Below are 57,153 nucleotides of genomic sequence, written 5' to 3' on the forward strand. Positions count from 1 at the left end.
TGTATTGTACAACATATACATGTAAAAAAATAAACAAAAATGCACAAAAAGAGAATAAAAAAAATTAAAAAAAAACTGAACATGTGATGTCCTGTCGGCCTGCAAAATGTCTGTCATAGTTCGTATCACACTTTTGTGTTGGACTTCTTAATTATAATTATGATAACGATGTTATTAAATTGGAATGCAAAGCTTTACTTACCTAGAGTGCATCTGGGACGACAAATATGCCTTTTTTTTTAGAAGCTAGCTGCTCTGTTCCAACCAAAAACTATCTTCAAATCAAGTTCCACCACAGGCGGAAGGTATCGTCCACTGGACTACTACTATCACAGAAAGACTACAAGGTACGTCACTCACCTTCGAGTCTTCTGTGTTCTTGGAGTCGCTTCCTGGGGAAAAATATTGTTCAAGACGGTTTGCCTCTTCCCACAGTCTGTGTAAGGTCAAATAAATACAGTTGAATGATTGTTTGAACAATATGCACCTTTAGTTTTCAGCTTCCGTTCGCTGCAGGTTGTTTTTAACCATCATTTGGACGAATCTTCGTTTGCGAGCCGCTAATATCCACCTTGCGTCAAATCATGCATCCGGCACCGAATATGCAACTAGCTTTGATTAATGCTTGCAGAGTGTTTTCCTTCAGTTGAAAGAAAACCCAAACCAAACCACCACTACTGAATACGGTGGACAGTACCATTGTGTTGACTCTAATCAATGGATACTTAGCTATTTAAAATAGAAAATGGGGGATGTTGAAATGAAGGAATATGGAAATGTCAATAGTTTTGACCACTTATCGTGCGAGGTGTTGATTTCGGCTGCGTTGTGTGACAGTCCTCATGACTGGGTGAAACAGGCAGCAAATTATATTTTATTTTAGTCATTTCAGTTTTATCCCAGCCCCGCTTTTCAAAAACTCCAACAACAAGATATACGTACGTATAATGAAAGAGTATGATTTATATGCACAAATATCTGATCCAGCTTGCTGTAGATGCCCCAGAAGTGTATACACACGTTTTAGAAGGTTCTATGGAGTTTCGTGTTACAAACCGGCAAGAACAAATACTCTGTCTGTCTGTCTGTCTGTCTGCCTGTCTGTCTGTCTGTCTGTTTCTCTCTCTCTCTCTTTCTCTCTCTCTCTCTCTCTCTCTCTCTCTCTCTCTCTCTCTCTCTCTCTCTCTCTCGTATTAGCAGACAGGCGTATGAAATGTTATTGACACAGTCTGAAACAGGTCGAGAAAATTGGACAACAAAGGTGAAGAAAATTTTGATCGAGCATGGCTTTGATTTTGCTTGGTTAAATCAAGGAGTTGGAATGGAGAGGCAGTTTATTAATCAGTTTAAGGACAGACTTATTTGTTGTTATAAACAGAACTGTCCGACGCACACACACACGCACGCACACACGTTTTGTACTAGTACGCTTTATTTTATGTCATAGCTTTAGCAGGGAGATTGTCAAGCAGACATCTGCCTAAAAATGTCAAATTGTGTGATAAAGGTCAATCATTCAATCAATCTATAATTGATTGCGATTACTTTTTTTCAGTTACTGGTACATAAATCATCAAATCTTAATTGTGGCACTGACAATTCCGTGGATTAAGAGGAGTGTTTATGTATGGCACTTGTTCGGGTATGTGCTTTTAGTTGGGCCTTCAGGATTTTGTGGCCACTACTAGATTGAAGCACTGTTTTGAAGTCCACGATGCCACATGAACAATTTTTTTAACAATAGCCTGCATGCAGATCATTGTTTTGTTCACGATTTTCCATTATATTTTGTATGCATAGTCTTTTGTCTCAGAACTCCATCAAGTTTACAGCGGTTGTTTGCCGGAATGAATAAACTGTCTACATTCTGACTGTTTGTTGCATGGTTCAGGTAGTTGTACATACAGAAAGGACCGCTGAAGGGGCATCTATAGCAGTTCTGTCCTTGTGCTACAGACAATAGTGCAACGCCCACTCTCTTTTTGCTCGGTCAACTTGTATCTCTGGAGACTCCTCCGAAAGTCATTGAAAACAGTTATTTTGCAATGTTCTGGGGTGTATTGAAAGGCGGTACGTTTCGGACAGGATGTTATTACTGAAATGGCCGATCGTCGGAGTTCTTTTAGCCTACGTGTTTTTTGGGGCTGTATTTTTTGTGGTTAAGTCTACAGCAAGTTCTATCGATTTAGTGTGTGCAGCTTCTGAGCGTTACCGCAGTGTGACACGATGATAAAACTTCAACAAAAAGTTTGGCGTTTCCTTGCAGCAACGAAGCTTACGCATCAAACGACGCAGAAAAGGGACAGGCACAGAGAAAGAGAGAGAGAGAGAGAGAGAGAGAGAGAGAGAGAGAGAGAGAGAGAGAGAGAGAGAGAGACAGAGAGACAGAGAGACAGAGAGACAGACAGTGACAGAGAGAGACATAGAGAGAGAGAGAGAGACAGAGACAGAGAGAGACAGAGAGATAGAGAGAGATAGAGACAGAGCCTCGGAGAGAGACAGACAGACAGACAGACAGACAGACGGACACACATGCGGACACACAGACAGACAGAGAGTGCATGTGTGTGTGTGTGTGTGTATGTGTTTGTGTGTGTGTGTGTGTGTGTGTGTGTGAATGAGAGGGAACGAGACAGACACAACGACATACAAGGGGGGGGGGGGGATATGTATCATTTTCAATTTTGCGCACACATTTAGACATACAAATAAAACCCACAATAAAAGTAGTTACTCTTAAACTTACCAGTAACACCGAAATCTGAAAACTGCTATCGTTCAAAATGAAGAATCGAAAACCTTTTTTTTTTAAAAACATTTTTGGAACGTCTGAATTCAGGACAAAACAGCACATTCACAAGAACTTCGACCTGACGGCCTTTAAAGTGGAAACACAAGAGATACGACAGGAAAATAATAAGAAAAGGTTGCTGTGACTTATCTTACAATGTGCCCAAGATGGTCGTAGCAATTACAAAACAAATTGGGTTTTGATTTCCAATAACACATCGTTTGGTAGGGTTACTACTGTCCTTCTACTGCCGTCTCTCAAAAGTGTTAGTGTAAATTGATAGTTTTTGTTTGTTTTGTGTCTTCGTCGTCCCAAGGACAGATTTCAAGAAAAGGCTCAGCCTTAAATCCTTATCCTTGTAAAATAAAGTTCAGTCTCAGTCTCTCCAAGCAAGCAAAAGTAAAGAAATATGTATAGACACGTTGCAAAGACAGAACAATGCATTGGTCGTCATATTTAGGTAAAGCATCACATATGAAATGATGCGCTGTTTTGAAGAAAAGCCAATTTCGAAACCCGTAGAATGAAACATTATGTTAAAGGTCGTTTGGAGTGCAAAGGCCAACCCTGTGACTTGTCCGACTGCCCTGTGCTTATTTCAATGGCTAATTCTGCAGAGTTGAGCAAACAAAGTTGCTGGGGAAAAAAAATCAATGCTATTTCCTACTTCGGGACTACCTTAGAGATCTTGCACTTGGGCCGAGTGATTGATCGACTCCTTATTGATCTTGCCCCACATATAGTCGCAATAGACCAATCGGGGTCGCCACACAACCTTTGTACTTCCTCTCTCTCTCTTTTAAAAAGGCATAGTTTGCAAAGTAGGATCACTGTCGTCTGTAAACAATTTGTTGTATCCCTCCCCGCACCCACCCCCCCCCCCCCCCCACCCCCTCCCCCCTTCCCTGGTGCTGTGCAACATTTACCATTTTAGATTCCACCAGCTTTTAGTGTTGAATAATCCCATTCACGATTACATTCAATGTGAAATGCCTTCCATTTGGGATTCATGTTGATTTTTCAAGTGTATTGATAGGTTGATGGAATAGTTTCATTTTAATGAGGCCCAGACTTCCATTCACCTTGAATCAAACTTATGAATGAAAGGACGACACGCAGCTCCAGAGTAGTTCTGGCTGAGTGCCAAGAGACTAGAGTGGTTTCCAAAGCTTAGAACTACGTCATCCGTTGTGGACAGTGCACGGGAAACAGCAAACTGGAACAAATCGATACACCAATCGTAAAATGCGTTACAAGACAAAGTCGGGAACCCCTCGCGATGACGTCGAATGACGTCAAGCCACCGGAGCTTTGACGTCACGGCCGTTGACCTTGTAGACCACGATCGATCAACGTGCATGCAGGCTTTCACAGCACTGGGTTCTCGATCGATTCGTCGGAGAAGGAAGCCGCTAGTGACGCACGAACTTGTGCTTCCTGTCGAGTTGTGCAGCAAAAAAATTCCTTATATGGGCATGCTCATGAAAAACGAGGTCAGGGAAAACCTTTTTTGGAGCGGAAAACTCGTCTCGAGTTAGAAACCCAGGAGGTACATTCCTTGTGACTGACCCACTTTATTAAAGTCGGGGAACTCTCAGCACGTGCCTGGCACCGGAGCTTGCTGTCTCCCACTACAGACAAGAACAAGAAGATAATAGCGGGGCTGGATCGATCCAATGCTAAATTCATTTGCTGAAGTTGCGAAATCTCCCACAGCGTGTGGGCGGAGAAAGCTGAACGGCAGAATAGACGACCCAATTTTTGCCTGTCTTACATACCCGCCCACGTTCATTCACAAGTTTAAGTATCCACGATTCAGTCTCCCATAGGCAGCTCTCCGTATTCCCCCCACTACTGACAGACTTTTCTTTGTCATTGAGGAAAACATCCCCGGTCGTCCAGGTGGATTTCACTTTTCTTTGTACTTTGTAAGCAGAACACCAGGGGAGGATGGGGGAAGGGAAGGATACTGAGATGAGACACTACTGTCACATGTGTGTGTGTGTGTGTGTGTGTGTGTGTGTGTGTGTGTTAGTACCTGGAACATTCTGTGCTTCGTCGGCAAATATACAACAAATGATTTCTCTGCAAAGTTTTCACAGCTTTGGCCTACTTTTCTTGTTTATGTGACACAGCCTTGAGACATCTAAAAGAAAACACGCTCACGATCAAACTATCATAGAAATGGATTTCACAATTCACGCTTTGGCACAGATTGCGGTATTCAAAGTTAAAACAGGTAACTAACATACATTAGATTGTAATATTGAACCGTGCCGGTGTAAAAATGTTATGCATTCGGAAAACTGTGGCCGATATACTCAAAGGAATTCGCTCATCTTGAAAGTACGTATCAAAAGAGAGGTGGACGGCTTACCAAAAGCGCGCAAGAAACTTATTTCGTTTCTCTTGAAATTTTGAATCAATCTGCAGAATACAGCAAAGCCCACCACTGAGCAGTCCAGTAAAATTGTTATTGATGTCTTTTTGCACATCTACAATACGTGTACCCCACAGTGGGACACGAAAACTAGAAACTAAAAATGTCAGTAAACAAAAAGCAATTTACTGAACTGTTCAAACATGAACACTGCACACAGTTCCGTACGTAGCTGCGCAATTTGTTTCTTATACTTTGCGGAAAAAGAACCTCAAACAGAGTAATGGTGTGGAAAATTAGTTTTGTTTTGTGACATACAGTTTCCAGCTTGTCCTTTATGTCCTATTGGTGCTCAATGTACAGATAAGACTGCTGCGCTCAAAATTACAACGCTAAAACGTATTGGATTGTAGATCGTGATCGTGAGCCCTCAATGTAAAATCGTGACCGATTCATTCAAATCACTTCGGTCATCTTGAAGGGCGATGGAGAGTAGGCTTCCTTGTATTTGTACGCGGTGATAGGCAGTAAGTTAGATCAATCGGGTTTCCTTTATTATCGAGTTCATCCGCCGAACACGGGGAAGCCCTCTAATCTGTCCAATGAAACGGCGAGTCAGTAATGCCATTTTCGTCAGTGAACGATTGAAAGGGTACGTCAGCCCGGCGTTAGTGGAACTACCGATGATTGATGACGTCATGCCAACCGACTCGACAAAACTTGCTATGTGAGACTGCACTTTTTTTGTGGTCGTGGTTCTCGTAGCAGACGACGGTTTATGTCTATCGCCAGTTCCTCTGAACAGTCAAAAGCCATCGCTAGAGTTCTTGTGAACCACAGCCGTTTGTTTCGTGCATAGTCAGAGGTACATAATAACGTGGTATTGCAGATAAGCTCACAGCGAATGACAAACTGACGACAACATTATGACAAGGAACTTAGTCGATAAATATCGACAGGGGGCGGACAAATGGTTTACATGTGAAATGTGTGTATATGGGTGTGGTTCTGAAACAAACAAACCATGTGAACCCCCCCCATCCCACCGCTCGCGGGCTGAACGACTGACGTCACATGTCGCTTCGGTCTTTTCCTGAGAAGAACACCGCGTGTACATAATACACAATTCGATCGCGTAGCACTGCCAATGCACATTTTCGCAACGAAAACCGTGCTACTGTTTCTTGTGTGTTAAATCTGAAAGCAATATAAGTGAACGAACAATTGAAAACTGATATCACGTTACTAAACTCCCAAAAGTAATAAATTACTTCTGACTGCGGTACACAATACGGCAGTCACCTCTGCGAATGCTGTCGAAGAATCTAACCGAAAGTAAACATTCTGGGAATCTACGCGCATCGGCCTTGACGCAAGTTCAATACTTAGCCAATGAGCGCGCCGCGGCGAAGTTGGCCGCTGTAAGTCTCGCAGCGCTGGCTGGCTGAGCGAGTTGCGTGTCCATCCTTTTTTGGTCCAAGCCGCACCAGATTAGTAGGTGCTTGATTTTGGTATTTTGATTTGACATAACATTAAACCTTTCTTGGGGTTCATGGTCATGGCAACAGCCATAATAATATTATATCATGTATAATATTACATTTCAGCATATTTGAATTACATGTCATCATACCAAACTGTCATACATTTTTATTCCTACATCATTCTGATTGATCACAACCAAACCTACTATCAGTGGACACATCCAAATGTAAGCGCCTGTTCTTGACAACTTTTAATCGATCTAAAAATAGCAACTTGCTGGGCCCTCTGCCGCCAACAGACACTGTTTGGCCTGTAGGTAAAATGTACAATGTATTTTCTGATTTGTGCACAACAGCTTTATTTCTTTTTTCTTGTTTTTAACATAACAATGTTTAATGTCACTGTATGTTTAAAAGACCATGGTCATATTTGTAAAAAAAATGTTAAATTAGAAAATAAATAACATTTTGGTTCATGATTTTTCCTACACCTGTGCTGAAAATAAGAAATAAAAATGTCGGGTATATAAGTCTCTCAAATACAGCTAGGTATGAATGGCTCGGTTTGAGTTTGTTGCAGTTGACCCTGCACAATGCGACATATCATGTTTTTGTTGAACAATTTTGACGTCACCCCTCCCATAGGGTGACGTATTTCACAACTTCCTGTGTTACACAAACTCTGTGATGACCAATTTTGACGTCACCCCTCCCATAGGGTGACGGATTTCACAACTTTCTACAGATGAACAATGTTGCCTTCACCCCTCCCATAGGGTGACGGATGTCACAACTTCCTGTGTACACAAACTGATGACGTATTTCACAACAAAATGGCGCTGCCCATGGTCAACCTCTAAACTATCCGTATAGAATGGGGGCGTCCTCGCCCCCATAAAAAGGGGAAACTGGATCACACGGGTTCACGATGGCTCAGGGGTAAGATAAACCACGCAACAATAAATTCTTTGATAAAATGATAAAAGGGGTCCTTAACGTCCTCACAGGAAATTTTCCTTTCCTTAATACGCTAAAAGAAATTCTTTGAAAATTGCTCGCTCTTTACGGAGGGCACCTGATGTTCTCAAGCGGTGAGTGTTTAAATGAAAGGGTGTTTGTACTGTGTGTAAAAGCCTAACAGTATCTGTGATGGTTTACGGGAGGCTTACTGTGCCTTTAATATACCACTGCTGTATGTTTGTGTGCATTTTCCCGTTCGACTGTTTATATATGTATATTAGTATATATATATTACTAAGTCTTGAATGGGGGATGGTGCATAAGGCTTTGGGCGATGTTCGAACGACATGTATCTATATTTAGATGCCCGTGTCAGTATACGTGTGACTTGGAATAATAGGCCGTGAAAAGTAGGATATGCGCCGAAATGGCTGCGATCTGCTGGCCGATGTGAATGCGTGATGTATTGTGTAAAAAAAATTCCATCTCACACGGCATAAATAAATCCCTGCGCCTTGAATATGTGCGCGATATAAATTGCATAAAATAAAAATAAAAAAATAAAAAAATAAATCCCTGCGCTTAGAACTGTACCCACGGAATACGCGCGATATAAGCCTCATATTGATTGATTGATGATTGATTGATTGATGATTGATTGATTGATGATTGATTGGTATACAAGTATGTTACTGGACCCGCCTCACTGGAACTGGTTTAGGGTGAAAAAAAAAGGCTAGGAGCGTGAAATAAAGATGAAAATAGCTTATTTCATGTATGCATCATCTTACATTTCATAACTTTATAGCAGAATGCTGCCGCATATTACTCTCACACATACTTACCTTGTATTCTGTATGATGGCTTTTCTCCTCTATGTTATCATTGCCTTTAAACCATTCCCTGACCAATCTAAACCGTGTCCCTAAGCCCTTACCCTGACACTAAATTCACAATTGCAACGACTGACAAGCTGCTCCAATTAGCGATTCTCAACTAGCTTCCCCAAACCACGCTGAAAACGCGGTGCTTGAACGTTTTCATCATTCACACTAACCACTATACCTATATGCCTAAAAAAACAAAAACTATTGCGATTTTCATTCTGCCTGGGGCCGAAACGAAAAAAGTTGGTCGATAGCCGTTCCCGCCCGTGCGTGCGATGTGATAAAGACGGCGCGGGTATGACCAAGGGGTGGTCCGACTGCGACTGAGGCGCTGGGAAACACGAGCTGTCTTTGGTCTCGCGGCGTGGTTGGGTATTGTTGTTGTTGATGTTTTGTTTTGCTATCTTTGTTTTGTCTCTCTCTCTCCCTTCATGTCTCTCGCTCGGTCTCCCTCTCTGTCTCTCTCTGTCTCTCTGCCTCTGCCGCTCTGTCTCTGTCTCTGTCATTCTCGGTCTCTGTCTCTCACTCTGTCTCTCCCCCCCTCTCTCTCTCTCTCTCTCTCTCTCTCTCTCTCTCTCTCTCTCTCTCTCTCTCTCTCTCTCTCTCTCTCTCTCTCTCTCTCTCTCTCTCTCTCTTTTGTTTTTGTTTTGTTTCGGGTTTTTTGTCAAGCGAATTTTACAGGTAATGGTTAAGTTTATTGAAAAAAAGTCGGGAATTGTCCGTTTGCAAGAAATTTGTTGGGCACGGCTGAAAATATTATGGTGGTCGGGCATGATCAGGTGCAATTTAGGGCTGCAACATGTGCACAGCGTTTTATATAGCTTTCTGAGTGGCCAGGCACGTTTGGGTGAAAGTCGTTGCATGAGCATTGTCGGGCGCATTTTAGTGGCCGGGCGTGGCCCGGTTTGTCACATTTAATGGTCCGGATTAGTCGGGCATAATTTTGATTTTAGTTGGCGGGCATAGTCGAGCATATTATAGTGGGTTGGCATGGTCGGACGCACTTGAGTGGTCGAGCTTCTTAGACGTACTCCAATAAGACTGGCGCATTTTTTAGATTGGGCATAATTGGTCGGACTTCAGGGGTCAAAAAGGATGGTAACATGTTTGCAGTGGACAGGCGCATTTTCATGGTCGGGCTTAGTGGGGCTTTATTCTGTTGTCCAGCATGCCCGTGCGAATTTAAGTGATCGGGCAATGCGGCATGGCGGTCGCCGGGGTACATGGTCGGCAAAGGGCGTCTGTATTTGAGTATCCGGTCATGGTTAAAACTATTGATATGGATCTAGCATTTTCGGGCGCATTCTTTGGTCGGCTATGGTTGGCATACGTTAGTATAGTCCGGAGTGGTCGGATGCATTTGAGTGACTCGCTGGGTCATGTGGTCGGGTGTGATCCGGCGTATTTTTAACAAACGCAGGGGTTTGGCATGTTTTAGTGACAGGGAATAATTGTGTTTCTGTTCGGGCATAGACAAGCTCTGCAGGGTCGGTCGTATTTTAGAGACGGCATAATTATGTTCAGATGTGGAAGAGTATAATGACTAGTGTCTTATAGTGGTCAGGCATGTTCGGGTGCATTTTAGCGGCCGGGCGTTTACCGAGCACAGTTTTACGGTCGTTCATAATCGAGGATAGTGTGATAGTTGAGCATGGTCCGCTGTAACACGAGAAAATTACTCCCACGAGATTTTTACTCGAGTGAAAATTTCGTACAAAAATGTTACTCCCTTTACGAAAAAATTACTCCCCCATAACACGAGAAAATAACACCCCACAACAGGTGTGTTCCGAGTAAACATTTCGTACAAAAATGTGACTCCCCTGACGAATAAAAAACCGAATAAATTACTCCACCCTAACACGAGCAATTTAACTGCCCACGCCAGGTGTACGAAACTTTTACTCCCCTGTCCCCTGTTAGTTTTGGTGGTGGAAGGGGTCGGGGGAGGGGTATCGCGACATTTGTTTGCGCGAGATCACATATTGGCATTATCGCTTCGCCCGCATCCCAATTTTGCGTACGAGATTTTTACTGGAATTAAACAAACGGGGAGTACAAATTTCGTGAAGAGAGCAATTTTTTCGTGCCTTGGGGAGTTCTTTTCTCGTACAAAAGGTGTACTCGGAGTAAGAATTTCGTACGAAATTTTTACTCCGGAGTACATTTTTCGTGGAGTAAAAATGTCGTGTTACACCGGCACATTTCACAGGTTGGACATGTTCGTGCGTATCTAAATAGTTGGGCTTGGTACGGTGCATTTTCATGGTTATGTACGTATGATCATGCGTATGTTATAGCAGAAGGGCGTAAGCGGCTGTATTGCAGCGGTCGGACGTTTCTTGTTTTGTTTTGCTTGTTTGTTTGTTGTTGTTGTTGCTGTTGTTGTTTTGAGTGAGTGTGTATGTGTGTGTGTGTGTGTGTGTGTGTGTGTGTGTGTGTGTGTGCGTGTGTGTGTGCGTGTGTGCGTGCGTGCGTGCCGCGTCAGTGCGTGCGTGCGTGCAGTGCGTGCGCGCGCGCGCGTGTACGTGTGTGTGCGTGCGTGCGTGTGTGTGTGTGTGTGTCCCAGTTTTCAGAATCTTCTTCTTTTTACCGTGACGATCTCAACAGTGTAAACATTTTCAAACACGAATAACTGTTCCCGGCCGCCAGCACGAGAAGAGTTTGTGAAGCTGAACCGACCAACAGAGATGTTCTCATGCGCGAACAAACAAGTATTATGTACAAGACATAATACACAAAAGACAAATACTGAATAATGACCGCTGGCCGTGATCACGTCAAGTGATCAACTGTGGTATGATCGATGTTGCTTCTTCTGGGATGATGACAGCCGGGAAGCCACTAACTTGAAAGAGTGACTGCTGCACTTATTACTGAGCAAACGAGAAGAAGAAGAGAAGACTGCTGCCATTTTTTTTTAAACAATCGACTGGTATGAAACATTGTTGGTGTATATGAACAAATGCTTTTACAAATTAAAACAGCAAGTATAAATGGAGATAATATAATTATACTGAATATCATATTGTAAACCGCTGTTATTGTGTCCATTTTTGTTGTGACTCATTCAGCAGTTTTATAAGTTTTGATTTGTGTCTGTAATGTCATATTTCTGTGTACTTTTTGGGGTGATTTGAGATAGTTGGTAAAAAGCCTTTATACGTAAAGTGACTCAACAGATCGAAACCGCTGCGCTAGAGCCATCGCGGAGACATTTTTGACATACAACAAAGCTGAGTGTGGAAGGGAGGTAACTGGGCTATGTATTTCTGACGTCATATTGTCACTTGCTCAATAGTTACTCCCCTTGATTTCCTGTCGGGCATGCGCACTGATCGTAGCAACCGTTGCTTCCTAACCAATACTCGCATCCACCATCGACGACTTGCAAGAGGGTACGCGCTTTGATTTTCTGGGTTTTCTCCGTATTAACAGGGTTTCTTCATCCATGTTTTGGTGCATTCTTTGACTTAGTCTTTCTGGTATTCTAAGAAAACATGCAAACGATCCGCTCGTATTTGAAGAGTGATACGAGCCCCGGACCAAACGGAGGCCGCCGTGATATTTTTTCGATGGATCAAGATCTGTGACACTGACAGGAACATTTTGACAACAAGAATTATATTGAAGCCGTCATATTTGTGTAAAGTGAATTGATTCTCAGAAACGTATGCTATTCAATACTGGTTAATTAGAGCAATATGACTGTCCTTTCTTTCTGTGCTTCGAAACAAGGAGCATCGAGATCGAATACCTTGGCAGACTGTAGTAACCATGCATGACTGTGGCAATGTAATCGAGATGGGAACAAATGCGAAATAATATATCAGTTCAGACTCAATAGAGTGTCGTCAGAATAGGTATGGACGTGGCAATCAGAAGAAAATGACGAAATGGATTAGAATAACTATGAATAACTGAACAAATTATACAGTCTTTGCTTTTTAAAAAAGAAAGAAGTTTATAAATGACAAGAAGCCAGTTAAGTTGTAAAATTATTTTTTTCCCAGCTCCTTAAATTGTCCCATATTAATGAGCTCAGTTTGTAAATAATGGGTAATCTTAGATACACAGTAGGGGCGGGGATATAGCTCAGTTGGTTGGTAGCGTGCTGGATTTGTATTCAGTTGGCCGCTGTCAGCGTGAGTTCAAACCCACGTTCGGCGGAAATTTATTTCTCAGAGTCAACTTTGTGTGCAGACTCTCTTCGGTGTCCGAACACCCCCCGTGTACACTACATTGGGGTGTGCACGTTAAAGATCCCACAATTGACAAAAGAGTCTTTCCTGGCAAATTTGCTTAGGCACAGTTAATAATTTTCTACCTATACCCGTGTGACTGGGAATAATAGGCCGTGAAAGGTAAATATGTGCCGAAATGGCTGCAATCTACTGGCCGTATAAAATTTCATCTTACACGGCATCATTGCAGAGCGCCTAGAACTGTACCCACGGAATATGCGCAATATAAGCCTCCTATTGATTGATTGATTGAGTAGGTGCATGAATGTAGAATTCTACAAATAGTCTGTTAAATACTTGCACATTTTTCTATTATTACTTATATTTTCCTAATGTTTGCATGTATCCTTTGCACAAACACTGTGCAACTGTTGTTTTTTTTATCTTAATGATTGAACCATTCTTTTCAGATCAATAATAAGGCACATTCAAAATGGGTCAAGCACTCGTCAGTGCTGCCCAGTGGACTTCGGCCCAGGGCGGGTCAGGAGGAAAGCTGGAACTGACCCCACTGAATGAGGAGCTCCTGAATGCCATTCTCAGATTTGTTGAAGGCTTCTCACAAAAGTACCCTGATGAGGGCAAACTAGTGTTTAAAAGGCCGCTTACTTGGGAAACGACACTAAGCGCCAACAGCTTCTCAGGATTCAAAGAAGAGTGAGTAAATTCAGTAATATGGGATTGGATCATGCTTCTGATTTATCAAACAAATTAACACAATTAAACTGTTACTATAGGGCTAGATTGGTAGAGTTGTCAAGTAGCTGCTTGCATGGTACCAACATTTGTAAATTAGCAAGGTCACTCCATGCTAGCTATTACTGAATTATAACAGCTACAATTCAACTACCGGACACTTTTTGAAGAAACATTTGTTAAAGCTACTATTTTGTTGTTTTTTGTGTAAAACTAAAAGGAATACTTTATGTCTTGACTTTGTTACAGAAATGGAGTGCTGGTGTCAGAGGAGAAAAAGGATGACATTCCATTGTTCAAGCTTCAAACACAGACCATCAGCATCATGACAATGGAGCTGGCAGAAATGGTTCTGAGAACTGCTGGGGACAAGAAGATTACAGAACTTCGCCTGTGTCTGGAAGGTAACTATTTGTACTATGTTTTAGCTGCAACTTCAGTGTATGATTTTAAACCATGAAACTTCTCACTTTCTTGTGCACTGAAACAGCTATACTGTTAGATCAATAATCTTGCTTCTATTATGTTATGTGAAAGTAAAGTGTTAACAAAGACACCATTCACTGATGTCTATATTTGATTTTTTTTCCTCAGAAATCAAGCCGTTTTATCCATGACAATATCACTTCATTCTCTTTTTTTCTGAAAAGGGAACTTGACCAGGCTGAACCTGGCTTTTGCTTTAAATACTTGTTGTGTGCAAGTAAGAACATGACAGCATGGTAATTTTTGTCTCCCTGTTTCATTTGTTGATAGACAGACGCGATAGTTCTTTTATAGCCACATTATACTGTAAACATTCTTGACTTTCAGCCAATCGCGATCCAGTGGTCAACATGCTTGGTGAGCGGTTCGGGACTGTGCAGGGAGACGACAATTCCATTTTGCGCTACGTTGAAGAGATCCGCAAGGAGATGGAGCAGCTGGGCAAAGCAGAGCAAGGGGAGAATGAGAAACAGCAGCAGGAGCTGAAAGAGAAGAACATGGTGCTGTCCGTGAGGCTGAAGTTGATTGGACTTGATCAGCAGCTCCTCAACCAGAGCATCATGAAAATATCAACGTGAGTAGTAACTGTAATGATAATGAAGAATTATTAATCGCCTGTTCTCACAAGAGCTCATGGCGATGTACACTGAATGCACACACACAAATGCACTCAAAAAATACACACGCACTCTCACATGCACGCACATACACACACACCCACACGCACACACTCACACGCAAGGCTCAGTACTTTTGACACTTGCATCTTTTTTTTCTGATTTTTTTTCGACAAAATTGAGCTAATGTATCCCATCCCCGTTTAATTATCTGACTATAGTTATTACATGTGATTGAATCAAAGGGAGTTGGAGGGGAGAGGAAATACATATGTAGTCAAAATGTTTTGTAATTGGATGTGTGTATTGTCACATGCATCTGTTGAAATGATGCTGTTGGTATCTGATGAGCTTATTGTGTCTGCTTCATTCTTTCAGACAAGTGAGGCTAACTCCCAAAATGGTTGAATCTGAGATGACTACTCTCAAAGGTCTCTCAGGAGAAGATGGAGAAAAGTGTGTGTTGGAACACATACGCTACCATGGTGAGTGTTTCTGTGTTTTGTAAGTTTGTCTGTTTACATTTGTCATAAATTAATGCAGCTCAGATTTTCTTTTGAATTTAGAAAGAAGGTTGACTGGTAGCTTCTGCTTTCACTGGCAGATAAAAAAACTCTTGTTGCTATTATAGAAAACCAATAGTAAGACCATCCAAAAATCCGAGACAATTATTACCCCCAAAAAGTGGAGGAGTCTTCGAGTAAAGGAGAATTTACAGATGTTATGTTTAGAAAATTAGAAAAATCATGGTGGCTACAGACTGTTTTTTTCATTGCTTGCTTTCTTGGCTGGTTGTAATCTTTTACACGTGTTTGTTGTTGTTGTTGTTGCTGGTGTTGTTGATGTTATTGTTTTTGTTGTTGTTGTTGGCTGTTTAGAAAGCAAGTATAAGGAGCTAGAAAGGTAAGGGAGATCAGTGTGCTGTCAGACGGGCGCAGTGGCGTGGTGGTAAAACATCAGCCTCCTAATCGGGAGGTCGTGAGTTCGAATCCCGGTCGCTGCCGCCTGGTGGGTTAAGAGTGGAGATTTTTCTGATCTCCCAGGTCAACTTATGTGCAGACCTGCTAGTGACTTAACCCCCTTCGTGTGTACACGCAAGCACAAGACCAGGTGCGCACGGAAAAGATCCTGTAATCAGTGTCAGAGTTCGGTGGGTTATAGAAAAACGAAAATACCCAGCATGCCTCCCCCGAAATTGACGTATGCTGCCTGAATGGCGGGGGTAAAAACGGTCATACACGTAAAAATCCACTCTTGTTAAAAACATGAGTGAACGTGGGTGTCTAAGCCCATGAACAAAGAAGAAGAAGAAGAAGTGTGCTGTCTATAGTCTGAGAGCTTATTACAATTTTTAAAAATCCCGGGTATCTTCCTTTCTCTTTCTGCTCTCACTCCACAGGATGCAAATCACTTGTGTGCTAAGTCTGTTTATGATTACTTTGTACAGGTGAAAGCTTTGTGTACAAAAACGGTTGCCGGGCGCAGCCATGGCGACAGCTGCATGGTGACATTTGTTATATTGAAGCCAAGCCCCATGACGGCTCATCCCTCTACATCACTGCCAACACAAGCGGCTGCTTCATCAACAAGGTAATATAACTAGAAGGCTAAATGAAAGATATTAAAGGCTGAACACGAAAACAATGTGTATTTACCAGAACCTTGGTAACCTCTAACCCTCTTTTCATGCCAAGCCCATTCTTTTTTTCCCCCTATCTTTGTGTGTTTGCTTGCTGTTAACTTCTTTTAGGTTTGAGGAGAAAAAAGTTATCCAACATCTCCCAACCCCCACCCACTTGAGAGAGTGGGGGAGGGGAGGAGGCAGCAAACTGCACTTGAAATTCAGAAAGCATCTTGTTAGCTTATCATCACATGTGTGTATTTGTGAAATAGACTTTTGCTAGCATGGACAATTACGAAATTGATAAGCACAAAGAGTAATTGGAATGTAGCATTTGACACTTTGTGTTTATCGTCCTACAGGGGCCTGACCCAGAGAGGCCCGGGCAGCTGCTTTACGACCGCACTGACCAGGACACCTACCGCGACCTTGTCACCCTCCTCAAGGCCAAGTCACCCAAGTTTGCTCAGATCATCAGCAAGCAGGTAATATATGCTGAACATTCTATGTGAATTATAGTGGAGATTTCAGGCTTTCTAGTCATTCACGAGAGAATGTTTAAATGGAAGTTGGACGAGACTTACCTTAAGTCGAAGTTTAACTGGTATGAGGTAATAGCTAATAGAAGGAGATCGATATATGCGGTGGAAAATGAAGTTTGCATTTCTGTTTGAGTGACTTTCATGGTGAGCCTGAATTTGGTCAGTATCATTATTGTGGAACAAAGAATCTGTCAATATGAGTGATTCAGACTGGTACAGACTAAATGCTTTTGTGGTGTAAATGACGTGGAAAAATCGACTTGGGCATAGTAAAACTGTTGAAAGTCAATGAGTGTGATAGGGCATTGCTCCACTGCAGCCAAAATTAGCCTATGCAAAACCCACACACCACACCAGTGTTTCTGTCATCTTTGTTTGTATCTATAGAACTTGTACAGTGTGGATGAAGAATATTACTATCTTGGTGACAAAAAGCTGTGTCTAATAAACATTTTATCATCAGCAGTAGCATTGTAGAAACTAGAACTTACTTAGAAACCTGAAGGTGAAACTGTAGGTGATAGAAAAGGGAGTTTTGGGGTAATTCATTACACAGACAGGCTTTTCTGTAGTCAGAATTGGTAATGCTCCTTGATGCGTATCTTACAGGAGTTCGCCCTGCATGAAAAGCCCAAGGATGATCGCCACGTGGAGGTTGCTGCAGCTGATGAAGAAGATGGGCAAGGCACAGCAAGGTCTGAGCAGCAGGGGCATAGTCAAAAAGACAAGGGCGCCGATGACAAGGACAAGCAAAATAAGCAAGGAGAGAAGAAGAAGAAGCTGGAACCTTCACTGAAGTGGCAGGTGCTTGGCGTGGATGATGAATCCAAAGAGTAAGTAGAGCGCTTGTTTCATTTACGCATGAGTTGTTTTTGTAGTTTGTTTGCTTAACGCCCAGCCGACCACGAAGGGCCATATCAGGGCGGTGCTGCTTTGACATTTATAACGTGTGACGCATGAGTATGCAGTGAATTAAATCTGGCATTCCAGAGTAGATCTGAGTATGCATTCCAGAGTAGATCTGAGTATGGTTAATACAGCGTAATTTCTAATTTAAGGCTGGTACGTGTGATGCATGTGCGCCCATTCTGAAAGAGTCTCTGAGAAAAAAATATAAATGTATTAACACAAATGAGACAGTGTTTGAGAAAAAGGGGCATAAGTCACAGACTATCACAGGTGATTGTGTGTGGTAGCCACTGTTGTAAACCGTACAGGTCTTTGACCTATGTTTTCAATTATTTTCAAGGGAGGAGGAAGAGAAGCAGCAGAAGCAGAAGCCAAGGCCAAAGAGAAGAAGTTCATCGCTGTATGTATTTTTTTGGTTTAAATTCTCCCGATGCTCGCAGTGTCTTTGTTAATCCATGCACATATATCTCAATCTGTGTGTGTGTGTGTGTGTGCACCTGCATGCGTGTATGTGTGAATGTAGTCTTTCGGATGAGACGAAAAACCGAGGTCCCTTCGTTGTACACTACATTGGGGTGTGCACGTTAAAGATCCCACGATTGACAAAAGGGTCTTTCCTGGCAAAATTGTATAGGCATAGATAAAAAAAATGTCCACCAAAATACCCGTGTGACTTGGAATAATAGGCCGTGAAAAGTAGGATATGCGCCGAAATGGCTGCGATCTGCTGGTCGATGTGAATGCGTGATGTATTAATATGTAAAAAAATTCCATCTCACACGGCATAAATAGATCCCTGCGCCTTGAGTCCGAGTCTGGAGATACGCGCGCGATATAAGACTTCATATAATAATAATAATAATGTTTCCTATAGCATCTATATTTCTCATGCATATGTCTTTATGTTTACTTTTTTTTTAAATACAAAGAGAAGATTTTATTGATGCATGTAATTCATATTTTTTCATTCTGTGTATCTCTGCTATTTTTTTTATTGTGCTTGGAGATATATAAATCTTCTAATGTGTGTTTCATTTGTACAGACGTAAACAGAAGACTCCAGTTGAACCAGCCGATTCCTTCAGCGAAAGTTCAACAGAGAGTGAAGAGGAGGAGGAAGCTGTTGAAAGACGTGCTGAAGCAAACGCTGACCTGCCTTCTGAGTACTGGCAGATTCAGAAGCTTGTCAAATACCTGAAGGTACCCGATGTTTTTAATATTCTTACCTCGTCTCCTTGACAATTGTGCTTAATTATAAAATAGGACGGGAAAGACAGGGAAACAAAAGAAAGTTGTAAAGCTTCACAGTCTGAAATGTCCGACCCCTATTCCCGCCTCAATCACCCCCCCCCCCCCCCCTTACCCCAACCGCCTGTCTGTGTAATAAGTGTTGCAAGTGGTTGAGTATAACAGAAAACACATACAGCAGTCCCTGCAATGTACGGCCCCCGGCGTGAGCGGACACCTGACATGTACGGACACATTTGCTTGGCACCGAGTGTTTTCCTTCTATATTTGCCCCCCCCCCCTTAAACGGACACCTGCAAAACATGGACGCGGACACTCATTTTCGGTCCCAACAGCAGGTCATACCTCCAATGTACGGACAGACCATCTTCAATTTTCACCACAACAAAATCGATAACAGAGCAGTCCGGCTCTTGGTACAAAGATCACAGCCGCAATAATGGCGTGATGACAGTCACTGATAACTTGAGTGCACGTGTACCCATCAGGAGGGGGGGTAGTTTTGGTCAGGAGTGGAGTAGGCTACATGCGAAGATGCCAACATGAAACTGCACTGTGCTCTTTATTCTTGTCTGTTGGACGTAAACAACAGAAACCACAGTCGATGAAGGTCCTGAGCGAAAGAGCGTGAAAAACCGGCCACACAGTTCTCAGCATCGTGTGTCTGCGTGTAACCTCTTTCATTGACAAGATACTCTTGTTTCCCCTCAGCCTTGACCAGTGAGTCGGTTGCCTAATCTGTGAACCCTTCAGTTGTCTTGCTTTGTCAAAAGTTACGACACAGTCAACTGGTTTTGCTCTGAATGAACAGTGCAGCTGGCCTCTCTGGCCACAGCCCCAAACAGTACATGGCTGGAGGTAGTGAGAGAGAGGAAAAGGGGGGGGGGGAGTGGAGGGGTAGCTGGCTAAACTCTGTGGGGTGTGCGGTGTCACTGCATGTCAGCAGGAAGAGCATTGGAGAGAAATAGAGAGGTGTACTCTTCCACACAATTTCCAAGCATCAGTTGTCACGGGGTAGGCAGTAGTGAGGGAGAGTGGGAGCTGTGTTATGTACAGTGTATTTCCGACTGAAGAGTGAAAAGTCACTGCCATGCCACACATGATCGGCATGCAGTCAATAAAGCCAGACAAGAAGAAAATAAATTACATGATTATGACATGCAGCTCTATCTGCTGCTATTTATTCAAACTGGTTTTCAAGCTTATTCTTGCAAAGCATCTGCACATATGCTCCTCTGTGCTGTGTTTGTGTGGCTGCTTTCGTATGTCAGTGCATGGTGAGTGTGTTCACTGCCTTGAGGATTTATACCGAGAGGCATAAATTCCGCAAACTGAACTTTAACAAATCACAAAAAATCAACTCAGTGGTGAATGTTTTCAATGTTTGAATATTTTATTTATTGGCCATTTTAGTGTTTATAAACCTTCGCTTTATTGATTTTGAATAGAACATCATGAAATGACAATTTTTCAAAAAAAGTGACTGAGGATCCAAGTGCAATGATTTCGGAAAACGTTCAGTGTTCATCACGTTCAATGCTTTGGCCAGCTCTAAGCATCCCAATCGCTTGCTGTCTCTCTCCTTCATCAAGTCGTGGCATGATTGCGATGTCTGATACAGCCAAACAGCCAGTTGCATTTTATAGGGCCATACACTATCTTTTTTACGTTATTGTCTCCCGTTCAGCCCATTGTCTTTATTAGCACAGTAAGCTGTGGCTGGATCAGCAATACTGCAAAGCGCACGCTGACAGCGTGAAACATTTGCTCCGACACTCAAGATGTCAACTGCAAATTACAGGTTCAATCTGATTTTCTCTTCTTTTCAACACTTTTCATACAAATCATTTTTACAGAACGTTTAAAGAAGTATTAGGAGTTTATTGTTATTGTTTAGTAGCCACAAGAAGTGATTAGCATAGACTCAATCCTGTTGTTTGTGTGTCTCTGTGTGAGTGTATGGGGGAGGGGGTGGTGTGGTCACCCCTCCCGTGACCGGACACCTGCAATGTACGGACAGTTTTGCTATGGCCCAAGGGTGTCCGTTCATGAGAGGGACTGCTGTACTGTAATGTTAACATTTTTGACTGGAGAGTATTTTTCTCATCTAATTATGAAATGTTTTGCATTTGTCTGTGTAAGGGAGGTAACCAGACTGCCACCATCATTGCCCTGTGCTCCCTTCGTGACTTTAACCTGGCACAAGAGACCTGCCAGCTCGCCATAAGAGATGTCGGTGGTCTTGAGGTCCTCATCAACCTTTTGGACACTAATGAAGTCAAGTGCAAAGTAAGTGTCACAAGGATTTTGCTGTGAAGCTTATATATCACAGACCTGTTTACTCATACGATTTCGCCGTATTTTGTACGCCAAGTTTCCAAGAATACGATTAATACGCTGGTTGATAAGTAAGTAAGACGATTTCCAGTGTCATATTCTTACAGTTTTATCATCAGTGCGACGGACGTATTGTAATTTCACTGCTAACAGTTTTACGTCTGTCCCCGAGTAACCGAGTGCCGAAACACCACAATCACCTTTGGAGGCGAAGTCCAATCAAACAAGATTGAGAATTTTAGAGCTTATTTCTAAGCCCTATAAAAACTGTTATGCATTCGCAAAGGAATCCATGAACATACAGAGAGACAAAAGCCGCCAGACCCCATCACAAACAGAACTCTACAATCCACAGGTGTTGTAGCTCGCAACTTCTAAGGCGAACAACTCTGCAGAGTCTGCTGTGAAGGGCGACGGTAGTCTCCCTGTCACACTCGCCCCCGTTTAAATTAACTTTGTCCCCAAAGTTCCGAACCATGGACCCGCCAAGCTTAGGTCCCTCCCAGGTTCGTGGAATGGAAACAGCACGAAAAATGATTCAGTGGCCATAACGCCATTCCTGAACATAATTATCATGTCGAGTCCCATCCCTGTCGACGACGCCAAATGTAACCGAGTGCCGAAACACCACAATCACCTTTGGAGGCGAAATCCAATCAAACAGGATTGAGAATTTTAGAGCTTATTTCTAAGCCCTATAAAAACTGTTATGCATTTGCAAAGGAATCCATGAACATACAGAGAGACAAAAGCCGCCAGACCCCATCACAAACAGAACTCTACAATCCACAGGTGTTTATAGCTCGCAACTTCTAAGGCGAACAACTCTGCAGAGTCTGCTGTGAAGGGCGACGGTAGTCTCCCTGTCACACTGGATCCCATGTAGGCCCCGAGTGGGATCCCACATGGTGACGTTGTGGGAAGTTCTACATGGGCGCCATGTGGGATTTGATTACGACTTCCAGTGGGAGCCCAGTGGGAAGTAAATGGGACACGAGTGGGAAACGGGTGGGACACGAGTGGGATCAGGATGGGACACGAGTGGGATCAGGGTGGGAAACGAGTGGGATTCACGGGTGGAAAACGAGTGGGATTCAGGTGGGAAACGAGTGGGATTCAGGTGGGAAACAAGTTGGGTTCAAATCGGAAACGTGTGGGACTTCTTCTTCTTCTTCCATAGAGGACTGGGTTCTTGCGAACGTCTCAGAGTCCTGCGGTTGAGTCACTGTTACCGTGCGGGACTACAGTGAGAAATGAGTGTTAAAATGATTGCATAACATAATGCTGGAACAAACTTTGGGACTCAGCGCCAAATCATGAAGCAAAGGGATGAGCGAATTTAAAAATCATCAATGTATATAGAAAAAACAACAAGAACAACTCATGCACACAGATATACATATTCAAGCACACCCACACTAGTTTTTAATCACTCAAATCAAGTTGACGCTGGATTACGAGTGCGCGCGCGGCCACGTGGGAAAGCCGTGTTCATGCGTTCATCAACCTTTGAGTTTGACAGTAATCCCACTAATTGTCTTCGTTTTGTTGAATATGACGCCGCCATTATATCACTCGGTGTTCTTCAGATGTAATCTTTGATCCATGCACATGCAATACTCGCGCGCACGGAACGTATTCACAGTATATTCGCCGGCAATTGTAGCAAACTTCAAACACTCTCGATCGGCAGGCCCAACGCGGAACTGAACAGGGCAGAATAATAGTCCCGCAGTGAAAACAAAAATCCTTGAAAATATTTAATCATCACGTGAGTAAATAAACCATTCTAGTAACAACAGTTGTTATTAACAGAACTGCAATAATTACACACATATAAAATACTTCAGTGTATTTTGTATGATAGTATTCTTCAACGTTTGCTATGATTTAAGCGAGTCTAGTGTAAACAGCGTGTGCTGTGACGTCACAGATCTCGATGGGGCAACTTGCTGACTCGCGCTCGCAGCGTCGGAACATTTTCCTCGCACGCTGTGTGGTAACGAAGAGGGAATTCCGACTTTTATCCCATTTCTGTCGAAGTGCAAGCTTAGCTTGTTTCCCTGAGACTCAGGTCTATACCACTTTCTTCCCATAGCTTTGACTGTGGGAGGTCTGTGGGATGGGAGTGGTCCCACTCTCCTATATCCTCTTCCCACTTATTCACCACTGGGAAACCAGTGGGAATTAGCACCTGGTAAGAAAATACACTCAATATTTTGAAAATATACTACGTCTCTGTGGAAAACACACCAACTGTTCCAATTAGATAAACAGGTCTGATATCGTATTCTTAATAGATGCACACAGCATCTGTTTCTTTTAAAAAAAAAGAAAACAAAACAATAAACATGTTTTTAGTAAGTCTCCTCAGAATTTGTTTTGTTCTTTATCTGTTCAGTTTGTTTTATTCTTTCTTCTCAGTGGCAGTTTGTACATACAATGTATATGTTATTTGCTTCTGTTTTAGATTGGAGCCTTGAAGATCCTGAAAGAGATTTCGCGCAACACACAGATCCGTCGTTCCATCGCTGACCTGGGTGGGCTGCAAACCATGGTCAAGATCCTGCGTGACCCCGACAAGGATCTGAAATGCCTGGCCGCTGAGACCATTGCCAATGTGGCCAAGTTCCGTCGCGCTCGTCGCACCGTGAGGCAACACGGTGGCATCAAGAGGCTGGTGAGCATTTCCGCGTTTTGCTTTGTTTTCTTCGTTTTGAGTTTTTCTTGAATCATTCCCATTTCTGAAACCGGGAGTATGAATGTGTTTTTTCCCTACACTGTCTGAATATGCTGGGGAAACAGTTTTGTCTTTTGGTGTTTTTTTCCCCAAACTATCTCAATTCACAACAGAAACTACAAGAACTCTTGAAACTTAAATTCATCTTGGACAACTGTATACTCTCTGTTTGCATGTTTTCACAATAACATTGATTCTCCTCCAAAAGCCATGTAGCTATTTGTTAACACAGCTGTAATCGACTACACTAAGGACATTGCAAAGTTAGGAATAGAGAGGAACATCTTGCAAGCAACATTTTCAGCTGGTAAATCAAACGATAATTGTAAAATTACTACATGTATATTGCAAATGTGAGCTTGTTATTTAAGTAAAAGTACAAGCTTGTCTTAAAAAAACAACACTTTTACCCAGGTGAGCCTACTGGACTGCGTGCCACTGAACAGCACCAACATGACGGCAGAGATGGAGCTGGATGTGGAAGTGGCGCGATGCGGCGCTCTGGCCTTGTGGAGCTGCTCCAAGAGCAAGAAGAACAAGGAGGCCATGCAGCGAGCCGGCGCCATTCCACTGCTGGCCAAGCTGCTCAAGTCACCGCATGAAGACATGCTGATTCCAGTGGTGGGAACCCTGCAGGAGTGTGCGTCTGAGGTGAGTTTAGTTTCTGCAATATGTGTGTTGAGACATGAGATTTTTTGCAAATTTATGATTTTCTGTACATTTTGAAGCTGTACCTGAAGGTCTTTTATGGGGGGGGGGGGGGGGGGGGGAGGTATATTTTCTTTTAGTTTTATTAAAAACCTCAACTTTGCTCTAGTTGGTAGTTTTAGAAAAAAATTGTTATTTCAGAATCCAATTATTGTGTCATGATAATTACGGTAAAGATACAATATGGGATTAGTGGCAGTAGTGGTATAGCCATAGAATTATAAAAAATCAAAACAAGTTTGATTATACATGACGTACTATGTAGCTCGGTGTGTTGCAAGTGTTGCAGGTGCAATTAAACTGTCTTTATTTTTTAATGCTTGTGGTGTGTTAGTATGACATATATATGCATGTTTTAAATGAGATCGAGACCGTTAAAGCAATTTTAAAATTTAGACTCGCTTTTTATTCTTTTTTCCTGTAAATTTTCTTGATCAGACATGGATGTGTTAATTTTCCTCACTTTGTTCTTTTTTGTGGACAACTCAGATTTAAAATACAATCTTATGAAATTTCTGTTTCTGTTTGTGCACAGCCAAGTTACCGTCTCGCCATTAGAACTGAGGGTATGATTGAAGACTTGGTGGGAAATCTCAAGTGCACCAGCCCTGACAAACCAGCGAACCCAGAACTGCAGATGCATTGTGCTTCAGCTATTTTTAAGGTTTGTACACATTTTTTTCTCTCAGTTGTTTATCAGCCAATGGGGTCTTTGAAAGAATATTTATGCGATTAGGTCTAATTTTCAGCATCAAGATTATACATTTGCTAACCAAACCCAGGCATGTGTACGTGGAAGAAAACGTACCTTTAACAAATTGCTTCTTTTAGTTTTCACAAAAAGGACATACACTGTGACAGAATTGCCTCCCTTCAACAGTAATATTTCTGTTTTGGTTTTCGATCTTTATTTATACTTGGTTTGATGGACTTGACCTGAAATGTACAATTCAAAAGCTCTGGTGTGTCCTCAGTGTGCTGAGGAGAAGGAGACCCGCGACCTTGTGCGTCAGTACGGTGGCCTTGACCCTTTGGTGGGACTGCTGAACAACATGGAGAACAAGGAACTGCTTGCCGCCGCCACTGGCGCCATCTGGAAGTGCGCCATCAGTCCAGAAAACGTTGCTCGCTTCCAGGAACTCAAGTGCATTGAACTGCTGGTGGCCCTGCTTACTAACCAACCAGAAGAGGTGAAGATATATGTTTGTAGGCAAAGTTGATGATGATTGTGTGGAATGAAAATAAAGCAGTTAATTGCTCCTGATCTTTTTTAATGTGTTAAGTGTACAATGTATGATACAATCTTATGAACAGTACATGCTTCAAGATAAAGCTTTTGACTTTCAGATCCTGTCATGAAAATATTTGTGATAACCTATTTTATGTCAGACTTTTCATGCATCCAGTGTAAGGGGTTCGCATCAGATTAAATTCGATTTGAGGTAAAATACTAACAATGCGGACATCATTATGACAATTTAATAATTGTGGTCAAATTAAACTACAATATTTTATCTGATTATCTTGCAGGTGCTGGTGAATGTGGTGGGAGCCTTAGGAGAGCTGGCCAAAGCACAACAAAATCGTACTCAGATCCGAAAGTCTGGTGGCATTCCACATCTCGTCAACCTGCTGACCGGCACCAACCAGGCCCTGCTGGTCAATGTCACAAAGGCTGTTGGTCAGTGTGCAGAGGAGCCAGACAACATGGTGTAAGCATGACTTTTATATTATGACATTGCAGGTTTTGCATGGAAACTATTGTTTAATTTGAGAAGGAAATCTTGCACAGAGTAACAGGAATATCGCTTGGTGTAGGACATTTATAAAATGTCCAAACTCCTTTTAAATCGAAGTAAAATTTGCTGCCAATTGGGTTTTTTCCACAGTCGGGTAAAGGTTGGACAAAGGACTGTCGTTAGCTTCTCAAAATTGTTGAAACTCTTAACGTCATTTCAGCAAATTTGCCTAAGAAAACAAGGCCTTGTAGTGAACTTCGGGAAAAATAGTTCTAAGTGTAAGTGGAAATATGCAGTCAACAATATGTGCAGGTTGTCATGCAGTGCAATCGTATTGATCACTAGTAAAGTATGTCGACAAGTTGATTCAGAAAACCACAATTTTTAAGGATTGTAACTGTCTTCCTGCATGGACAAAGGCCATGGCATTTAACGTTTGTTGAAGAAAAACAAGTCATAGCATGAAGGCACATTACTGGAGCAATTAATCTTATAGTTGTACCCTTACAAAAAAAGGCTCTATATTGTTCTAGCATCATGCTGTAACAGAGAAACATTGTCTATTATTGCAGGATTATTGACAAATTGGATGGTGTCCGGCTGCTATGGTCACTGCTGAAGAACCAAAACCCTGATGTACAAGCAAGCGCTGCATGGGCAATTTGTCCCTGCATTGAAAATGCCAAGGTAGGTGTTGTTGACACATTTCAGGCTATCAACATGATACTTTTTGTTCAAACGTTACACTGTCTGAGTGTAGATTTTACCTATGCAGCTGGAAAGAAGTTTTGAAATTAAAGATTTAGTCTGACTCCATACTAGTAAAGTCAAGGACATTTATAGGGCTGCCACAAGAGACCACAAGTGTGCACTGTTATGTCATGAAGTAGTTTCTGTGCTACATAGAAGCATAATGCTCTTGTGGCCAAAGCAGTTAGTGTGTGTTGCATGAATAATAAAAGGTAATACAATAAAAGCATGATTTGGCAAGTTCTCAGATGGAGTACAAGGTCTTTTATTTTCTTCATTACTTTTGTAAAGCTGGACAAATGTGCTTCACCATTTCATTTTATAAAACCTCATATTGGGCACAGATTTTTTATTTTTTTTTTTTTTTTTTTTTTTGGGGGGGGGGGGGGGGGGCTTGATAAGTCTAAGAATGTGTATTGATCCTGTAATTATGACAGATTTGCTTTTCTGAGAAGGACAGACAATTCTTAACTGTTGTTCACTTGTTTTCAGGATGCTGGGGAGATGGTTCGATCCTTTGTGGGCGGTTTAGAGCTGATCGTTTCACTCCTGAAATCAGAAGACAAGGAGGTTTTAGCGGCAGTTAGTGCAGCCATTGCTAACATTGCCAAAGACGAAGAGAACCTTGCAGTCATCACAGATCACGGGGTGGTGCCAATGCTGGCCAGGTTAACACTGACAGTAAGTAGAACTGATGGTCAATTATGGTCTTGTCACATTCTAGAGTAGCCAAGATCAGGCGTTTTTTGACCAAGAAGGCTGCCACACAGCTCGTCTGTGCACGTGTTACTCCTCGCATTGACTACTGCAATTCTCTCTTGGCTGGCATTTCATCTGATCAGCTATCTCGCATTCAACGAGTTCAGAACAGTGCAGCTAAGGTAATCCTCAGAAAGAAGCGCAGGGATCATGCTACGCCACTGCTGAATCATCTATACTGGCTTCCAGTGCAACAGAGAGTACAGTACAAGCTGGGCACTCTCGCTTTCAACTACTTTCATGGCACCCTCCCTCCTTACTTGTCATCAAAACTGACAAAGTACTCTCCAACTAGGTCCCTGAGGTCCTCATCCCAGCTGCTCCTCACAGTCCCTAGAGCTGAACTAAAATCAGCTGGACAAAGATCATTCAGATATCAAGTCCCTACACTCTGGAACTCACTTCCCCTAGTGGTCCGCCAGTCTCCTTCACTACCATCATTTAAAACTAAACTGAAGACTCACCTGTACAAATCTGCCTTTTACTAAAATGAACAAAGTAATTAGGACATTGAAGCTGTGGTGTAATGTGTGCATGTGACTTGTGAGTGAATGTGCTGAATGATAAGTTTGCTTGTTGACTATAGTTGTTAGTTGTTTAAATTGTTGCCCCACAGTCTATGTTACATCTTCGTTCTGTTTTAGATCTGTACGCTTTTATGTGAGTTCTGTTTTATTGTCGGACTTTTTATGTGTAACTATGTGTCTATTACTTATCTTACGTGTTTTTTGTGTGTTTTTTTTCATCTTTTTAAAAACAAATTTTCTAGATTATTTTATATAACTATAAGTGGTCGTTGTCTATGAATTACACATTAACATGCTTCCATTTGAAACTTCTCGGTCGTCATCGTGGATTGACGCCCGACCAAAGCTAATTGAAGCGCGACGGAGGGCTTCAATTAGACTTTGGGAGGGCGTCAATCCCCGATGAAGACCGAGAAGTTTCAAATGGAAGCATGTTAATGTTATTGTAATTCAATCTGACGACGATCTCTTTCCTGCTTTCATGCGATGGTAAACAGACAGAATTGGTTCTGTTCTGTTCACACACAACTTTCAGTCCACCTACCTGCATAGGGTCAAGTCCCAAGAAATATGTCTCGGCATGTATTCCTATCTTACCACTCTGCTCCTGTTTTGTTTTCTTTCACATACATTTTCCCTTTTTTGACGGGTTTCTGTACAGCAAACTCTAAAACAAAACAAAAGCGATCTTTGGAATTGACTGACGTAGTCCGGAAAAATTCATGCATCAACTTACGTCACGTATTCGACGTCATCACTTCGCATACCTTATGGTCTCGATATTTGTCATATTTGCTACTTGTAAAATGACCCTCAAAGCTAACCGAGACTAGTTGAGGTTGTATCAATGCACCTCGCCAGCAGGTGGTTAATGGCTTTTTTAGCGAGTGGTTATCGACAATTGTAATTCAATCAAGTTTGCGTTTTAATGAAACAGATCCTGTGATTGGTCAGAATGCCCCAACTCATTAAAAATTACCGGTGACTAATTGTCGATAGCCACTCGCTAAAAAATCCATTAACAACCTGCTGGCGAGGCGCATTGATACCGCCTGACTAGTCTCGGTTAGCTTTGAGGGTCATTTTACAAGTAGGAAATATGAAGGCCAACGAAATACCGAGACCATAAGGTATGCGAAGTGATGACGTCGAATACGTGACGTAAGTTGATGCATGAATTCTTCCGGACTACGTCAGTCAATTCCAAAGATCGCTTTTGTGATGAAAGAATTTGTTTTAGAGTTTGGTGTCCAGAAACCCGTCAAAAAAGAAGGGAAAATGTGTGTGAAAGAAAACAAAACAGGAGCAGAGTGATACGATAGGAATACAGAGACATATTTCTTGGGACTTGACCCTTGCAGGTAGGTGGACTGAAAGTAGTGTGTGAACAGAACAGAACCAATTCTGTCTGTTTACAACCGCATGAAAGCAGGAAAGAGATCGTCGTCAGATTGAATTACAATAACATTAACATGCTTCCATTTGAAACTTCTCGGTCTTCATCGTGGATTGACGCCCTCCCAAAGTCTAATTGAAGCCCTCCGTCGCTTCGCTCCGTCGGGCTTCAATTAGCTTTTGTCGGGCGTCAATCCCCGATGAAGACCTCGAAGTTTCAAATGGAAGCATGTTAATGTGTAATTAATGACCGGTAATTTTTAATGAGTTGGGGCATTCTGACCAATCACAGGATCTGTTTAATTAAAACGCCAACTTGATTGAATTACAATTGTTTTTAATGCTTGTTTGTTATTTCTTACGAGAACACTTTTTATGTAAAATGTTCAATTTTAATGTCTAATGTAAAGCGCCATGAGACTGCCATTCGGTGGTGAACAGCGCTATAAAAGAATGTTTTATTATTATTATTATTATTATTCTGATAATCATCGGTCCACGCTATCGCTCATGTCTCTCTGACAGGATGGATAATTGCTACGCGGAGTACAGGGAAAGAAGCGGAGCTAAAAGCCGAAATCTATCAAAACAAGAATACAGAGTTATCTCCCATATGTTTTTCGCTAATGTTTCTGATAAAAGATGAAAGACGAACGTGATTGTAGAATGGCCGACTTCGACAGTGATCTCCGTTCTGTTCTTCACAGTTATGATAAAGATATCGTTCTAAGGTCAAAACAAGTCGATATTTTGAGACTGCTATGGGAAGGAGACCGTGGTATTGTTGCATCACTCCCAACTGGTTACGGAAAAAGTATTGTCCGCTCCGTAGCCATTTTGTTATGATCACATGACAAAGTTGATTACCACGTGACACTTTTGCCATATTTAAAGTTGTTTGCACAGTTAATACATCCCCGGAAGACAGCTCGCTTGAAACTGTTATACATATATAACAATTCCTTTGTAATTTAAAAATTACACAACACCATGAAAAATCATTATTGACGATCGTGAATCTGCTTATATCATTAAGAAAAGCTCTAAATATGCACAAAAATCGATTTCCTCTCCAGAGAAGGAAAACAAAGGCATCCTGTCAGGGATAAATGAGACCCGAAGGGAAGTAACAATTTTACCTGAGTTCAGGATGGGTCTTGTCAGTGTTTTACTGTCACCAGCAAGTCTGTAGGTTTGAAAACATCAAGAAATTAATTCAAGTGTGCATTGTTCAAGGCTTAAATATATTTGTGTGTGCATGCAATTGTGGTCGGGCTTTCGGGCCTGTGTGTGTACAGTTTTCTGTATGTTTAAACAGTAGGATATTTTCATAAGCTGAACTGCATGGAATTGTCTCCCTTATTCCACAGCCCAAAAGTCTCATTGTTGTTGTCAAAAAGTACTTTGGCGCCACATAGGGGGAAAAAAAGTCCTTATAATGATCTCTGGCTTTTTTTCTCCAGCATGATGACAAACTTCGGCAACACCTAGCGGAGGCCATAGCGCGCTGTTGTAACTGGGGCAATAACCGGACAGCGTTTGGAAAGGAGGGTGCTGTGGCCCCCCTGGTTCGCTACCTCAAGTCCAAGGATGAGAACGTCCATCGGTCAACAGCTCGCGCACTCTTCCAGCTCTCCAAAAATCCTGAAAACTGCATCACGATGCACGAAGCGGGCGTAGTACAGGTAATTTAATTTTGCAATTTTTTCTCTGTGGACAACATTTCTTCCAAGCTGTCCCCTCCCTCTGACTTTTTACACGGCTGCAAGTTTGGTATCATTTAAAACAACTGTTCTCAAAAATCCGAGAATCAAAGTATATGTATTAGGCAATGAGAAATTTATAGTTTTGTCTGTTCAGGAGATATCAAACAACATAATGGAACATATTCTTCAGTATTCACTAACAGATGGTCAACTTTTGCAAATGCAGAAGTGCTAAACCTGTGTCAACTGTCAGCTAGTTGGACAAAAAAGTTTTGTTTTGTTTTGTTTTGACTGATGTGACCTGTATCTTAACTCTAGATTCATACTTTGTTTCAGCCTTTGCTGAAGATGGTTGGAGCACCAGATGCTGACTTGCAGGAATCTTCAGCAGGCTGCATAGGCAATATTCGAAGACTTGCCCTGGCTAACGAAAGAGCCAAATATGCGTAATTTAAGTGTGACACTTTTCTCCTCATTGAAATAAAGTTGCCTGCCAGTGTTTGAGCACATTGTTTAAATAAAGAAACAAAGAAATTAATGAATGGTGTGAACTTGCAAAAATGAGATCTTTTTGACACCAATACTGTTTATTTTAAGAACGTTATACCAGGAATAGGCAATATAAAACGGTTAAAAGAAATGGTTGCACAAGCAACATCTATGTGTGTGAAGAAAAAGAAAAGACATGTGGCTGTCCCCCCAAAAAAAGAAGTATGACTATTTTGACTTTAAGTAGTTCAGCTCCAGTCTATACCATGACTTTATATTATAGTTTTGATCTTAAACTTTTTTGGGAAATGTGGAACAGTTACTATAGCCTCTTTCCACAGAAAATGACTGCTTCAAACTTTTTACACATGAATTTGCCATCCACACTTTCCAGACTCAATATATGATAATGTACGTCCTTATTTGACTGAAACATTCTCTTGCAAAATTTTCCTAACAAGAAATATAATAAGTAATGCACAAGAGATGAAGAAACAAGATAGTAATGGAATTTTCATTCCTGTTCTGATGGAATCTTATCGATGTACGTGTAGAGGTACATGTATTGCAGATAGCCTGTCAGTGTCACAGGTATTTTACATAGGTCACATCGATCTGACCAACAACGGCCATGCACGCACATCTTGACCAACAAACACACGTGTACAGAATGGGTCTGGAGAGTTTGTTTGTGTCAACGATGATTCCAGAACCATATCCATCTTGGCCATGACTTGATTCGACAAGGGACTCACTTGGAAAGCTGGCTGTAGTGTCCTCCAAAACTGTTTGTAGAAGTATCCGTCCATCTTGATCTTGTGGCTGTTGAGGGCATCTCAGTTTTGACCATGCTGAAATTGTGCTTACTGTTTTCCTTTCATATTAATTTTATCCAAAGGGATGACTGTGATAAAATATGCATTATTTTGTCACCAAGCCACAATCTGGAAGGTTTTTGGTGACTGCTTGTGTAAATCGGCATGTAAATAAAATACTGATATTCAACATCTTTGATTGCCAGATCAGTAATAAATTACAACTGTTACAACAATGTGTCATTGTGCATGCTTGTGTACGTTTTATACAAGAGCTAGAGAGAGAGAGATAGAGAGAGAATGTGTGTGTGAGTGTGTGTGAGCTTGTGACTGGGCGGTGCATCACCCAGCAATTCCAGCATTGCATCAGTACTGATGTAAGATGATAGCAAATGGGAGTATTTTTTCCCGCAACACACTAGTTCAGATCTGTTTTGATGTACACCTACTCGTGCATACACTCAAAGGCAGGTGTGATGTAAAAACTGTGTTTGAAGATTAAGTATGCAATCCAGTGTATCAACAATCCATGCACTTGTAAAAATCACAGATTGCGAACTGTGTCTTAATTTGTTTGCTCACTTGAGTAATCAGTGAGTCGGATACTGTAACGAGCAGTGTTTGTTTGCTTTGAGGGATAGACGGACCGCTGGTATTTCCCATATTTGCGTCTGGTGGTGGATTTAATGGTACATGTATTTAACTCAAGTTGATTTTATTGAAACGTGATTTTGGTCGAAGATCGACTGTCAGTAAATTTAAAACTTGGTGTAACATCCCTATCTGACCTCTACCTGGGGACAATTGATCGAGGACCCTAAAGTGCACCCCACCCCACTCTGTAACTGAACGTCCACCATCCCAAAACGTACCCCTCCCATTGCCAGTCCACCCTTCCGATGTCCCCACCCCTGATTCTGGCCGACTATTCTGGCAATAATAAATTCACTGCTGGTACTTTTTTGACAGCTGTTACACGTGCTGTCATCTCATCATGTGTTTATCTATTTCTATCTCTGCACTAATTAAAAGCGCACTGGTCAGTCAAATGTCATACACACACACACATACACAATACAACCGTACACAACACAACAGACACACACTGAGAAAAAACCCAATGTATCTGTTTTCGAGCTTATAATCATAGCGCTCATCTATTGTGCTGCGAACATGACACAAGTTATTAGTTATCACTGAATAACTTGTAACTGGCACACCAATTCAATTTAATTAACATCAATGTCTCTTACTGACACATCTTGTGTAGTCAATTTAGTTGTGGTTTACTTTTACTGCGTGTCACACTTTAAGAGCAACTTCTGACACATTTCATGACTCACAGAGCAATCACCTTAGTCACATAATTAATTACAACATGATGGGGTTGAGAACAAAGTTTTTTTTAAAGTAACGTAGAAATGAACTGCAAAAACTGTTTTCAAAACACATGTACACAGCGGCTGGATTCCTCCCGGGAAACACACGCAAAATTCACAATGAGAACTGAATGATGCAAACATATAAAAAGTAATTTTCTACAAAAAGCAGGTATCAATGAACAGTTGATTAAATCAAGCCATTTGATTAAAAACCACTTCTGTTATTACTACAGTGGTCAATTAACAATAACTAAAGGATTCAGTCTAGCTGAAACACGCAATACTGAATGGCCACAACGCGAACAATATTCACAACACAGAATTAAAAAAAAATCTCTATAGTCTCACTCTCATTCGGTAACTCTCATTCGGTACAATGAAATCCCCATGACATTAGACCTCCGAGCAGTGGTAGTGCGTGTCATTATTGTTACCGGAATTCCCTACAAATGCAAGTCGATGCTCTCACAGAAACCGATTACTCGGCTGTCACAAAAAAAGCAATCAAAACAAATCTAAAACGCAGTTGTAACATTCTATGTGACACATGAACAGGGATTTTTTTTAAATTCTTAAAAAAACGATCACACAAAATACCAACCGTTATCTTTGACCGGTTGCCAATTTCATTTCCGGTGTTTTGCAAATATCACCGGTAAAATAAAACAAGTCGCGTATGGCGAAAATACAACATTTAGTCAAGCTGTCGAACTCACAGAATGAAACTGAACGCAATGCAATTTTTCAGCAAGAATACTCGTATCGTCGGTCCACCGCTCGGGGCAAAGGCAGTGAAATTGACAAGAAGAGCGGGGTATACGTACTAGTTGCGCTGAGAAGGATAGCACGCTTTTCTGTACCTCTCTTTGTTTTAACTTTCTGAGCGTGTTTGTAATCCAAACATATGATATCTATATGTTTTTGGAATCAGGAACCGACAAGGAATAAGATGAAAGTGTTTTTAAATTGATTTCGAAAATTTAATTTTGATCATAATTTTTATATTTTTAATTTTCAGAGCTTGTTTTTGATCCAAATATAACATATTTATATGTTTTTGGAATCAGAAAATGATGAAGAATAAGATGAACGTAAATTTGGATCGTTTTATAATTTTTTTTTAGTTTTTTACAATTTTCAGATTTTTAATGACCAGTCATTAATTAATTTTTAAGCCACCAAGCTGAGATGCAATACCGAAGTCCGGCCTTTGTCGAAGATTGCTTGGCCAAAATGTCAATCAATTTGATTGAAAAATGAGGGTGCGACAGTGTCGCCTCAACTTTTACAAAAAGCCGGATATGACGTCATCAAAGGTATTTATCGAAAAAAAGAAAAAAACGTCCGGGGATATCAAACCCAGGAACTCTCATGTCAAATTTCATAAAGATCGGTCCAGTAGTTTGGTCTGAATCGCTCTACACACACACACACACACGCACAGACAGACAGACACACACACACACATACACCACGACCCTCGTCTCGATTCCCCCTCTATGTTAAAACATTTAGTCAAAACTTGACTAAATGTAAAAATCAAATAAAAAAATCGGTTGAGATCCCTGTGTGGAGACAAAAACTCCGATGGTTTTTTTTTTTTATTACATAGAGAACACATTTGAGTGGTATCGTGCTGACCTCACTAAACAGATGACTAGCTGTTTCATGTAATCGATGAAATGTTCAAATAGCATAACAAATGACGCATGGTGATCGACGCTTGAAGGATGTGGGCGTGTCACAGTTTCACAATCTCACTGAGGACGAATTCCTCAACCTGTGCTCAGGTTCAGTAACCCAACGCATTCTACATAGTACCTACTAAAGTCACAATTGTATAACTGAGTATTTGTCAGCATTATCACCGTTGCGGCGGCTGGGCACTTTTTCTGACAGAGGCTGTACTGGTTCGTGCTCAATAACCCATGTACGCCCAATAACCAATATATTAGTGATTTAATAACCGGGGATTCGGCAGCATTGTCAATTGCGGCGGCTGAGCAGGGTTTTTTTCTGACAGAGGCTGTACTGCACGGCTCAGGTTCAGTTACCAACGTACGCCCAATTACCAACATATTTGGGAATTTATAACTGGGGATTTGGCAGCATTTTCAGTTGCGGCTGAGCGCTCTGCTGACAGTGCTGGGGCTGGGGGAAGTGGCAAGGGGAGCACGGGTGAGAGCAGAAGGGGTAGGCCACACACCCGCTGCCGTTACCCTGTATCACTGCAGTGCCGGTACCCTGACCAACCATGCAGCCCGAGTGTTGCGAAAAACAGCCGAACATGTTGTTGCCCTGCATGTTCCCCGTGGGATGGTGGCTGCCCATCCCGCACTTGAAGTTGTCGCTGGTGAAGCTCAAGCCGCTCTGCTGCTCCGGGTTCATGGACATGGAGGTGAACGGGGAGGGTGGGTTCACACTACTGCTCATGTCCGACGGCCATTTGCCGCTGCTGATCCCTGGCTGGTTGTGTCTGCCGCTCTGGGAGAAGGTGACGTGACCGTTGTAAGACATGCCGCTCAGAACGTCATGCAGATAACTTTGTTCCTGAAGTAAAATAAGATCAAATAAAAAAATTTAAACAAAATCCAACAAAATTAAATAAAAACAAGAGGCGAAGCCTTCAAGGCTCACGTAAGAAATCGACAAACAGTAACACAAACTCAATCACTCCGTCACACGGCATACACACACACACAGTAAGCATAGGTGACACGGTGCAAGCGTGCGAGACACTAGATCTAGATCTGTCTGTCTGTAGCCTACTTACGGGGACACAACTCGCGGCCAGATGGCCAGATCGACACTGCGCTTTCGACAGCGCTTCCTCGGGGCAGACACTGGAAACACGCTCGTCACGCTGCGCAGATTAACCTGTAGGAAATCTCCTTTGGTATCTTCTTTATCTATTTTTCTGAAGTTACCGGAAACCGAACAATGAGAAATCGTCTTCTCCGAATCGGCGAACTGCAGCTCGGTGATAACTGTATCTATACCACAATCCTTCACGCGATCTGACATAACCTTGACCCCTGACCTGGTCTGCATACCACACAAACCAGTCAGCTGTTCCCCCCCCCCCCAAAAAAAAAAACAACCAACCACCACCCGTTTTCTTTGGATACACACTTTAACTACATACGTGCTAACGAAATGTTGATTATTGCTTCAATACTGTGAGGCTGTTGCTTGAATAATAACCAGGTAAAATTAGTATTTCGGTGTTCAGTCAAATGTTAAAGTTTCTACCACATACATACATACGCACGCACGCACACATAGACAGACAAAAGTTAGCATCGCATAGGCTACACTTACGTGAGCCAATGAATGATTAAAATAAAATGAAATGAAAAAGAGGAACATCACCAAGCCTGGAACACCTTTATTCGCTGCCCGGGATGGGCGTGTGTGCTGGAGGGGGAGGGGGTATACCACATCTGCATGGAGCTCAGTGCGTGCATGGAGTAACTGGATTTTCTTTGCCCTATCAAACGAAGGGGAATTTTCTCCTCCAGTACAACGTTGACCCTCCCAAACGCTGAAAGAAACTAGTGTCATTGATGAAAGTTGGTCATAGTGATTTGAGTAGGAGTGTCCTATCCTCAGTTTCTTTGAATTTATACGATCTCGACCAGTCAACTACCATAAGCAATTCAGTCCATCGGGACTGAAGCACCGCTTGTTGCCATGCAATGTTAATTAAATGAAATTGCTGAACACAGCGTAGGCAGAGCCACACACGAAGCCCTGTAGATAAATGCCCTATCGATTTTGCTAATTGTAATGACAAATTACCTGTCTGAGGCCCTGGTTAGGGGTGAGAGAGGAGAGCAGCGTGTTGAGCTGCGGCCAGTCCCCTGCCTTGTGCATCCTGACAGGGATGGCTGCCGCACTGCTGTTGCCCTTGCCCTGGTAATGACAGGCTGGGCCTAGGCCTGCTGTTGTCTTGCCTGACAGAAACACTGTGCATAGACACAGACAGACACACACAGGCAGACAGACACGCACGCACACACACGCACAGGAAGCCAGACACAGATAGACAGACAGACAGACAGACAGACAGACAGACAGACACACACACCAGTTTCACTATATTAGATACTCTTACAAATTATAGTAAATAGCTTTAGAGTTAGACTCATACATTGTTCTATCACATAGTAGCTTAGCACAGTAATTATAAGCCTCCCGTAAACCATCACAGAGCTCCCCGAGCGTCTACATATAGTACAAGCATACTTCCATTTGAACGCTCACCGAACGGGAACATCCTGGCTGCTTTCTGTCGAGCGTGAGAAATTTTCAAAGAATTTATTTTCGTGGACTTGCTCCTCTACAACAATGGCGCCTCGTTTTGGTGCTGGACGGCTGTTATAAATACCGGAAATCACGCTCGGACTGCAAGCCTCCCGTAAACCATCACAGATACTGTCAGGCATTTACACACAGTACAAACACCCTTCCATTTGAACGCTCACCAAACGGGAACATCCTAGGTGCCCTACGTAAAGAGCGAGCAATTTTTAAAGAATTAATTTTGCAGATTGTCTCGAACACTTTTTGGACCCATCCTGAACTCAGGTCAAACATGAGTTACTTCCCTTCGGGTCTCATTCTATCGATGTAAACTGGCGATAGCCGTGAATCGATGATTATCAAAATGTTTTTGGACCGTGGTGCGTTTTTGCGCTAGACCTAACTTTTAAAATCTAAATAATAAATCGACAGCTTGTTACACAAACATTCTTTAATCATAAAAGAATTCTTTTTTCATCAAGACAAGATCAGTGCAATTCGAAGTTGTGAAAGTTTGAAAAAAGAGAAGCCCGGAAGCAGGGTCACGCAAGGGTCGTAGCAGACGACGGTTTATGCATATCGCCGTTCCTCTCAACAGTCAAAAGCCATCGCTGGAGTTCTTGTGAACCACAGCCGTTTGTTTCGTGCATAAAAACGTGCTATTGTAAATAAGCTCACATCGAGTCGCATTCAAATGACTAACTGACGACTAGCTGAAAACTGGTACTGTAATTGGTAATTTGTAAATTCTCGCCTTTGTCTATCGAGCGTTGGATTAATTAACTTGTTATGTATTGTCCCGCTGAAAATGTATTATATAACAGAATTATGGGAACAGCAACAACAACACACACACACACACACGCACACACACACACACACACACACACATACACGCAGACATTAGTTAAATTGTAATGTAAAAGAAAACAAAATTAAAACTTCATTAAAAAAAAAAAAAAGACCAATGAAGAAGGATATGCTCACCGCCCAAAAAGAAAGAAAAAAAAAAAAAAAAAAAAAAGACGAAAGAGGCAAAAAAGATGGGTTGAAGCAGCCTTGCATGCAACTGAGGTCGAAAAAAAAAAAAAAAAAAAAAAAAAAAAAAAAAAAAAACTGACGACTACATTGTGAAAAACTGAAGGGAAACTGGATCACACGGGTTCACGATGGCTCAGGGGTAAGATAAACCACGCAAAAATAAATTCTTTGAACATTGTTCGCTCTTTACGGAGGGCACCTAGGATGTTCTCAATCGGTGAGTGTTTAAATGAAATGGTGTTTGTACTGTGTGTAAAAGCCTGACCGTATCTGTGATGGTTTACAGGAGGCTTACTGTGCCTTTAAACACAATATATATTTTTTCAAGGTACGCGTAACAGCTCTAGAGTAAAACTCCCACACACAGCTGTTTGGCATAGCATCCTCAATTTATATGAATCTTTTTTCAAGGAACAGGCAACAGCTCTTGGGTTATACTCCCGAGCTGTTGTTTAAAATGGCGGCATGTAGCAGCTGTGTTTTTTTTAAATTTATCGTCATATAATATACTTTTGGCAAGTCAACAGTAATTAGTTGGACAAAGCTGCTCTTTCGTTGACCTGATGATAACTGCACAGCTGCTGGCTGGTTCATTAGAAACATTGCGTGCACATAACAGATTTACAATATAAAATAATACTCTTGCACAATTACACTCAGACCTGGGAACCCCTGTTTTGCACTTCGAGTATTCTCAAACAAACTTGGTGTATTTTCAGAAAAAAATGAGCGTACTCCACACAGCGTTTGATCATCCATGATTAAAACATGCCTCACGCGCGTCCGTCACACCGTTAATTAAGTTTACCTATACATTTAAAACAAATGTTTTGTTTTCAATGTTTACTGACAAAAACTGTAATCATGTGACAAAATACTGGATCGGCTTCGGGATGGGCGTGTGAAGAAAAGTTGTCTAGGACTGAATTTGTCTCGTCGTATTTTTTCAATTTTTGTCCACTGACCGTACTGATCGTATTCTCGACAATCATGCGTACAAAATACGGCGAAATCGTATGGGTTCCCAGGTCTGGTTACACTACATTAAGCAACTGTATATACAGTAACAATCCTACGATGCTGTTGTTACAACCGTGGTCATTTCCTGCAGGGCCTGCTGCTGAATCAGAGATAAGATTGATATTTGTTCAAATAATGACTTAAACGTTGCAAAATAAGAAAAAGAATATGAAGGTCACCGATTGTCTCATTCCTGGTTCAACGAAAAGAAGACAGGTGGTGTCTATGGTTCTCTTTAGTTTAATGCTTCACAATAAATAAAATGTGCAACTTTTCATACCAAAAGTTAGTACTAGATGTAGGTAAAAACGATTTGACCATCGCCGCCACCTATGACCGTCCGGAGTTTGAATTTCACCGTCAATGAAAAAATGTCTCCAAAACCTGGAGGAATAAATTCATCTCTCTTCAGCATTGGCCGACTATAATAGTAACGCTGAGTAAACACATCAGCTTCATAATGTTATACACTCTTTCAAATGATAGTACACAGCTCTAGACTGCTAATCACACACCGCTGTTGCCAGTGCCCTGATACTGAGTTACATGCGTGTCCTGCCTGTCAGCAGCACGGCTGTGCGTACATTAATTTCACCACACATTAATGTCACCATATTACATACACACTGCTTTCAATTGCTGATTAGCGGTGTAGTGTTCAATGGGAGCACTTATAGCAAGTATTTTCAATAAACATGAGCAAATGAGCTATAACCAAATGCGCGCGCTAAGTGAGCAAGACAGATGGATAGAGGGAGATGGAGAGAGTAAAATAAAAAAATTTACCCCAGCATCACTTTCTTCAATAGCTAATGCGATCATTGAAAGTACAGCAGGGTGACTTACTACCAGCATTAGCTTGGTCGTTCTCAGCTTTCAGGCTGTGTAGCGATGGTGGGGAGGAAGGGATGTAGGGCCAGCCCAAGCCAGTGGACAGCAGTCGCCCGTCCATCTCATGTCCACTCTTCTTGTCCCTCACTCCACCGCCCAGCTGCCGCAGCTCACGGGTCAAGCGCTTGCGGTCAGCGTTGAGGACGCAGTTAGGACAGGAGCAGCGCGCGTACGGACACACGTTGCGGTGGCCTTTGAGTCGTACCCTGACGCTGTCGTGCACCCAGCACTTGAAACACATTGGGCTCTTCTTGAAGGAATCTGAAGCAAGCCAGATCAAGACCTCAACAGGGAACCAACCCCCACAGACGCTCCCGGCGGGACTCCCAACTTTAATTCAGTGGAACTTTAGAGGGTCCGAAAACCAGAATGTTCATATTCTTGCTTTCAGAAAGGACATTCCTCGCCGACACGTGATCTTTGGAGCGCTAATATTAACGTAATGGGCTAGTTTTGGACGTTCTCTGAGCCCGGCCTTCACAAAAACATTATTGGCATATCGGTTAGATTAACTCCGTAAGTTTACGTCGGTACAGATCTGGCAGAACCTTTTTATGAAAACAGTAAGCTTACAGGCGGCACGATAACGATTACGTCGCCGGACCCCCTCTCCATGACTGAATGTATTGCTTATGCCATAACCCTAGTAAAATATAATTTGATTTGATTTGAATATCTGGCTCGTGTTTTGGGTGCTATAGTGCGTATAGCACGACGCATGGATATGGACGCACGGTGTCATGTGGGGAGCCCTGGCTGAAAGTCTAATTCACAGGCAGTTTCTGGAACTGTGGAGAAATTCTTCAACAGCTGTCTCTGTAGGTCTTTTAACGACATAGTGTCATTTATATATATATAATGGGAATTTAAGATGCCTTCCTTTACGTGTCAATAATCAAACATTTTTTGGCTGAGAAAACCTGTTTCCTGAGACACAAATCCCAAACCAGATAAACTGCTAACGTTCCAAAATTCAGAATAAAACCCCCCAAGAATTGTAACCTTTTATGTTGTCGATAATTAAACGTTCCAATAACCTACAATTCTTTCTTTTTGATTCTGTTACCTGAGACATCAAAGTGTGCGTCCAGCGGGGCGGGACAGGTAGTCATCTGCGCCATGTCCACCTCCATGTCCTTCTGGCGCCGCAGTCTCACCTGGCTCTTGGACACCTGCTGGTTGCAACGGATCAGCACGCACCCCTTGCACGTGCATTTTTCTCGGAACTGACAGAACGGCTTGTGACCTGAAACAAGACCTAGGATGAACAAGATGTATCCACTAGTACTGAAAACACATAATTATTCGTCCAGGGGGCTGATAAAGTTTGAGGTCTAAAACAGTGACGAGAATGAACAAGATGATTGATCAGCATGCACGCTTTGCATATTTATAATTAAATACTTTTCTTGGAACTGGCAGAAAGTCTTGAGACCCGAAAGGCAAAGACAATTCAATGCGGTCTGGGTAGAAAATAGGTTCGGTCGAGGAATAAAAAACAAACCTCGTTTTTGGTAAGGCCTAAACACTTATGTATTACATTGCTTGCAGAAACTATAGAATTAGAAGACCAAACTCGCCATGTTTAGCTCACCTTTGACGTTGACTAAATATCCATGAAGTTTGCAGAAGGAACAGTGCCTCTGCTTTTTGCCCTTTGACCTGGCTTGTCTTGCGTGCAGGTCTTCTATGGCATCGGTTATGCTTCCTGGCGGCTGCACTGAGCTCACCGACTGAAAGACTGGTGGACAATCTGTCCAAAACAAGTACATGAGAACCGTTATAAGTAGACAAAGGAGAACTTAAAGGCACAGTCCTATTCCTTCCACTTGGAAACATATATATAAAAAAAATCTAAACAACGAAGTGACTGTGGTAAGATGAACAAAGTCAAAAAACAAAGGATTACTGTACTCACCGATACAAAGACGACAACGAATTTTCGCTTCTGGAAGCTTCATCAGGAAAAACAAGAACACAAAAGACAACAAAAAGCAGACGCAACACGGAACGAACAAGGTTTGAAAGAAAATGGAGGGGAAACGTATATATAAAATTTACAGTGAATCTGGATGCTTTTTTTTTTTTTAGCAATATGGGAACAATTTGTCTCAATGCATTTCTTAAAACTAAACATCAGATGGACGGACAGAATCCGAAATGAAGACCTTTGGCAGAGAGCTGACCAGAAACCAGCGGCGCAGCAAATTCTCCGGAGGAAATGGGGCTGGATAGGGCACACCCTGAGAAAGCCAGCATCCAGTATCACGAGGCAAGCCCTGAAGTGGAATCCACAAGGGAAAAGGAAGAGAGGCCGGCCGCGCAACAGCTGGAGACGAGACACTGAAGCAGAGATCAACAGGCAGGGGAAGACCTGGAGCCAGATCGAAAGGGCAGCCCAGGACCGTGTCGGATGGAGAATTGTCGTCGATGGCCTATGCTCCCCCGGGGGTTCATAATGGCCTAAGTAAGTAAGTAATTTCTTAAAAGCCAACGTATCGTCAAACGTGAGTGCAGGGGCAAAACAAATGGGAGTAGGTGCTACCTTGTGTAACAGCTAGGTTCCTACCTTGTGTAACCAGCGGGGTCGTCAGGACACCCGCTGTGGCAGGGTCCTTGATGTTTGTAAAAGATAATGTTTCCCTTGCGCCGTCTCCAACGCTGTCGTCATTCCGGCACGCCTCACAGCTGCACTCCGAGCACTCTGATTCTTCGCTGCCCGCACTCTGCTCATTCTTGTCGTCGGCTGGACTCGGCAAGTCTGGGGTCTCCATTTTTCTCCAGCTCTCGATGTTCACCACTGACCCTAGTTACAACGAGCCTTGTGTCATATTTTGTTGTTGTAGATCAATCATCAGTAACATTGCTCTGTTGTTGAGCGATTGTCTTTGAAAGCAAGTCAGTCTTGTGTCATTCTTTTTATTACTCTTAGCGGAACTTTAATGTTGGTTATCTGAGCGTTTTTTTTTAGATTCTTGACAGTTTAGAGAAAGAGTGTGCCTTTAAACTTGCACGTGCAAGAACGAACATTAATTCAGGCTGCTTCTGCAGGCCAATGACAGATACAGAAAACTAATTTGTTTATTTATTTAAGATCAATTAGTTGCTTGATAATTACGTTGCAGTCGAATGAGCTTGCATCGCACTCAGTTTCTCCCACACATGTCTTCTCAAGAGATGTATACAACTAGATCTACAAGTTCAAACGTTATTTCAGACAGTCCACGTAAAAACGTCACCATTTTGTCCGAATGAATTAGATTTAAATGTTTTGTACCTACACTAAAAGTGTAAATAAATGTAAAACTATCTTTGGTTCCAATGTTTGAAGCGTGTATGCAAAGCAGGTGATAAAGTAAAAACTTACAATCAGCAAGAGGCCGCTTCCGTCAAAATCTGACGAAGAAAGACTAGACAGGTTCCCTCCGTGGTTGCTGATATTGATAACTTGATAAACAATTATGTGACGTCACTCAATAAAAGGGCAACACATTGGCCGATTGCATTTTTATCGTGATCAAATGTTTGGGTGATGCTCGTGTTGTTTGGTGTGGTTTTTGCTCCAGATAAAGGGGGTATAAGGTCACAAAACGTTGCAGCAAGATGGTAGTTTTACTATTTAGGCATACATTTTATCATTTGCTCATCGAAAGAGACACGATGGGGACACACACACATCGGTTTAGCAGTCTTATTACCCCTTCCTGTCTTGAACAATGGAACTTCCCTAGCAAGTCATGATTTGATCTGATAATAACTGGTTACAAATTTTGTTGCAAACCTTGCGCATGCGGTTTGGCGCTTTATTTGAACTTTCGAATTCGAATTTCCACACGATTTTCCCTGCGTTTGCTTTACTTATTGAGAGGGCTGGTGGCGGGGAGGGTGTTGGTTGGGCAGTCTCCGATAAGTGATAGAGTGGGACTGACGGCGATTGCTCAGAATGCCTTAGCACGATGCCTCGGAGTTCAGGAGAGAGAGAGAGAGAGAGTGTGTGTGTGTGTGTGTGTGTGTGTGTGTGTGTGTGTGTGTGAGTGTGTGTAAGTGCGCGCGCGCGCGTGAGTGTGTGTGTGTGGGGGGGGGGGGGTGGGGGGGGAGGGGGGGGGTGGGGGGAGAGAATGCGTACGTGCATGCGTGTGTATATATTTGTGTTTGTATATATGTGCGCGCTGATATCGTTACATCAACAAAAATACATTTTTGTTTGCATCACGCCGATGTTCTATCAGGGACACAACAATATTCAACACTTTGTCTTTTATTGTGTCAACACCTTCATCGTGTGTATGCGTTACCTTGTCTATAAATAATTATGATTCTGTGTTGCAATACTGTGTTGCAATACATTGACGTAACTCCCAATACATCAACTGATAAACAACTTCTATAAGGTGACCCAGATCATGTCATGGTGGTCGAAATCGACATCATATGGGTAACGATTGGCCCAAATCCAGATTATGCGTTGCAGCGTTTGGTCTATTGTGTCTAAACTGTGGTAATGTTTTCAAGACTATTCTATTTGAAATCATGCATGGCAAACCAGATCAACGTTCACTTATCAGTATCTGGAGTGACAAAGGCGACCCACTTGCATGTCAATATGTGTCATATACATGTGTTCAAGCCAGCTAAAAATAGCATACGACGATCCACGTTAATGTTACAAGAAAGATAGACATAACTGGATCAACCCGAAATTAGAATGTCAAATTTGGTCAAACAGTTATAGCGGTGCAATTCGTGGTTGTGTATAAAAAAAAACACCACATAGGGCCTACATAAACACAATAACAAGAATAGAAGAAGAGAGAAAGAATAGAAAACGACAGAAAAGGGAAGGGGACATGCGAGATGCAACAACAACAACAACAACAACAACAACACAACAACAAAAACAACACAACAACAAAGACGACGACGAACCAACAACAACAACGACGACGACAAGTAAAAACAGTGAGGACATGGTTTAATTCACACGGAAACGCACACCCAAAACTCTGTTTATCTGAAAGATCTTAAAGCTCTTGTTTTTTTTTATCCTAAACGCCCTCATCCATAAGTCCCTTAGTCGCATGAACAACTGAAAAGTACATCTTAATTAAGGGCTAGGTATAAATGAATACAATAGGCGCCGCTCATTAGACTCAGACTATTCAATTTCCTTTTCTTTCTCCTTCTCCCCCTATCACCCCCCCCCCCCCCCCCCCCCTTCGTCTTCTGTCCCCTTTCCTGTTCAAACTGTCAGAAGTAAAACACAAGACGCAGCGGTATGACGGCTTACTAGTGCCAAAACCTGGGGTTACCCATTATCACGTGATAATTACTAATTAACGCTGTCAGTTACTGTTTTTACTCGTTAGTTACTCATTTTCACGGGATAATTAGTAATTTACACGGGAAAATCACTAATTTTTAGTTTTGGCACAAGCAATCCGTCAGGAAGTGAGCCAAAACTAAAGATTAGTAATTAACAGGTGAAAGTTAGTAATGTTCCCGGGAAAATTAGTAATTAACACGTGAAAATGGTAATTATCAAGGGAAAATTACTAATTGTCCCTTGATAATTACAATTATGAGGTTTTGGCACTAGTAAGCCCTATGACGGCTTACTAGTGCCAAAACCTGGGGTTACCCATTATCACGTGATAATTACTAATTAACGCTGTCAGTTACTGTTTTCACCTGTTAGTTACTAATTTTCACGGAAAAATTACTAATTTTTAGTTTTGGCACTAGCAATCCGTCAGGAAGTGAGCCAAAACTAAAAATTAGTAATTAACAGGTGAAAGTTAGTAATTATTCCGGGAAAATTAGTAATAAACACGTGAAAATGGTAATTATCAAGGGAAAATTACTAATTTTCCCTTGATAATTACAATTATGAGGTTTTGGCACAAGTAAGCCGTCATACAGCGTCCGACACTGGGAGGTAGGTTTCCTTTTTGTCTCCAGTCAGTTTTCGCTAACTTCACGTATGCTGGTATGTATCAAGCCTGATTGACAAGAAATTAGCTGACACCTTAAGCCAAGCTATTCCATGTGTATTGAAACTGTGTTACTGCGCGAGTTCTTGTTTGGTCTACAGACCTCAAAACTGCCGCTTTTCAACTCTTAACTTTTTCTTGCCTGTGTTATTGTTGGCTTCCCCTCGAGTAGCTTCCCTTGCTTCTCTGTCTTTGTCATTTGTTGGTTTGTGCAGTGCAGAACTTTGTTTTGTCAGTTATTCTCCTCTTTATGTCCTTTATCTGTTCTATCGTCTTTCTTCTTCTTTTTTTGTGTGTGTACTTTTGTGTTTTTGTGCCTGAAGAAGACCCTTAGGTTGAAACGTCGCTGTTATTCGTTCCGTGTTCGTCATTTTAACGTGAGTACATTGCTTTTTGGTCTCTTTATTGTTCACTCTCACGTGCAGTCGCCATTGTTAAATTACAATATAACATATTAAATAAATATATATGTGACAACGCTTGAGAAAATGTGACATATTGGAATATTGTTTTTACAAATTGGGTCTTTATGTCACGAACGAGAGAAAAAGATGCTAATATAAGTAGCTTTTAAAAATTCAAACTTCTGAATGCAGCCGTTGGGAGGGAGGGGGGGGGGGGGCGGGCGAGGGGGGGTCAACTCAGAAGGTACAGAAACTGCGCACATCGATACAACATGCAGTTGTCAGCCGCAAGATTCAAAATGTTTTAAAATCCCGGCATTGTGGTGTGTAGACTGATATATATGACCCTGCAGAGTCCAAACAGTTCAAAATGTGAAAATTAGGAAATCTTCAACTGCAAACGGTTTTGGGCACGAATCCCAAGGAATGTTTGGCCTATCTTCGCTAAAAATAATTAGTGCGATGAAATCTTAATTACGTCGATTGAAGTTATGTTTGTTGTGAAAGGCAAGTTGTAATGTTTTATGATTACGTACGGTTTTATGTTATGACTTATGTTTCATATTGTTACATTTAGTCAAGTTTTGACTAAATGTATTAACATAGAGGGGGAATCGAGACGAGGGTCGTGGTGTATGTGTGTGTGTATGTGTGTGTGTGCGTGTGTGTGTGTAGAGCGATTCAGAGTAAACTACTGGACCGATCTTTATGAAATTTGACATTAGAGTTCCTGGGTATGATATCCCCGGATGATTTTTTCATTTTTTCGATAAATGTCTTTGATGACGTCATATCGGGCTTTTTGTAAAAGTTGAGGCGGCACTGTCACACCTTCATTTTTCAATCAAATTGATTGACATTTTGGCCAAGCAATCTTCGACGAAGGCCGGACTTCGGTATTGCATTTCAGCTTGGTGGCTTAAAAATTAATTAATGACTTTGGTCATTAAAAATCTGAAAATTGTAAAAAAAATATTTTGTTTATAAAACGATCCAAATTTACGTTCATCTTATTCTTCATCATTTTCTGATTCCAAAAACATATAAATATGTTATATTTGGATTAAAAACAAGCTCTGAAAATTAAAAAAAATTAAAATTATGATCAAAATTAAATTGTCGAAATCAATTTGAAAACACTTTCATCTTATTTCTTGTCGGTTCCTGATTCCAAAAACATATAGATATGATATGTTTGGATTAAAAACACGCTCAGAAAGTTAAAACGAAGAGAGGTACAGTAAAGCGTGCTATGAAGCACAGCGCAACCACTACCACGCCAAACAGGCTCGTCACTTTCACTGCCTTTTGCACTAGCGGCGGACTACGTTCAATTTCATTCTGTGAGTTCCACAGCTTGACTAAATGTAGTAATTTCGCCTTACGCGACTTGTTTGATGTTGTGATACACCGCGCACAATTTCTTCTTCGAAATAATAAAGCTTTCTATGTCTGTGTTTATGTCCCCTATAGTCCAAGCATATTAGAGAACAACGTTGAAGTGACAATGACTAGGTTTAAAATGTCCCTTATCAGAAAGTTCAACCTCAGTCCTTTGATGTTTATTAAACACATTTTCATATAAAGTTGGCGCTTCATATGGAAAAGTGGCTTTGAAATTGACCCTAATCCTTCTTTGGGCTCTGTAAATGTCGTTTGGGGCTATGGTTGTAAAACGGTATCTACTGGTCACCCCAATGTATAAACTGAAAACTCTTTCTGCACCAGAACACGCAGAAAGGATTGTATCTGCCTGATGTCTGATGCTTTTCAAAATCCCCAACCACTAACACCTTCAAAACGGACATTAACTGACACTGTTGTTTTTCCCTATATAATCCTTACTATTTTTCCGAGACGTCGTCCTGTTGTGTATTTAGCTTGCCACAACCTCATACATGGTCCTAAAAGTTAAAGTTGAAGAAAATACTAAAGATAAATGAACAAGCTGACGCAGTGTCATTCGCACCGTGAATCCCCCCATGGGAACATACTAAAGTCTGGTTCCAAATAGGCTCAATTTCCTTCTATTTCTTTGTATTTCTGCCTCGTAGGGGTAGGGGTGTTCAAACCAAAGGCACCTTTAAACCAAAATTCAAATCACACATCTTACAATACTAAGACACTCAGCAGTGAAAGGGTGTCTGCTGGTAAAAAATTCCAAACAATCCTAAAAGTACTTCACTACTAAACGTTCTTTTAAAAAGAGCCGTTATTTTTCCCTCTATAATCAGTATTGTGTTTTCTGCGAACATGTAGTCTATTTAGATGGTTGTCATGTGCACATGAGTTGCTAAAGCGTTTTCAGTTGGGCATATGTCGAAAAGCAAAGAATTAGCCCTTTGAAAACCATCAGAACTGTCACACAAAAATAACATTTACCTATCTCACCAACTGACCAAACATAGGGCTTTTCCTTATGTATTATGTATTGTCGTGTTTTTTGTAGCATACTTGTGAAAACAGCCACCACTGTTGTAAATGATACTTTAAAGAGCATTATTTCATTTTCACAGTTGAAGGACAACCTGGACTGCCGTATATTACAGCTTTTTTACAATCAGCCAAAATTTTCTTGACAAACGTATGTTAAGAACAACTCCCATAGTGAAATTGAAGGAAAACAAAGTGAAAACCCCCCTGCCATAGAGGAGCTAAAGAATCAACAATAAACGACTGCATGGATAGCTTGATGCACGAATGCATTGCGGACATGTTTGTCTCCAACCAAGAGAAAGTTCCAAAAAATCCCTTTTGTGCTTCTTATTATACAGTGACGTCAAAGACAGCCTTTTTTGCTGTTCATACATTCAGGGGTTATGGTTACACTAAACGACGTAGTTGTAGCCATACTGCCATCCAGATTTATTTTTTCCTTGCGAGCAGTCACAGGGTGTTTGTGCTGTCTGCCAACCGTCAGACGACCCCGCCCAAGTCTGTTAAGGGACCGTTTGACCGTTATAGAACGCGTCTTTTTGATTTTTTAGCACATTTGGAAACGGTTGATTTTTATCCCTACCATTGTTTCCAAACATTATATAGGAATGTTTTGTGAACAACGGATAATAGCCGCTACTCGCATGTGTAGCAAAAGTGAGCGTACATACTCACCCTGGTCGTCCAGCCGTTGTCCGTTGCCCGTCTTTATCTGTCTGTACTAAACATTACCTTTGGATTTTTCTCGAACGCTATGAAGTGAAGAAACACCAAATGTTGCAAAATGTTGTATGACCCCAAGAGCTCAAAAAAGATACTTGAGAACCTTGACCTTACCTTAAGGTCAAGGTCACAGGGAGAATGAATGTGGTCTAAAAACTGCAAAATTTCACATTGTGCCAGTTTTCTGGAAAACAAATTAAAAACAGCGGGCTTAGTTTTGTATGGTATACAAGAAAAAGAAAGCCTTATCTTCTGATACCATTTTGGTTGACCTCGCTTCAATGTCAAGGTCACAGGAGTCCTTCAAAGTTGAATTGTATACATGTTTTGAAGTGACCTTGACCCTGAACTATGAAAAAAATCTTTCAAACTTCATAATTGTGTGGGGCACATGTTATATACTGATATTGAGCCACATTTAGTCACATATCATCAAGGTCAAGGTCACTTTGCCCCTTATGAAATGTGACTGAAACGGGCAATTGAATCACTAAAAGTGACAATGTCTCTTTGTAGAAAGTGCCAATAAGTATGTTTATGCTTCCTATGTCTTGAATTGATAGCCTTGTGATGTGTGACCTTTGATGATCTTGACCTTGGCCAAAGGTCATGTGTAATTTGGTAGGAAAAATCTGTAAACCAGTTCTAATAGTGTACAATGTCCTTGCCAGCTTCAGTTGTTAGACCTTCACCTTCAAGGTCACCTGAAGGTCAAGGTCACTTTAAGACAAAGGTCAAGCATGAGAGTCGCATGGGCTTTGCTTTGTTAAGATTTTTTACCAAGACACATGGATTTCTTTACCCGGCTTGGTCACATTTTTCATAGGGGTCAATGTGACCTTGACCCTAACGATATGTGACCAGATGTGGCTCACTATGAAATTCTAACAAACGCCCCACTCAGTGTTTAAGTTTGTAAGAGATATCGTCCATAGTAAAGTTAAAGGGGCAAGCTCACATCAAAATATGTCTACAATTCAACTTTGAAGGGCTCCTCTGACCTTGACATTGAAGCGAGGTCAACCAAAATGGTATCAGAAGATAAGGCTTTCTTTTTCTTGTATACCATACAAAACTAAGCCCGCTGTTTTTAATTTGTTTTCCAGAAAACTGGCACAATGTGAAATTTTGCAGTTTTTAGACCACATTCATTCTCCCTGTGACCTTGACCTTAAGGTAAGGTCAAGGTTCTCAAGTATCTTTTTTGAGCTCTTGGGGTCATACAACATTTTGCAACATTTGGTGTTTCTTCACTTCATAGCGTTCGAGAAAAATCCAAAGGTAATGTTTAGTACAGACAGATAAAGACGGGCAACGGACAACGGCTGGACGACCAGGGTGAGTATGTACGCTCACTTTTGCTACACATGCGAGTAGCGGCTATTATCCGTTGTTCACAAAACATTCCTATATAATGTTTGGAAACAATGGTAGGGATAAAAATCAACCGTTTCCAACTGTGCCAAAAAATCAAAAAGACGCGTTCTATAACGGTCAAACGGTCCCTTAACAGACTTGGGCGGGGTCATCTAACGGTTGGCAGACAGCACAAACACCCTGTGACTGCTCGCAAGGAAAAAATAAATCTGGATGGCAGTATGGCTACAACTACGTCGTTTAGTGTAACCATAACCCCTGAATGTATGAACAGCAGAAAAGGCTGTCTTTGACGTCACTGTATAATAAGAAGCACTAAAGGGATTTTTTGGAACTTTCTCTTGGTTGGAGACAAACATGTCCGCAATGCATTCGTGCATCAAGCTATCCATGCAGTCGTTTATTGTTGATTCTTTAGCTCCTCTATGGCAGGGGGATTTTCACTTTGTTTTCCTTCAATTTCACTATGGGAGTTGTTCTTAACATACGTTTGTTAAGAAAATTTTGGCTGATTGTAAAACAGCTGTAATATACGGCAGTCCAGGTTGTCCTTCAACTGTAAAAATGAAATAATGCTCTTTAAAGTATCATTTACAACAGTGGTGGCTGTTTTCACAAGTATGCTACAAAAAACACGACAATACATAATACATAAGGAAAAGCCCTATGTTTGGTCAGTTGGTGAGATAGGTAAATGTTATTTTTGTGTGACAGTTCTGATGGTTTTCAAAGGGCTAATTCTTTGCTTTTCGACATATGCCCAACTGAAAACGCTTTAGCAACTCATGTGCACATGACAACCATCTAAATAGACTACATGTTCGCAGAAAACACAATACTGATTATAGAGGGAAAAATAACGGCTCTTTTTAAAAGCACGTTTAGTAGTGAAGTACTTTTAGGATTGTTTGGAATATTTTACCAGCAGACACCCTTTCACTGCTGAGTGTCTTAGTATTGTAAGATGTGTGATTTGAATTTTGGTTTAAAGGTGCCTTTGGTTTGAACACCCCTACCCCTACGAGGCAGAAATACAAAGAAATAGAAGGAAATTGAGCCTATTTGGAACCAGACTTTAGTATGTTCCCATGGGGGGATTCACGGTGCGAATGACACTGCGTCAGCTTGTTCATTTATCTTTAGTATTTTCTTCAACTTTAACTTTTAGGACCATGTATGAGGTTGTGGCAAGCTAAATACACAACAGGACGACGTCTCGGAAAAATAGTAAGGATTATATAGGGAAAAACAACAGTGTCAGTTATTGTCCGTTTTGAAGGTGTTAGTGGTTGGGGATTTTGAAAAGCATCAGACATCAGGCAGATACAATCCTTTCTGCGTGTTCTGGTGCAGAAAGAGTTTTCAGTTTATACATTGGGGTGACCAGTAGATACCGTTTTACAACCATAGCCCCAAACGACATTTACAGAGCCCAAAGAAGGATTAGGGTCAATTTCAAAGCCACTTTTCCATATGAAGCGCCAACTTTATATGAAAATGTGTTTAATAAACATCAAAGGACTGAGGTTGAACTTTCTGATAAGGGACATTTTAAACCTAGTCATTGTCACTTCAACGTTCCCTTCACTAAAGTGGCTAAGATGCCTGGACTACTATGTCAACTCGAACGTGTGTTGTACGACTTATGTCATCTTTTCCTAAAACTCTGTCACATTGGCCCTATTTATATGTAACAGACGATATTAATAGATTGCAGTTTTGAAGAAACGGATAATACGTCCTGTGACATACTCGGCAAAATCCGCTACCGGTTTCGAGGAATATGACTCAGTGGGCTCAAGTTTGGTCCAATAACTGTCGCACCTTGGAGAGTAGATCGGGTTTTTCTTCTTCTTTGGCGATCGACGGTTGTGTCATAGATCGGGTTCCGACCAGAAAGTTGTCCTCACATAACAACAGGAAGAAAAACGACTAATTGACATCTGCGGAAGCTGTTCACCTTGCTTCTGGCGCGTGAAGATAGTATGCTGGTTGGCTGTTTGAGTATGTGTCCTCATGCAGTTTAGTCTTCAACTTGATTAAGTTCGCTAGAAACCGAAAGAGTGGGCTCGGCTAGTCAAGCTGACAAATCCTCCTTCCTTCTAAACAATTCCATCTCAGATCTAGCCCTGGACCCCAGGTTGTAATCCCCTCCTCTGGCTTAACTGCTCCGCCCCTGAACGTGGACATATGCCAATTATCAACAGCTTGCCGGCTTTGCCAATTATCAACAGCTTGCCGGATTTTCTTGCAGTATGTTTAAAGAAATATACTGAACAGCAAAAGTTAGGGACCGCCCTTGAAAAAACCAGGCCGTCCTGACCTGGGCATCTCCAGAACGCTTTTGGTGGCCTGGAACTTCTGATGCAGCCTGACCACGACAGAATGGGACACTCCAAGTCGTCTGCCCACTTCTCGCTTGCTTACGCCGTCTTGCAGCCATGCGATGGCCCGGGCTTTGTTGAAGGTGGTCACCTTTTGTCTGGGAGGCATAGTGAGAAGATGGTGGCTAGCGGAAAATCGCGGGGCAAAAAAGCCCAACTGGTGACAACAGTTCACTCTCAACACATCCCCACTGCACGTGCATAACAAATTTTTCATCTTTCCCGCCCAGGCGTGCCCACGCGCCAGCGTAAAAATGGTCCACTTTTTGCAGTTTGGCAGTTTTTGTCTCGTGCCCTAGCCAGGCCTCCGTGGATCCCGAGCAAGTTTCCTGCTAACACAGCATTGCTCACCCACTGGTGTGTTCGGCCTGACAGCCATTTGGTTTTATAAACTTAGGAACAAGGAGGTTGGCACAGATGAAGTCAGCTGGTTTTTTCAAGGGCGGTCCCTAACTTTTGCCGTTCAGTATAGTAATGCTGACTTAATTTCGCAGATGACCAAAGTTGTCAAGCACGCAATTAATTCAGAAAAGAATCTCTTTGCAAGGAAATCAGCCAGGCTGTATTTATTTCTAGATGTTTTATTTTTCACGGAAACAGTGTTCAGCATTGAAAAAATGAATACAATGATTCGGTCAAGCCAGCAGATGAACATTGATTTGAAAGATGGAATTCGAAGTTGCACCGACAACTGACAGCAGGCTACATACTATAATAGTGTATGTATCATGTATCCTGGTCTGGCTGTCTCACGCGTTCAAACAGAGTGCTTTGTCATGGCAACAGCTGTTTAATCATTGATTTTCAATTGCAATAATAACCCCGCATGTGCAGCCCTGTCTCCCCAGAGAACAAAACGCTTACAATGCAATTTGACAGAACATGGAGGATATATATTATACACTGTTCCGCAATTCACGAACCGCCGTTGTCATAGTTTTTAAAAATAAAATGCAGGGGCAGTAAATTACATTGTTAATCTCACAAACAGATCTACCATACGAAATGTTATGAAGCCGCTGGTTTCATTGTTGACACCCAGCAGCTACCCTTTTCCATGTTGGCACAAAACTGACATATGGGTCATTCTCAGATTACCGTATGTCCCAGAGGGGGGTGACCTACTTCATGAAAGGAATACAACCATCATTTTCCATCAAATCAACTATATGCTGTATCTGTATTGTGTCTCAGGGAATACATTTATATGTTTTCAACCCCAATTTGACTACTTTTTCTTTGCTAATTTGTTTGACATTTTAGTTTGCTAAAAATTGGCTAATTGAAGTCGCCATTTTGTGACATTCCTCTCTTGACGAAAAATAGACGTTTAATTTCCAGTAAATCAAGAGTGAAGAGTGCAAACAAAGTGTACAGGTGCAAAGAGATTATGTGCATGTTTATGACCACAATGTCTGTTAAAAAAAAAACACCGTTGTTTACGCAGTAATTTGACCGGGCCCAAAATGCTGTTCGGTCGAGGCATCGTGTCACAAATTATCCGGCACAGATAACCACTCATGGGCACACAATAACAATGTGTTGGATCTACCTTGCAGGGACACTTTATTTGTACACATTACTGCTACACAAACACAGCTTTTGTTCAATATATATAGTTTTGTTTGCCGGTAATTGCAACATGAATATCAGAGGAGGTCTTGGTGTCACACATTTTGGCCTCGACCGAACAAGACGTTTTTGCATTTAATTAAATAATGAACACCATTTAAAAAAAAAAAACCCTACTTGAACACATTTTCATCCTGCCTTGAGCCTGGAACCAGAAATGCTCAAAACAGTAGAAAGGGTTGGTTATTGAGCGCGAGACTTGCAGTTTAACTTCCGTGTCTGTCAAATTGTCAATGCCTCGACCGAACATGGTTTTGGACGGTTACGTACTTTGCCGTTCCATATAAGGGAAACCAACAACTGTCTTTGAGCTTTTTGTCCACTTATAGTTTTATCACACCCTATTATATTGCACATGCAGTTTTCAACGATTTTCTTTGAGCTTTATTTTTCAATGACTATGTGAGAATGTCACGCTTTTGGACAATGACTCTGAGAATGACCCATATATCATATACTTTTCGGATACATACCGTGGTAGGGAACTTTGCTTCGCTTCTGTTAAAAAAAATGCAAGCTTGACATCTTCCAGGCATTTTACCTTCATGGATTTACAGTGTGGGTGTGTGAGTGTGTGTGTGTGTGTGTGTGTGTGTGTGTGTGTGTGTGTGTGTGTGTGTCTGTGTCTGTGTGTCTGTCTGTCTGTTCGTCTCTCTGTCCGAGCTGTCTGTCTGTCTGTCTCTCTAGTCTCACTCCCCCTCTTCTCCCCGCTCTCTCTCTCTCTCTCTCTCTCTCTCT

At 41.7% G+C, this 57,153-nt stretch overlaps 2 protein-coding genes across 2 annotated transcripts; one reads left to right on the top strand and one right to left on the bottom strand.

The window, feature by feature from the left end:
• Positions 1–11,827: 11,827 nt before the first annotated feature.
• Positions 11,828–33,068, top strand: LOC138959155 (outer dynein arm-docking complex subunit 2-like). Its single transcript, XM_070330528.1, has 20 exons — positions 11,828–11,900; positions 13,157–13,403; positions 13,692–13,846; positions 14,256–14,502; positions 14,924–15,030; positions 15,993–16,135; positions 16,529–16,651; positions 17,318–17,541; positions 17,958–18,017; positions 18,661–18,817; positions 21,008–21,154; positions 23,673–23,882; positions 24,357–24,593; positions 25,186–25,314; positions 25,625–25,840; positions 26,181–26,362; positions 26,962–27,076; positions 27,632–27,820; positions 31,284–31,505; positions 31,863–33,068. Exons 2-20 carry the CDS (start codon positions 13,180–13,182, stop codon positions 31,974–31,976), a joined length of 3,201 nt encoding a protein of 1,066 aa, XP_070186629.1. The 5' UTR covers positions 11,828–11,900; positions 13,157–13,179; the 3' UTR covers positions 31,977–33,068.
• An 889-nt stretch (positions 33,069–33,957) lies between these two features.
• On the bottom strand, positions 33,958–45,018 carry LOC138959156 (uncharacterized). The gene is made up of 6 exons (XM_070330529.1): positions 44,039–45,018; positions 43,064–43,210; positions 42,536–42,715; positions 41,425–41,730; positions 38,014–38,180; positions 33,958–36,762 (listed from the first exon to the last, which is right to left on the bottom strand). Exons 1-6 carry the CDS (start codon positions 44,241–44,243, stop codon positions 36,301–36,303), a joined length of 1,467 nt encoding a protein of 488 aa, XP_070186630.1. The 5' UTR covers positions 44,244–45,018; the 3' UTR covers positions 33,958–36,300.
• Positions 45,019–57,153: the final 12,135 nt, after the last annotated feature.

This window comes from Littorina saxatilis, linkage group LG2 (assembly GCF_037325665.1).
Source record: "Littorina saxatilis isolate snail1 linkage group LG2, US_GU_Lsax_2.0, whole genome shotgun sequence".
In the NCBI taxonomy this organism is placed as follows: domain Eukaryota; kingdom Metazoa; phylum Mollusca; class Gastropoda; order Littorinimorpha; family Littorinidae; genus Littorina; species Littorina saxatilis.

Bases quoted from the DNA above. Each gene is read 5' to 3' on its own strand.
- LOC138959155 (XM_070330528.1), top strand. From the start codon at position 13,180: ATGGGTCAAGCACTCGTCAGTGCTGCCCAGTGGACTTCGGCCCAGGGC. The intron at 15,031-15,992 runs GTGAGTGTTTCT...TACTTTGTACAG, and splicing joins GGAACACATACGCTACCATG to GTGAAAGCTTTGTGTACAAA. The intron at 27,821-31,283 runs GTAAGTAGAACT...TTTTTTCTCCAG, and splicing joins TGGCCAGGTTAACACTGACA to CATGATGACAAACTTCGGCA.
- LOC138959156 (XM_070330529.1), bottom strand. From the start codon at position 44,243: ATGGAGACCCCAGACTTGCCGAGTCCAGCCGACGACAAGAATGAGCAG. The intron at 42,716-43,063 runs GTGAGCTAAACA...GTCTTGTTTCAG, and splicing joins ATATTTAGTCAACGTCAAAG to GTCACAAGCCGTTCTGTCAG. The intron at 38,181-41,424 runs GTAAGTCACCCT...GTCTATGCACAG, and splicing joins CGACCAAGCTAATGCTGGTA to TGTTTCTGTCAGGCAAGACA.